This window comes from Chanodichthys erythropterus, chromosome 22, assembly GCF_024489055.1.
Source record: "Chanodichthys erythropterus isolate Z2021 chromosome 22, ASM2448905v1, whole genome shotgun sequence".
NCBI lineage: Eukaryota > Metazoa > Chordata > Actinopteri > Cypriniformes > Xenocyprididae > Chanodichthys > Chanodichthys erythropterus.
This window is the reverse complement of record NC_090242.1, coordinates 8,889,018-8,961,106: the sequence shown is the minus strand read 5'-3', so window position 1 is coordinate 8,961,106 and position 72,089 is coordinate 8,889,018. Positions and strand designations below refer to the sequence as shown.

Below are 72,089 nucleotides of genomic sequence, written 5' to 3'. Positions count from 1 at the left end.
ATAAGATTTGCCTGCCGAACCATGTGTGAATGTCATCAGTCAGGACACCAACATATGGAATTTATTCTGAGACAAGATAGAGAAATAGAATAAAATATAGACTCTATAGAGTTTTTCTTGCATTATTGTATTTTTAGTTTTTTTTTTTTACTTTCCAAAGAAGATATATGGATGATGAAAATAAATTGATAGGCTGACAGCCCCTATATAATACATATTTGGGAATTAACATTATTCTATGATTGTGATGCTACTGTATAACCATTATATTATCTTAAGAGAAAATAAAGTTTCAGTGGAAAGTGTGAAGAGTTTCAGCGCTGAAATATTATGAAATTCCTCCTGTAGAGATAATACTGGTTTGGAGCTTTCCTTCTCCACAAAACAATTATATGCTATTAGTTTACATATTTCACAAGATTTTTAAATATATTCATCCATATGTATCTATATTTTACGTATTATATTAAATATGGTCCAATTTAGTGGTTCCCAGGCTTTTTCTACTGGGCCCTCCTTTTGTAGAGAGAATGATATTTTCTTGCACCCACATAAAGACACTCTCAGACATGACCTTGCTTTCAAAATCCTTTTGGATTTATTTGAAATTTTACAATCAATATAGCAACACAACTTCTTAACTTCAACCTGTTTCTCTTTGTGTTTGTGATGTGAAGTCTCTAAGTGGTGTCTTAACTTCTTCAGCTTCAGACTGTCAGAAGCTAATATTTTGAGGCACGCAGCACATTGTGGTACCCATGTTGTATTAGTGTAAGTACTGAATTCACCTGTAAGTACTTAATTGTGTCTCCTACGCTGTATGTCCATTGTTGTGTCTTCCTCACTATATTTCTTATGTGCTCCTTCTTAGTTTAGAGGCTGACAAATCTGCAAAGACATTACAATTACTTCAAGTTAAATGGCACCTATAATGCCCCTTTTCACAAGAAGTAATATAAGTCACTGGTGTCCCCAGAATATGTCTGTAAAGTTTCAGCTCAAAATATATAATTTATCATTTATTATAGCATGTCCAATTTGCCCATATTTGGGTGTGAGTAAAAAACAATTTTGTTTGTGTACCTTTAACCCTCTGGAGTCTGAGGCTGATTTGGGGCTTGGAGAAGTTTTGACATGCCCTGACATTTGTGCTTTTTTCAGTTGTTCATACACATATTAATGACAAAAGTGTCATTACACTGTATTCAGCACAAACTAGGCTCCAATAATATGTGAGGAACATGTATGTACTTGTTTGTGTTTTTGAAGGAATAACATTTATGCGTGGTTATTGAAAAAACAAAAAACTTAAGACACTGAAATAAGGCCAAAAAAAGTATAGTAAATCTGTGTTTACAAGACTTCTGGCTATTGGAGGTTGTAGACTAGAGTTTTTGCTTCAAAATTATGTAAACATTATGCTGCCTATTCCTTTATATAAAACAATATTGATTTAGTTTTTGTAAGACACTTTTTGCCAAGAAACACAGTATGCGAGGAGGCGTGAATCACCACTGAAAATGGACCATTCTCACCTGAGAAGACAAAAGAATTGGATAGTAATGAGTTGAAATGACTTGCATATTAATGAGGCATTTCAGTCAGGTAGGCTGTGAAAAAAACCTTCTGTGATGTCTCAAGCTCATCATGATATATTAAACATACAGAAAAATATTATTACAATATAAAGTAATGGTTTTATATTATACTTTAAAATATAATGTATTTCTGTGATGCAAAGAGTCTGAATATAGGCTTTTAGTTTAAAAGCATGCACATTTGGAGAAATATTGGATTCTGATATGTTTATGTCAATTTTCTATACAGAGGAGTTATTTTTATTTAATATTCACTGTCATTACTATGAGCGCTGGTGTTTTCAATTCATCCTTGAAGTCAGAGGGCGCTCTGTGCTTTTTTAGTGTCACAAATTCATCTAAAAGAAGAAGAGGCTATTCCATGAATGGAGTTTCCAATACATACTGCAGCCGGAGGGCGCTAAAGAAACAAAAAACTCATATAAAATTCATCTATAGAAGAAAAGAAAACAGGAACTAACTGCATGTCTTCTAGAGCTCGCTAACCATGACTTTTACATCCAGATAAACACTTTTTAAGACAATAAATACACGATTGAGACGATGAATGCATGTATTGCCTCTGAATTTGCATCTGAATAGCGCTGGCTCCGTGGGCGTGGCCGCATTAGCGGATAATGAGCTGAATTACGGACTTCTGACATGGCTCTCTTTTCATACAGATTACATAAACACAGAAGGTTTGTTTTCGATTTGACTTACATGATTTAAAACCTGACATCTTAACGTTTTTTTAGACATAAGTGTTATTTTTCTGTGATTACAGTTAATTTTCTGAGAACTATCAGATTGGACTTCGTTCAGAAGGAAAGGAGAAATCACGCATCATGTTAGTTTTCTTTATTTTACAAAACGCACAACATTTTGTTTTTACTCTGAGTGTACACAAATAAAAGAAGATATTCTATAGTTTCAATTGATATATTACTTATGTCTCTATGACAAAAAATGACGGAGTATTTTAAGTCTGTTTTGCTGCAATGTGGAAAAAAACCTTCAGTGTTGAACTGATCCTCATTTGCGAAGCAGTCTGGTGTAAAATGATTTGCACAAACATATAAGACTTTACCTAATTACCTGGGCACATTTCCTTCATAAATTAAATTAATCCATTGTGTCCTCAGTGGCTCAAATGCATGGAGTCTTTATAGACGCTTATGTTGGTACATCCAAACCCTTTGTCAGGGTTTGGATGGCGTAGGAGTGGTGCAGTTTTCAGCGTTTGCATAGCTTTGTCGGCTTCGGGTCCAGGACAGAGACTGAGACCTTGTTAGCCCTCTGGTGGCTAACAAGGGCACTCCAGCAGGTGATCATGATCACGGCGTAGCAGACGACCACCACAGCAGCGCAGACGGGCTTGAAAAACCCCACGGTGGAGCAGATGACCACCACAGCAGCGCAGACAGGCTTGAAGACCCCCACGGCGGAGCAGACGACAACCACAGCAGTGCAGACCGGCTTGAAGACCCCAACGGTGGAGCAGACAACCACCACAGCAGCACAGATGGGTTTGAAGACCCCCACGGTGGAGCAGATGACCACCACAGCAGTGCAGACCAGCTTGAAGACCCCAACGGTGGAGCAGACAACCACCACAGCAGCACAGATGGGTTTGAAGACCCCCACGGTGGAGCAGACGACCACCACAGCAGTGCAGACGGGCTTGAAGACCCCCATGGTGGAGCAGTTGACCACCACAGCAGTGCAGACCAGCTTGAAGACCCCAACGGTGGAGCAGACAACCACCACAGCAGCACAGATGGGTTTGAAGACCCCCACAGTGGAGCAGACGACCACCACAGCAGTGCAGACGGGCTTGAAGACCCCCATGGTGGAGCAGGTGACCACTACAGCCGTGCAGATGGAACTGATGGCGGATCTGGTGGAACTAAAGGCCAACACAGCTGATTAGGAAAAACTGAAACACAAACTCATGGGTTGAAGCGGCTTCTGGAGTAGAGTCTTGAGCAGAAGCAGTTTCTGGAGCAGACTCATTGACTAGAGCAGGAATAGACTCATGGGCTGGAGCAGTCTCTGGAGCGGAATCACAGGCTGGAGTGGACTCATGGACTGAAGCGGACTCTGGAGTGGACTCATGGACTGAAGCAGACTCCTGGGCTGGTGCGGGCTCTGGAGCAGACTCACGGGCTGGAGTGGGCTCTGGAGTGGACTCTGGAATAGATTCATTGGCTAGAGTAGGCTCTGAAGTAGAGTTTTGGGCAGAAACACCAGCTGCTCGCACCGACGTCAACACAACATCCTCCAAGCTAGAAATCAGCCTCAAACACCTAGGGCCCACCTTAATGGCTTCATGTGTGATGTTCATGATGACTGGGAACTGTGGTGTAATGTCCATGACGGCTGGAGACTTTGGTGTGGTGACCATGTTGTAATTAGGCGGCAGCTGACCAGGCGCAACAATACGGCTTCTGTATTAAAGAGAACATCAATAAAACCCCAAAAATCCAAAGTCCTAAGTCCCTCAATCTCCTATGAAGGCAAAGGGTAGTCCAAACAGTTATTTAAAATCTCAATCAACTTTGAGTCATTATACTCCAGCCCCACCGCTAAAGTCCAAAATGACTGAGCCAGACTACCCACCTGCATCCCCTGCTGATGTAGGGCAGTCAAGTTCTCATGCCATGCCCTGGCTAACAAGGGCACTCCAGCAGGTGATCATGACAAAGTGGAGGGGTAGATGTAGCCTTGCTTGAGAGCTTCCTCTATGTACTCTTCCATGGTCTTCTCTTTGGGTATTGAGAGTGAATAAATGTCCACAGGGTACTGACTCACCCGACTCCAGGTCGATGGCACAGTCCCATGGTCGGTGTGGTGGCAATCTAGAGGCATTTTATCAGGCAGAAAACGTCAGCATATGGGGCATAACAGATGGGATATCTACAGACTGCTTATCTCATAGGGTTTCCACAGAACACTTACTGGAATTCCCACTGGATGTTGAGGTACTAGTTGTGGACATTGGGGAAAACAGGTAGGGAAGCACAGAACGTCTCCATTGTGCCACAAAACCTCTGGTTGGTGTTGTATGAGCCATGGGCGCCCAGGAATAATTGCCAAGGTGGATCTCTCCAGAACCAGGGGAGTGAATTGTTCCTCATGCAGGCAGCCTACTCACAAGGTCACAGGTTTTACTTGAAATTTTACACATCCTTGGTTTGATGCGTTCCCCGTCACTGATTGGACCTTGTACGGGGTCGTGGTGTGAGTCTTCTGGAGCCTGAGCTGCCTGCAGAGGTCGCCAGAGATAAAGTTGCCAGCTGACCTGGAGTCGATGAGGGCAGTGACTGTAATGATAAATTCAGCAATAATCAATGTCACAGTGGTGGAAGAAAGTTAGAAGAAACAGAAGAAAATTACTAGACACAGAACTCACCAAGAGGCATAGAGGGCAAATAGGACACGTGCCAATATAATGACTGCTAGCCCCACAATACAAACACAGGTTGTGGGTCAGCCAGCAGGTTATTTACGTACACGATAGGCCTTTGTTATTCACTTGCATACCCTCTCGTTCTGGAGTGGCCAGTCTCTCTGGCTGAAATTGATGGAAGGAGGACTGCAACGTTGGATCATCATCATCAACAATTCTGTGCTGTTGAATAAATTTTTCCAGTCCGATGGTATCATCATAGATGCCGAGTTGTAAGCGAAGTGCTGGATTTAACCCTTGACGATAAGTGGTAAGTAACGCCCTTTCATTCCATCCACTCACAGCCGTCGGCATTCTAAATCTCAGGGAGTAATCCGTAATTGAGCTGGTAACTAGCAGGAGATGATAGAGCTGCTTGCAGACAGATGAATCCCCCACTGGTGTGTGTTTATATAGTGCGCTGATAAGGGTGATAACAGGTACTGGTGATTAGTAGTTTGGTGACAATGATTGCTGTGTGGTGGAAGTGAGAGCCTGGCTGATCTGTGACAGCAGCAAAGGATACATCTATGATGCCTTCAAAAATTGATCAGATGAAGGTATCTCAGGAGACAGGAAGTGAAGCTAACATTGGATTCAGATGTGTCTTGATGCCTGCCTACCTAGAAATGCATCCTCCGAGGGCAGCATTTTTAAGTTTTCGGATGCAGCCTTGGTGTGTGCTTATATGGAGAGTGATGATTGCGGTGCTGATGAGGGGCAGGTGATTCAATAATCGAGTAAGGAAGAACACTGCTGCTGTGAAAATTGTCTGAAATTGCTCACTCCTTCACTAATCCCTATGGCCTTTGAGTGCACTATATCAGCAAGGAGTGAACGAATAAAGTGAGTGTTTAACTCCATAAACTATTTACTGGGACTTGAAGAGGATAATTCCCTGGCTCCGTTAATATCACCCGTCTCATCGTCAGTTCCACTGGTCCCGCCCAGACTCCCTCTCCCACCTCCTCTTCCAAGTTCTGTGCATCTCCTTGACTCCTCCCACCATCAGCACCTCCCTGGTTTCTTCCATCACCTTCTCTGGATCTTTGTGTGCTACTCACCATCACCAGTCGTCCTCAACCTAAACCTCCTCCCATCAATGAACTGTCGGCGCAAAGTTGTGCCTTTTCGGGAGAAGGTGTACTGTCACAATTATATTCAATTTAGTTTGGTTTTCTTTCCTTGTGTTCATTTCATGTCTGCATGTCTGATATGTTGCTATGGTTTCTGATTTGATTGTATTATCCTGTTCAGCTGTGTTCACCTCGTTATCCTGTGTATTCAAGTTCCTGTGTTTGAATCCTCATTTGTCCAGTATCGTCAGTGTTATGTGGTTGTACTCTTTGCCTGCCTGGCTTTATCTGAGTTTGTTCTGTGTATCTTTACTATTAAACACTATTTAATATCTTTATCTTTACTGTCGTACTTTGGAATTCCATGAGTGTGACAGTGACCACTTGGCTAAATGCCTCTTTTGGTGAGGGAGTTTCTTTTATTATTTTTTTTTTCTTCTGTTTTCTCCACACTTAAATAGCAACGGGCAAAAATCCCCATAGAATGCATTCAGTAGTAGCCTGTCAGAGATTAGTGCTCGGCTCAATTAGGTGCAAGCTATGGTCAGAACGGTTTACACAGCTGTTCAGTTTTAACATTTAAGTGATTTGACTGTATAAAAAAGTCACAACAAAGGTGATACATATAGCATATAGCACTGATTTATAGATACACACTGTAGATGGATAGATTCCACTGTGGGAAAAAAAAAAAAATTCAAAATATGTTTAATACAAGAACAACATAATGAAGCAAAGAAAAAAAAAAATCAGCTTTCAATGAGAAAAGATGCTTTAAAGACATAGTAATTACTACCCTCTCAAACAAGGACTATAATCAAGTTTAAGCCTCCTCTGCCAGCCTGCCACTATAGTCTAAATCTTCAGAGGGAGAAAATTGATGAAGGTCAAGAGTTTAGCATGTTAGACAAAGGCTCATTCAGACTGAAAAAGCAAGGAGCCCAACTATATAAACCAAAGAGAGCATTAACACCATAATTTCCTAAACCTATAATGACTAATTGATAAAAATCTGTTGTAAGATGATAGCATTGTAAGATAGCCTTTATAGAAAGGGTGTATAATAGGGCTTGAAACTTCTTTGCGGAGAGTTGCCATACTTCTATTGTTTTTAACAACATTTTACAATTTATTGTTTCTAACAATATTTTCCAACATTTTAATTTCTTTTTGCATTTTTACATTTTGAGATTAGACATAATTTATTATAATATGTTTATTAATCTGCCTTTCCCTCATGGGAACTGCTGGCTGGTCCCTACAATGTACCTGTACACACACACACACACACACACACACACACACACACACACACACACACACACACATGTTTGTTTTTGTGAATTGTGGGGACTTTCCATAGACTTCAATGCATTTTACACTGAACAAACTGTACATTCTATCCCCCTACCCTGCCCCTACCCCTAAACCTAACCCTCACAGGAAACTGTGCAAACTTTTACTTTTTCACAAAAACTCATTCTATATGATTTATAAACCCATTTACATTGTGGGGACCGCTGGCTGGTCCCCACGATGTAGGTGAACTCAGGTTTATATTACATCATGGGGACATTTGGTCCCCACAATGTAATATAAACAAAAGCACACACACACACACACACACACACACACACACACACACACACACACACACACACACACACACACACACACACACACACACACACACACACACACACACACACACACACACACACACACACACACAATGTATTGCCACAAATGAGGAAACAAACAAACAAAACATCAACAAAAATTTGGTTGAATCTTCAATTTGGTGAATTTGAAGAATACAGTCAATTCTTCAATATGTTTAAAAAAAAAAAAAAAAGAGAAATGAAACTTTTAATTAACTTGTCCTACCATGATGTAGAAAGCGTTGTCACATCCTGGGTGTCAAAAATGTAAGGAATGTTACTTTTTTTTTTTTTTAATTGGGAAAATTATGCAGCAACACGGTTGAGTGCAAAATGTACTACAGTACGTTTCTTCTGCCAAACAGACAATGACCCATGGGATCATTGTCTAGGTCATTACCATCAACAGCATATAATGACTGGAAGCTGTTTCACAATAGATTAAAAATTTTGCATTAGCATTTTGCATTCCATGATGCATGCAAAAATGTTTGAATTAATGAAAATATATTAATATACTGTTTTATTTTAATAAACATTTGACCATACTTAATTTTCCCTGTGGCTCTAGCAGAGGTTCATATAGAGATAACAGCTGGTGACAGGTGGTAGAGGTTTTACAGAAAGTTAGCTTGAACACATGAAACCAGTGTGTTTCCATGGTAATGTGAAATTAACCTTGTTTTCGTGTAATGTTTCTCATTTCCTTTGCAACACAGGCAAATCACACTTGCTCTCACAGACTTGAGCTAAATGTGTCTTTGTGTCACACTTACACAAATAACCCAAGGGTATGTTCATCTACATTAGCATAGCTTCTGTCCAGCATACTCAAGGTGCCTTCAATCATCAGTCAGAAATATGGAAATGTTTGCATATAGGGAAAGTATAATAAGGAACATCAGAGGCAGTGGCTACCTTTGATATATGGGTAGTTATAGATAGATAGATATTGTAATCCAGATTATAACAGCAAAGAGATTGTTATCAGTTTTATATCTTTAACAATTTGTCATAATAAAAAGTGTGATTCTTTGTTATGTCCATATCCATCATTTTAGACAGATATGCACATATAAGCGATAACTGAGACTCTTGTAAACTTTTTTGAATATCTCTCTTCCCTTGCCATTTTACCATTGTCTTTAAAGGTCTTTAGGTTATTAGAAGCTGTGGACGTAATTTAAGGACAGATTATGGAAAATAAGCATGACTTTTCAATAAAACAAAGAACATCATTTATTAGGCAAACACTGTTGTAATGATTGGTACTCATGTCACCGATCACGTCGTGATTTTTGGATCATACATCACTTAAGGTGTGGTTCTGAGTACATCAGATTAATGTGACCTTTCCAACGTGATCATGTAATGCGTGGCGCGTTTCAGAGTGCTGCAAGATGATCATTTGTGGTTAAAAAGTATATAATTTTTTTACATTTTTTAAAAAAAATGACCGATGGTTTCTCTAGATAAGACCCTTAATAGTCTACACTGTTCTCACAATTTAATTAGGCTACAAAGAAACATTTTAATAAAATGTGATCAACAATTTCTTAATTCATTTACAAAGAAATGGTTTAATAAAAAGTGATCAACAATTTCTTAATTCATAGACACTTTATTTTTCTGCATGTTATGCGCTGAGCTCTGTGATGTATGGGTATAAATGTTTCAGTATGCATGCCTGACCTGTTGAAACAGATCAGTGAATTATCAAATGTAGTTTCAAATGTTTTGTCTGCCGTCACAGTATTATTTCACTGTAACAGTAATCAAACAGCTGCAACATTAAGCACTTATATGATAAATAATTAGCCATGATTAAATGTTATATTATTATTATTATTATTTCCAGCAATTTATTTCATTATTTTATGTTCATTTAAAAGTACAAATGTCACCGCAGCCTTTCACAATGTTGCCAACGGGCCCTTTGCACCACCTTGTGGTGATTTCGCAAAAAGTATCACATGTCACTGGGTTGTATTTGATGTTCCGGCCTCGCGGCGGCGTTACATGCAGCAGTGATAGGCATTTTGGTTGATTACCTATTGTACATTTCAACATTGTATTACACGTTCAACCATGCACCCTGCCTTACACACTGATGTTACTGATGTATACAGAAACATTGTTATTAATTGTTTCCGTTCTATTATTTAGTGCCATAATTTTCTGATTTAATAAAGCATTACTTTTGAGCCTATAGTTTGGTTTACGTGTGTCCCTCGTTTTTGTTGCTTCCCTGTTTCAAAAGTCGTAACAGGCCTCATTTGATGCCATCGTCCCCTCATCTTGTTGTTTCTATCGATGGAGACCCTGTGCCCTGCCTGACTAACATGCAAAATCTGTATTTTACATTATTTCGAACCTTGGGGACGGGAGCGGGTTAGGTAATGTCAATTGTTACAACTGCATGCTTTCAATGGCCTCACTATCCCTTATATTGGGTATGTGGAGCTAGAGATTGAGCTCTGTGGGCGAATAGTTGCGGGCTGCAGAGTTCTTGTTGTTAAAGACCCTCCAGGTGGCCTGTGCAATCAGAAACATGGATTATTATGGATGAATGTCTTGAGACAGTGTTACCTGATGTTACAAAAGCCCTGTGTTTGGTGTCTCAGGTGTGGTAATTTATGCTGAAAATGGGCACCATAACTGTAAGGATTTGGTCGATATGGGCACCAAATTAATATTGTGAGTTTTGGTCACGTCACGTAAACCTCTGGGGTCGATGAACGCGCTGGCGTGTTTTGGTCTTTTTTTCACATAGCAGCAAAATCGGGAGGCCTGTATTATATTGTATTTATTTGTGCTATCATTTGTAAATTTGTTTATTTGTTCTTATTTTTATGACTGACTGTTTACTTGTCTTTTCTTTTTTGTAAATGTAGTTCAATGAATTAAATAAACACTCCCTACTCTGTGTGTAAGCTATTACAACAAAATTACAAAGATAACAAAACATCTTTATGGCGTTATAAATGTTTCCCACGTGGTATTGAAAATGGCATTGAATATCATATTTTTCAAGGTATTATCAAAATTGCAAATTCCAGAATCGTGACAACACTAGACAAAAAAGTCAAAATGTTGTTTGCCAAGTATCCTCGTAAACACAGTCGGTTATAGTGAATGTAAACAGTTCATTTGATTACTTTATTCAGTTTCTGTTGTAGGCTATTACTTATCTGAATACCATTGTTAGTACATCTTCCTGAAAACTTAAAGCACTGTTTATTTAATTTATATTTTTGTTCTGTTTTATTTGTACAATTTGTTTGTAATTAGTTTATTTGTTCTTATTGAATTTTTGACTGTTTACTTGTCTACCTTTTACGTTGTTACAGTAGTTTTTGCTGAAATAGCCTATCGATAATTGTGACATTTTACTGATATCTAAAATTACTCATATTATGAAATAAGACTTTGATCATATTGCCCACCAGTAATCATGTTAAATTATCATGATTACAGTATTGACCAGAATAAACTTGATTATGATTTTTGCCATAATCTAGCAGCCCGAAAACACTGTAAAGGAACTTCAAAACAACTATAATGTATTTCCTGTTGTGGCGGTTCAGCACCTTGGTGTGCAGAGCCAGAGCATTGTTAAAGGCATTGTCAGTGATGAGGAAGGTTGCCCTGCCGTCAGACTTCGTGAAAGCCTGCAGAAAACTCCATTATGACAATCTAGATATTGAATCATGCAAAGTGTTCTCTTACTGAAAGAGTCAGCTGATGAAGCTCATTAAGAGGCATGAGGAGGAATTTTCCAAGCATGAACTGGATTGTGGCAAGGCCAATGAGTTTGTCCATCAAATTCATGTATCAGATGATGGACCCTTCAGGCTCACATGCCGCCGTGTTCCTCCAGCTCAGTACCAAAAGTTGAGAAGCATTATCTCAGAGAAGATTAACAGAGAATTATACACAAGTCTTTTAATGATTGGGCTTCACCACTTAGTATGCTGGTATTAAAGAATAGAGACCTTTACATGCGTATGAACTACCGTAGGTTGAAGGTTTGGACTGTTAACGATGCCAACCCATTGCCTCATCAGGCTGATTGGTTAACAGCTTTGGGAGATAATGCCATCTTTAGTGCAAAGGGCTTATCCTCCAGGTTTTATAACATCATCGTGTCTGAAGAGGACAAGAAGTTTGCTACCTTTATGACTCTCATGGGCCTGTATGAATTCAATCATCTGCCACAAAGGCTCTGTAACTGTCCAGCCAGCCTCATGACCAGCATTTTCTGGGATCGGAATTTCAGTCATCAACTGCAAACATAAATGAGTAAGTTCAGTCCTTGTATACTCCAAGTGTCAAGTAGTAGGCTAATGCCAAGCCTAATAGTTATGAATAAATGATGTAGCATTAGAGTCTTCCTTGTAGAACTAACGCTAAAGCTGACATTTTCAGGGAATGGTGGTGTACAATCAAAAATTCATTCAGAACTGATCCAGTATTGCAAAACCATTGTTCACCTTGACAGCTGCGCCAACAGACCCTTTTAAGAGGCGCTGCATCATTTAAGAAACTGAATCCTGGTGATTGGATGCGTGAACATAGTGAAATGTTCCAAACGCTGATGACAACCCTATTGGAGTCTGTTGTGCTTGCTCATCCCAATTCAAATCGACCATTCATTCTATCTACGAATGTGTCTACACTGTAAAACTCGATAAGTTCAGAGTACTCAAAATTATTGTAGACACCAATTACCTCAAACATTTAAGTAAAGCAACTCAAATCTTTTAAGTAAGGAATAATTATAATGAACAATTAAGTCAAACTGATTTTTTATTTTTATTTTAATTTTATTTAAAGGATTAGTTTACTTTCAAATAATTTTCCCTGATAATTTACTCACCCCCATGTCATCCAAGATGGCATGTTCTTCTTTCTTCAACTGAAAAGAAATTTCAGGATTATTCTCCTTATAATGGACTTCAATGGCCTCCAAACGGTTGAAGGTCAAAATGACAGTTTCAGTGCAGCTTCAAAGGGCTTTAAATGATACCAGACGAGGAATAAGCGTCTTATCTAGTAAAACGATTGGTCATTTTCGAAAAAAAAAAAAAAAAAAATTAAATGTATATGCTTTATATAAACAAATGATCGCCTTCCAAGTGGCTCCACCAAAACCACACTTTCGTATTCTTCAAAAAGCTTACGCTGTATGTCCTACGCCTTCCCTATTCTACTTACTGAATGAACACAGCTCCAGTTCTGTTTTTTCTATAAGTAGAATAGGGAACGCGTAGGACATACTGCTTAAGCTTTTTGAAGAATACAAAAGTGTGGTTTTGGCAGAACCAATTGGAAGGCGATCATTTGTTTATATACAGGTGCTGGTCATGGAATATCATCAAAAGTTGATTTATTTCACTAATTCCATTCAAAAAGTGAAACTTGTATATTTTATTTATTCATTACACACATACTGATATATTTCAAACGTTTATTTCTTTTAATTTTGATGATTATAACTGACAACTAAGGAAAATCCTAAATTCAGATACAAGACACAAAAGGTCATTGCAAAAGAGGCTGGCTGTTCACAGAGCTCTGTGTCCAAGCACATTAATAGAGAGGCGAAGGGAAGGAAAAGATGTGTACAAGCAATAGGGATAACCGCACCCTGGAGAGGATTGTGAAACTAAACCCATTCAAAAATGTGAGGGAGATTCACAAAGAGTGGACTGCAGCTGGAGTCAGTGCTTCAAGAACCACTACGCACAGACGTATGCAAGGCATGGGTTTCAGCTGTCGCATTCCTTGTGTCAAGCCCCTCTTGATCAATAGACAGTGTCAGAAGCATCTAAAGACAAAAAGGACTGGATTGCTGTTGAGTGGTCCAAAGTTATGTTCTCTGATGAAAGAAAATTTTGCATTTCCTTTGGAAATCAGGGTCCCAGAGTCTGGAGGAAGAGAGGAGAGGCACACAATCCATCTTGCTTGAGGTCCAGTGTAAAGTTTCCACAGTCAGTGATGGTTTGGGGTGCCATGTCATCTGCTGGTGTTGGTCCACTGTGTTTTCTCAGGTCCAAGGTCAACGCAGCCATGTAACAGGAAGTTTTAGAGCACTTCATGCTTCCAACTTTATGGAGATGCAGATTTCATTTTCCTAACCTGCACACAGTGCCAAAGCTAACGCCATAGAAAATCTATGGGGTGTTGTGAAGAGGAAGATGCGATATGCCAGACCCAACAATGCAGAAGAGCTAAAGGCCACTATCAGAGCAACCTGGGCTCTCATAACACCTGAGCAGATTGATTGACTCCATGCCACGCCGCATTGCTGCAGTAATTCAGGCAAAAGGTGTCATGATCACCAGTTGGAGTGCCCTATTTAGCCACCAGAGGGCACTCCAACATGGACTATTGTTCACCTCACTTGGACATCAATTCCCATAACCAACTTCCCGGACTCATTATCCTGTTCATTGCAAAATAATACAATTTCAACATTTATTCTCCCTTACAGAGTGTGATGCGAAGCATGCTGGCAATTTGAAATCTGCTGCAACTGAATGCAATGGACTCTTCTGATAATGTTGGTTACGTCGGTAACATCGGCAATGACGTGACATAGATGACATCACTTTATATCGCTCAGTAAACTTAAAAATAATAATTTCAGTATAAGGTTTACTCAAAAATGTTGAGCTACACAAAAAAATAAAATAAATTTAACTAAACTCCTCATTCAGAAACTGTAATTGTTTTAACTTGCATCAGTGATTTAACAGACTTTAATTGCAGTGTTCTCAATTTTTCTAAGCTAGTAGTACTGTTTGGGTTTACAGTATATGCATTGGTTAGGAGTTGTACAGTTGCAGGTACCAGAAAGGGAAACTAAGGTATGGCCCATTACCTTTGCCAGTAAAGCTCTCACTCATGCACAAGCCAAATACCCTGCTCATCATCAGAGTTTCTGGCTCTGAAGTGGTCTGTCTGCAACAAGTTCAGTCCCTGGTTGAAAGGATACTACTTCACTGTCTGAACTGACAACAATCACTTAACATACATTTTAACAAAGCCCAAGCTTGGCATGGGTGAGCAGAGGTGGGTGTCTAAGCCGTCCCTCTATAGCTTTAGTATTCAAGGCAGTAGAAATTTAGTCACAGACACTTTGACTCTTCATCTGTGAGTGTGTCAGTCAAAGGCTGATGTCCGAGCCATATATTGCATATATTATAATATATTAGAAGAGGCGGAACAAGACAGACTGAAAGCATCTTGGATGGCATTCTCTCTAAGCTCAACACTTGTAATATTAAACACTTCCCCTGCGCGGTATAAGAATCATACTTACTCACCACTATCAAAGTGTCAGTGACTTGATGTTTTCACACAGTGTCCCCAGGTCCCAGTCTGCTGCCAGTCATGTCATTAAGGGAGCGGTAGGACAAACAGCAAGAGAATGTGACCCTGTCTATTTGAGCACATAAAGAAGCCATCTAGGTGTGAGAGATCTGGAGAAACACTCAGGGTACTCAAAACTGATGCAGTAGGAGAAGCTAAAAATGCATAATGGAATACTGTATCAAGTGTGCAAAGGCATCCTGATGGAAAAGAAGAGATTGCAGTATCTTGCCCTAGCTTCTCTGGTGAAGCAGGATCTTCGGGGCATTCATGACAAAGCCGGGCATCAAGGTCAGGGTAGGAATTTGTCTCTTGCGAGACAGAGGTTCTTCTGGATCAGTTTAAAGCGGGATGTGTTTTAGCATGTTAAATGTGGCAAGCGTTGTGTAATGACCTAAACACAAGAACCTGAAGGAAGAGCTCCTATGGAAAGCATCAAAACATAAAGCCTGCTGGAATTAGTCTGCATAGACTTTTGGCCTGCAGAGAATTGCAGTGGTCACAATGTGGGTGTCCTGGTTCTCACATACAGACGCAGACTAAAATGACCAGAAAACAAGGTAAAACTCAAACATGGTGTTTATTAACAGGTTTGGGCACTGGTCATGATCGTGACACTGGTCATAACAGACAACTTAACTAAGATGGCCCATGCTTTCCACTGTAGTTGCCAATCCACAAAGCAAGTTGCGAGGCTGTTGTGGGATAGATTCTTTTGCATATATGGCTTTCTAGAAAGGATACATTTTGATCAAGGTGCTAACTTCGAGAACTTGCTGAATCATGAATTCTTGGAAGTTGCATATCACCCATGGGCATCAGTCATGTCGAGAGATTTAACAGAACTCTGGGTAACATGATCAGGCTGTTGCAACCCAGGAACTAGAAAAAATGGCTGCAGATGTTGCAAACTTTGACCTTTGCTTATACTACACAGCCCATGAGTTAACTGGTTTTGCTCCATTTTACTTGATGCACAGCAGAATTCCCAAGCTCCCGGTGGATCAGCAGTGTGTAGAGGGACAGTTCCTTTGCTGTCTATGAAAGATCAGTTAGGAGGTTGTGAATTTATTTAAAGGAAGCTTTGGCTTTTGCTTAAAATAATACTGAAGCTAGTCATTAGGTGGACCAATACAATAAGAGGACAAAAGGATACAAAATTTAAATTCTTGCAGATTGAGGTTGAATAAAGTTGAAATATCTATCATCTATCTATCTATCTATCTATCTATCTATCTATCTATCTATCTATCTATCTATCTATCTATCTATCTATCTATCTATCTATCTATCTATCTATCTATCTATCTATCTATCTATCTATCTATCTATCTATCTATCTATCTATCTATCTATCTATCTATCTATCTATCATCTATCTAATCCATCTATCCATCTATCCATCCATCCATCCATCCATCCATCCATCCATCCATCCATCTGCATTTTAAAACAGTAAAGCTAAAATGAGAACACATCAAACAAGGTCATTTTTAAGTGATTTTAGTAATATTTTTAGCTTAAACTCAAGAGGGCTTTAATTAGAACATGGCTTTCCTTCTAGAATGAAACAAACAAGATTTTTATATATATTATTATTAAAACGGTAAGACAGAGGTGGGTTTTTACTTAATATAATAAAGCAGTAATTTACATAAAAAGTGAACAGAAATTGCAAAATTGCATTATATGATTTATGTATTATATGGTATGGCCATTGAATAGACATTTATATTGTATGGACCACAGTACCTTAGTCATTGAATCGTTGATGGTCAATGCTGAAGATGATGAATAGAAGCCAAATGTAAACTGGAAGGGTTTTGTCAATTCATAGTGTTGAATTATTATTATTATTAAAGTGCCCTTATGATGATTCACAAAAACAGTTGATACTGTGGATGAAAAACAGACTCATCAACTAGCTCTCTTTAATGAGCTTTTGCAGTCTTACAGGCAATAAAATATTTGATGTTTTAGCAAAAAGAAATTTAAATATTTAAAATTACCCCTGGAATGTGCCCAAATACCCTCTAAGGGATTTGTACCCCTGGTTTCAATGCACTTTTCTATTTATTCCTGTGGAAGGACATGTGTCAACATAAATAAACACACATGCTCGAAATGTGATTCAGCAGTGCCATATTGTTAAAGACTAATAGATGAAAGCATGTTTAGTTGTAGTCTAGTGTGGATCTGGAGTGAGCTTGATTCCACTGTCATGCTTATTTAAGGACAGCTTGGCATTTGATGGACAAGAGTCTGCCATGGTTCTGCATGAGTAATTTTCTATTTATTCACTCCTCTCTCTCCCTTTAGTCTCTTTCTCTGCTTTTACTACGTCAGAATGCAGATTGAATCACGTGTCACCCGACAGTCTGCTGTTGGAGCAGAGCTGAGTTAATTTTGGCAGTTTTGGATAGTAATTGAATTTATAACTGAATTTTATTTAATTTATTTTTTTATTTTTTTTTAAGAATAGAATGTTCTTTTTTTTATGGTAATATTTTATGCACTGAATCAAGCCATGATGCCTTTTGAGTCTCTTTGTTAGCCATCTCTTCCAAAAAATGCACTGCTTGCCACCCCTAAACAGCACAAACTGAGCATGGGACAAAAGTTTGTTAGTTGCATACCTGCTTGGTATTCATGCATTTATTCACAAATCTGACTTGGCACTAGGCAGGGGAATGTAGAAGGGAGGAGTAAGTGCATAGGGCAGGTTACAAGCTGTGTACCAATAGGTGGCACTCTCCCCTTTTTGACTATAAAGGGCAACCCTGAGCATTTGGGCATCGGGAGGATATGGGTCTGTCATTGGATGGAGACTTGAGTGTTTATTTGCATAATCTCAAGCCATTTGGCTGTAAGAGAGACATTAGTAGACATTACAGAGATACAGTAAGTAGATATTGTTCTGGGCAATATTCTGTCAGTACAAAGTCACTAATTCCGAGACATGAACCCCAAGGACAATACATTAGAGAACTTCCAGATAATGCACACGATGCATATATAATTCAATTGAATGAGCATTTGAACTTTTTTAAAACTGATTTTTTTTTTTTTTTTAAGATCCAAGGATGCATTCACTTTCTTGGAAAACAGTATTGTGCTTGCAAATGTGCTTGCAAATAGTGATCATTTCTGTCCATAGACATCTGCAATTAATATCACAGTTTTCATCCTAATCAAATGGCTTTAATGGCACAATCATGAATTGCAGGTCAAGTCCACAATGCATTTTTTTTTTTTCTGTTTATCTTTAAGTTGCTGAATGAAACAGTCTTGTTGCAACTAGGTTCATGAAAAAATACAATGGAACAACAAACATTACAATTTCAGAATTTAAAGAAAAAAGTTTCATGTTAAAATAAATTAAAATCTTTACATACTGCAACAGCATGTACAACAACAGTCTACATGCTATGTAATCAGGTTTTGTCATAGAATACCTGTAACAAAAAGACTTCAATATAATTAACATTTGACAACATATTACATTAGCATACTAAAATGTATTTTATTGTGAAAAAACAACAACTTTACAATCAATCAGAAAGGGAAAAAATACATTAAAAGCTCTCATTTATTAAATAACAAAATAAACGTTTAAAGAAAAATAAAACTCTTGGCCCAATGGGGGACAAAAAGCCAAAATAGCTGAAATAAAAGCTAAGCATCACATGGAGACATCAGTGACATCATATGTTACACAGAGGGATTAGTGTGTATATATAATGTTGTGCTTTCAACATAATAGCGACAGGCTCAAAACTCAACAATGATTGCTTTAAGCAATTCTGGGAGTGAGAAGATGCGTGTGTGAGCATGTTTCTGCTGTGCGCTGTTCTTTATATTTTCTTTTGTCTGTGTTTTTTCTCTATTCTTGACTTTTATATTTTATTATTTGTACAGATTAACATAGGGTTCTGTTAAATAGCACCTGGCATTAGCTATGGCGTCCATATTGGCAGGTGGAAGGACACCATTATCTGGTTTCAGGCGCGTGCCAGAAGCTAGTGCTACAATTGAAGATGTTCTGTTAGTGGTTCGTGAGCAGATAGAACATGAAAATATCCTTTCGGCTTCAAGAATGAACAAAGCCGTAGTTGTTTTTCTCAAAATAGAAGCATTGGTTAACATGGTTATTGAAAACGTGGGTGAAAGAAACTTTCGTTAACACTACTCTGCTGTTTGCACCAGCAACAAAAGTGATAATTTCAAACGTCCCTCCGTTCATTAAAAAAGAAGTTATAGTGAGAAAACTTGCATGATTTGGAAAAGTGGTAAGCACGGTTAAAACATTCTCTCTAGGATGTCAAAATCCTGTGCTTAGACGTGATGTCTTTTAGGAGACAAGTGTTCATGTTCCTGAACTCTCTGGATAAATTGTTGGATGTATTGTTTAGAGTGAATGATAGTGACAGCTTATACATGATTTCTGCAAGTACAGAGAGTTTTCGATATTTTGAATGTGGGGGTTACAGACATAAAAGACTTTCATGCCCTCAAAAGGAAACATTGGAGGAACCTAGGATTAGTAGTGAGGTGGGTGGATCATTGGTGTGTAAGGATATGGAGGTCAAACAGATACCAGGAGATGAGAAGTCAGGCTTGGATGGAGATGAGTAAGGACATTGGACTGGGGGTGAGTAACTTAAACCATGTTGATAATAAAAAGCCTAGTTGCAGCAGTGTAAATGGTATTGATGTGCTAAAAGACCAACTTAGAGCTAATGATGTAGGACTACATGTCAGTGGTGTGGAGTGTGCAAGCAAGGAGGAGAATGATGAGGTTACTGACATTATGAGTCAGAATTACATGAATGATGATGGGAGTTTGTAAGATATGTCAGAACTCTATCGAGCTAATGATGACTTGTATTATGTAGAAAGGACAAATGGGTTTTTGGACAAGACTAAAGGTAAAGAAAATATATTTTTTTCCCCAGATAAGGATAAGTTTGTCGTATCTGTAGTGTGGGCACGTAAAATGTACAATCATACTGTTATCACAGCAGAAATGGTTCAGTAGTTCATAATGGCGTTAAGGCAGGGTAACAAGAATGTGAATGAAAGGAAAACCAGAGGAAAAGCTAAATGTGACCATGGACCACAAAACCAGTCATATGGGTCAAATTTTTGAAATTGAGACTTATACATGAATAGATAAGCTTCCCATTGATGTATTGTTTATTAGGATGGGACAATATTTGATCGAGATACAACTATTTGAAAATCTGTAATCTGAGGGGGCAAAAAATGTAAAATATTAAGAAAATCGCCTTTAAAGTTGTTCAAATGAAGTCGTTAGCAATGCATATCCACTCACAAAAATACATTTATGATATATTTATTTAAATATCTTCATGGAACATGATCTTTACTTAATATCCTAATCATTTTTGGCATAAAAGAAAATCGATAATTTTGACCCTTACAATGTTTGCTGCAAATATACCTGTGCGACTTAAGAGTGGTTTTGTGGTCCAGGGTCAAAAAATAAACATTTTGGCTTTATGTATGTATCTGTGCATCATTTTCCTTTTCTTCTGTTGTTCTTTCTATCTAATGGAGTATCTTTAAACAGTTCTCTAACTGTAAGCAGTCTGAGGGATATGAAAAAGCTTTAAATATTAATATTGAGAATATTGCAGTAGGTTTTCTTTAAGAAAACCATAGTATTATGAGCAATGAGTTTGAATGGGGATTGTGGTAGAAGTGAGAATATGTTTATGTCATTTTTAAGTGTAAGTTATGGCTCTAATGTGCAGGAGTTGTGATCTTGTTTGATTCAACTTTGAAAGCAAAAAAAATCTTATCTAGATATGATCTGATATGATAAGAGCTGAAAGATATAATTTTCATTTTCTTTTTGTTAATATGCCCCTAATGGTGGTTGGGGTGGGCCTGTAGAAATCATTGAGCCAAGAGGCCTGTGTGAACCTTAATCCACCCCTGCAGGTCAGCATTGGCTGAGACCAGCAGTACTTTACCTGCCTCTTCATGAAGAGGGCCAAGGATTAATTGATAAAGGATGTAGGATTGCTGCTTTTAGGCTACAAGCTGCTCAGAGGCTTTTGTATGAGAAGGATGTTAGTTGGGCTAATGTGGCTTGTGGTCTTCTGAGGAGAGGAGGACTACTGAAACTGGATCACCAATTGTTTTAATGAATTTAAATGATGTAGAACGATGTCGAATTAACACCTTTTTATAAGGCAGTTCTAAAATCAAGGAATGTTTTGAGAATTGTTTGAGAATAAGGTATTGTAAGTGGATCATGGATCAAAGAGGAACCTCTTTACAATACTGCATTAACTATGAAAATCTTATCGACGGTGACACGCGAATATTCTATTTTAGAAACGGTTTCTATTTCTCTGCGACGTCGCATCAGGAACAGCAACACAAAGTATGGCAATGATAATCTCAGGTACTGTTTATGTGCTTTATTTAATGTTAAAACAACTAATGTGACTTTGAATATTGTTCTGTGTTCCCAGCTTTTTAGCTGTAATGAAAACAACACTGGCTAATTCACCTCAGATCTTGAAAATAAATGAATGGGCACAAGAACATTCAAACTGTCAACTCAATGCGAACAAACAAGTGTATTCTTTGACAAAGATTGGTTCAGTCACTCCGTATGTACTTTAAACAATGTTTAAATTGTGTAATATTTATAAATTTTACTAAGTACTTGCCCATTTCATTGTGTCTGCTGTGCTCTTGCCGAGAGAGCCCGCCCACACTCTCTTCTGATTGGCTGTGGTTTTTGATTGATTTTATCGCTTCTCATTTTCACGTCGCATCTAATGTGGACAGTCAAATTGCTTGTCGCTGGAATCTTATCGCGTCTGGTTAAGACATGGTGTAAGGGCAGCAGTGGAGATTTGGCTGGGGGATGAAGGAAAGTTGTTGAGTTTTAAAACTTGTTCTGTAATACTGGAAAGAGAGCATTGTAGTATACTTGTGATGCAGTTTGAATCATTAAAATGTGTTTCAGACTCTAAATGGAAAGGATTAGTCGGATTCGATGTATCTCCTAAAGGTAGCTGGATGACTTTGTATAAACTTCCCATTGATAAGATAACTGGTGACCTCCAGTGGTGAATAACACTGAGCAATAACTACTAATAGACAGAGGGCACACATTGATCCAACAGTAAGGGAAGAATGTCCATTTTGTTTTTAGTCTGAAGATATGTATGTCTCTTGCAGTGCGAAAAGTTGAAGGCAATTTTTCAATTATTGGATGTAGTAAAAATACTGTATTTTGTATTTGCATTAAATGTTTGTTTTTTTTTTGGCCTGGAATAGTATCAAAATAAAAAAATAGATGCTTTAATTTTTTTTTTATATATATGTATATATGGTCAAGCAAAGTTAGCTGTGTGGCTAACAAGAAAAGCAAAAATTAATGGACGTGTTTCTACTGATGTTAATATAACTTTAAGATGTCTGATATCTGCCCGGCTTCACATATTATAAAATGTTCACATATTATTAGTTCACATATTATAAAATGGTTGGAGAACTTACTTTTAAAATGTGGGGTTTGAATGATGTTTGTCAGTTGGAAGATGGTATTTTACAAGTTAATGGATTAGGTAAATCTTATGTGTATGTAATGTCTTTTTTAAATGTTTGTTTAATGAGTATATGTTATGTGAATATTTATGTATATTTGTATATTAACATATTTGAATTAAGTTGTAAGTAAATAATTGTTAAAATAAGGAGAGATTAAAAGTCAAGTCTCTCTCTAGAGAGAGAGAGACATTTGTTTCACTATATTAGTGAGGACATTGCATAGACTTCCACTGATTTTATATCAGATTAATAGTATTTTAACCCAAACAATCCCTCCTCTTAAACCCGCCCATCACAGAAACATTCAAAACACTAGATTTAAATAAAAACATGTTTTGGCTGATTTATAAGCCTTTTTAACTAGTGAATACCAGTAAAATGTCCTCACTAGTCGGTTATCCACTATATAATTAAGGACATTTGGCCCTCACAAGTATAGCCAAATCTGTACATAAGATAAGCAGGTCAGAGAACCTGCTCTTCAGTGTGTTTGCATGAGAGGCCATGCAGTCCATAACAACAAAGGAGTATTATTATGTATATAAATAACCCGTAGTTACATATGTACATACAGCACATTAAACTGCTTACATTTGATCAGGGAAAATTTTTATAGGTGGGATCCCATTGTCACAGCTACCCCTGATGGAAATTGCATTATTGTTTGTGAATTGGATTTGTTGGATTTTGGCTCTGTTTTTTTTTTTTTTTTTTTTTTTATTATAATTGTATTAGAAGTGTATTATTAAATGTTGATGTACTTGCATTTTTAAAATGCAAAAAAGTGCAGTCAATAATAAGATTAGAATTGAACATCACGTCAAGTCCATTTATAAATACATATCAAAATGTGTTCTAAAAAACAACACAAATAAATGAACTCATTTCATAGCAGATGGACTGTTGCCAGGTAACCCTCTTCAGATGTTGGTTTCTGCCAAAGCAGACTTGGGTGGTGATGTATTTAAATATACATTTTATAATATGCTTTGATGGAGGCTAACAAATAAATCATCTTCAGTTATATAGCACCTTGTTTAAGAACAACAATTTATCAATGCCAAAAAGGACAGTAGCACTGAATCTATCTACTCCTGCACTTTTGAAAGGAGCATATCTGTAGGAGTAAGAATGTATCTGTGTGTGAATTTTTGTATTTTTTTTTTTTAAATGTGTGAATAAAACAATGCATTTGAGACATACAGTAGCAGTCACCAGTGCTGCCTTTGTCTAAAACCGCAGAGAGTTCTTAAAAAACTCCTTCTTAAAAGACCCCCATGAATTCAACGAAGCAAAAAAGAGTGGGAAAAAATGATTCAAGAAAATAGCTACTGTCTGAAAATAGCACACATTCTTTGCCCCAGGTGGACTCCAGTGTCTAGAAAGACTTTTGTAGAAAAAGTGGACCAAAGCCACAATAAATAAAGCATCTTGACTCTGAAAATAAAAGAAAACTATAAATGCTGTTGTATAGATTAGTCACATTAGGCTGACTGCCAATTAGCGGTATTTGTCAGTACAAAGATATAAAGATGTTGCTGAAGAAGGTTAATTAGTCAGTAAGTGCATCAGTTGCTCAAACTACAAAATTATTCAATGTGCCAAGAGGAAAATCCAGCAGTACTGTTTCACATACACACACACTGTTATTATTATATAAACTGCAATAACTGTTACTAACCAGAATCCTACCCTTACCCTTAAACCCTAACCCATGTGGTTACCTTATTTTCTTAAGTAATGTGCAGTAGGTGCACATACTAGGCATAGATGGACAAAGTTGACACGTGACAGAATACTTGCTATATTTAAAAAAATACAATATCAGATTCTAAATTCCATAATTTATCTCATTTACCATAATGCATGTATCATCATAGTGAGGGATGTGTAAATGTTTGGCTAAGAATTAGGTTCAATGATTGTCTGCAGAGTCATAAAGCCAAGGGACAAACAATATGAGCCATTCACAAGACCAAGTGTAACCTATGAAACAAAAATAATGAATGAATGAATGAATAACATGCATCCTTTATGATGGTTTAATATTCAATGATTATAATGCACCAATTCAAACAATTGTCAGTGAGTTCTCAACCAACAGATGCAAAGATTTGTCATAAATGATACCCTAACCCACTACACACAGTTCTGGACCTGTATGAGAGCCTTTAAAAAATTGAATCTGTTATAGCAAAGGATGGCCTTCAATGTAGTATTGCCTGATGCTTCTTTTCAAAGTAAAAGTAATATGGCTGCTATAAGGCTTGTATTTGCTGCTTGTATTCCATCTTGGAATGCTTTACCTGCACATTACTGTGAGTGTCTGCTGAGTTTTTGTGTGTTTTGTGATGGATGTGTAAAGGAAGAATGTCATAACAAGAGTGCCACAAGTGCTACTGCAACTTGAATGTCTTTAGAGAGTAGGAAAATCATTCTGTAGTCAGAGAGTTTCATGCCAGAGCAATGAGAGGTCAATACATGCCATCAGACCGACAGAGAGGGATGGGGCAAAGGTGAAGAAGATTAAAACTGAGCCCTCTGAGGACAATCACAGTTAAATCTTCAGCAGCTGACCCTTATTGTTTCTCTCATTCATCTGTCCGTCCATCCATCCGTCCGTCCGTTAGTTTATTAGGTGGTCATTGTCTTCAGTCGCCTTTCTCCATTGTTTCTAACAGAGCTCACACTTCCCTGAAACAGAGGAAAAATGGAAAATAAGCCAAAAGAGGGAAAAGCAAGAACTTCAAACTGCAGGTTTACTTTTTTTTAATGTATGTTTGAAGCTAATGGTTAACAAACATGGCTGTCCTTGCTAACTGATCATGGATGCATAAACATGACGACACTGATAACAGTTTAATAGTCTAAAACCTGGCTTTCAACAACATTTCACCTTTGATATGTCTTGAAAATGATTGTGTTGACAACTATTACTAAAACTAACTGAATGTCAGCTTTTATTCCATACACAATATTGATTTTGCATCACACTGTCTAGACTTCATCGACAGGCTAAAGGTCTATCCAGGCAGAGAAGGATCTGAATACAGCAAAATATTTGCTTATTTGTGTTGACAGGTCTTGGATAGCAGGCCTGGTTCTTGCCAGCCATTGTAAGCATGATATGATGATGATGTTGACTTCACTTAATTTATGATTGGGTGGTGTAGTGAACTGCAGACGTTATGGCAACAGAGCTTCACAACATACATCCTTTTGTCCCACTTTGATTAATACAAAAGACTGTGACCCTCAATGACAGCTAAAGGACTATTGTAATTAGGTCTGCCAAAGGTAGAGGACAGGAAAGATGACATCAACGGCCCATTGATGATAAGCTAATCTCATCACGAGTTGCTTTTGTTCACCTCAGCCCTCTATGCCTGAGTCCAAGGTGTGAATGGCCAAGGACTCATAGGGCTAGAGCACAGCAAGAAGAAAGAAATGCTCCAAAAGAAAGACAATTTCTATACATATTGACTTGAAACCGCAAAAAAAGGACAGGAATAATGTAAGGAACATGTCCTATACGTCTTTTTACTCATCCAGGAAACTATGCACACACAGTGGAAACCAACACCTGGAATAAAAGCCAATGCAATCGCACCCACTGAGACAGAAATGTGATACTTCAACCAAATACATCAAGTCTGGATGCTATGAGTTCAGAACACTGCCTCAAGGACTTTGAGAAAAGTTTGAAAGAGAAATAAAGCATTTCCAAGGTCCTAAAGACATTGTTCCCATTCAGTCGGTCATGTTCGACGTACGTCGGACAGACCGATGAATAGGAATTTTGCCAGAGAGGCCAATCTACTTCGAGTGTAACTAAACAAGTCGATGCACACTGGCATGCAATCATATGCATCAGCTGCTCGCCTCGCAGCGCGGGTATATGATGAGCAGCAGGTGCATTGCATCTTCAGCTTTTCGATTCGGAGCCAAACTACTGAACAAACACAGTGGTGTCTACAAAGCGAGTGTTTGAAAGACTACAACGAGTCAGCTCTTCTGTGACTGTTATTTTCGTCTGGTGCAGGAGGACAGCACAGCTGCTGGGCTGATTTAACTTTTTTCCTTTTCTTTATTTTTTTGCCTTTTTTCTTTGAGCAAAAAGAAAGCTGTTCTTTTGAGCGCTCTTGAGTACACCGTTACAGCCGTTACAGCTGTCCAAATAGTTTTTACAGCTGTAACGGTGCACTCAAGAGCGCTCAAAAGCTGTTTTGACAGCTGGTAAGAGGCAACGTCTGCAAGGAGAGTGCACGCGACAGGCTGCACATTCCCTCTCTGTTTTGCAGCGGCTTTCCCCTGCGTGCTTCGGCACCTAAGAGAGTTAGTCCCTAAAAGAGCTTACACGAGTAGTCCGCGTCTTTTTAAAGATGTCATTCTACTTGTGTGTTGCTGGATGTGGTCGTTACCTGGCGCCTCGGGATGGTCACTAACGCTGTATCGCATGTTTGGGCTTAAAGCACGCTGTGGACGAGTCATGCACCCATTGTGGGAAGATGACCGTCGCGGAGTTGCGGTCTAGACTCCAGTTCCTGCAAAGGGCCGGAGTCCCGGTGCCGCTGTCTCGTTCCAATCCTCCCCAGAGGGTTGCATCGGGCAGTGGCGCTGGTGACTTGAGGATTACGGTGAGCGCGCTTCCTTTGGGGAACCAACCCCCTAGGAACTCTCACCCCTCCTGCACTCCGCAGCCAGTAGAGAGTGAGAGTGGTAACTCCACCCCCAGGTGGTCCAGCTGATCTGGAGAGAGTTCGGAGAGGCTCAGGTAGACCTGTTTGCCTCACCAGAAACCTCCCACTGCCAGTTGTTTTACTCTCTGACCGAGGGAACACTCGGGAAAGATGCACTGGCACACAGCTGGCCCCGGGGCCTGTGCAAATATGCATTTCCCCCAGTGAGCCTACTTGCACAGACTCTGTGCAAAGTCAGGGAGGACGAGGAGCAAGTCCTGCTAGTTGCGCCCTACTGGCCCAACCGGACCTGGTTCCCAGAACTCTCACTCCTAGCGACAGCCCCTCCCTGGCCCATTCCTCTGAGGAAGGACCTTCTTCCTCAGAGACGGGGCACTCTTTGGCACCCGCGTCCAGACCTTTGGAAACTCCATGTCTGGTCCCTGGACGGGACACGGAGGTTCCAGGTGACTTACCCCCTGAGGTACTTAACACCATCACTTCGGCACGTGCACTGTCTACGAGACGTGCTTACGCCTCAAAGTGGAACCTGTTCGTCGAGTGGTGCTCTTCTCGCCGAGAAGACCCCCTGAAGATGCTCGATTGGAGTCGTGCTTTCCTTCTTGCAGCAAGGGTTGGAGCGTAGGCTGTCCCCCTCCACCCTCAAAGTCCATACTGCTGCTATCTCCGCTTACCACGACCACATAGATGGCAAATCTGTTGGTCAGCACAACCTGGTCGTCAGGTGCCTTAGGGGGGCGAGACGGTTAAATCCTCCTCATCCCCCCTCCATACCCTCTTGGGACCTCGCTCTGGTGCTAAGAGCACTTCAGATTGCTCCCTTTGAGCCTTTGCAATGAGCAGATTTAAAGATTCTGTCTATGAAGACTTTGCTGCTGGTTGCATTGGCCTCCATCAAGAGGGTAGGGGACCTGCACTCATTTTCGGTCGATGAATCGTGCCTGGAGTTCGGGCCGGGTGACAGCCACGTGGTACTGAGACCCCGGCCTGGCTATGTGCCCAAGGTTCCTACCACTCCCTTCAGGGATCAGGTAGTGAGCCTGCAAGCGCTGCCCTCGGAGGAGGCAGACCCAGCCCTGGCTTTGCTCTGTCCAGTCCGCGCTTTGCGACTGTACATAAACAGAACTCGAAGCTTCAGCACCTCAGACCAGCTCTTTGTCTGTTACGGAGGCCAGCAGAAGGGAAAGGCTGTCTCCAAGCAGAGGATGGCCCACTGAATAGTGGATGCCATCGCCCTGGCTTACCAAGCTCAGGGCGTGCCCTGCCCGCTCAGGTTGCATGCTCACTCCACGAGAGGTGTAGCATCCTCCTGGGCGCTTGCTCGTGGCGCCTCGCTAACAGACATTTGTAGAGCTGCGGGCTGGGCGACACCTAACACGTTCGCTAGATACTATAGCCTTCGTGTCGAGCCGGTCTCCTCCTGTGTTCTCGCCTCAGGTCAGAGGCACGGAGAGGCCCCGGCTTAGTGTTGGCTTGCTGTGCTACATGTGCTCTTTTGTTCCAGAGAGTCCCTACGGGCAGACACTGTTGAGTCCTCCGGTTACCCTTCGGAAGCCGACGTGGCGGAGTGTCTGGCATCAGGCCTATACTCCGTTGCATCCTTGAGAACCGGATTTAGGCTGGGTTTCATATGTGTGACCCTACGGGGATCCCATATGGTTTTTTCCATGGCTGCTCCTAAACGAAGCCCGTGTCTTTCACTCTGGGAGAACCCATCTCTAACCGAGTTGGAGTCACCCCAGTTCTTCCATATGCAGCACAGCCCTACAGGGTTAGTCCATATGCACTTCTCCACATAACTCCTTCGGGAAAGGATGTGGCTTCCGCAGCGTTCCTTTTCTAATGAAAGGTTACGCTTTTCCAGTGTTATCCAATAATCTCACTGAATGGGTTTGGGAACAACAGTGATCGACTCTGTGTGTTAGCCCTATCCCACCGTCCGCAGGCAAGGGGGTTCAGGTAGCTTACAACAGAGCGCTGGAAGAGGGCAGCTCCTGTGGCGCTTTGGTAGGGATTCCTATCCGTCGGTCTGTCCGACGTACGTCGAACGTGACCGACTGAATGGGAACGTCTCGGTTACAAAGGTAACCCTCGTCCCGTCGCCACAGTCGTTTTCCTGCTGATGCTGCCAGCTGCTTGGTTCGGCTCCTCAGCGAAAACCTGAAGATGCAACGCACCTGCTGCTCATTATATACCCATGCTGCGAGGCGAGCAGCTGATGCATATGATTGCATGCCAATGTGCATTGGCTCATTTAGTTACACTCAAAGTAGATTGGCCTCTCTGGCGAGATTCGTCGGTCTGTCCGACGTACGTCTCTGTTCCCTCCTTCAGGGAACGAGGGTTACCTTTGTAACTGAGACGTTTTATTTAACTGTGTATTTTGGGACAATCAACAAGTTCCACATGATGGTGATGGGGGGACACCTGGAAATCTATGACCCAATCACATCAAAACATCAAGAAAGGTGGGGGTTAGTAATCCCTTGCCCAACAGGAAGGAATAAAAGCTTTCCTAAGTGAACAAACCCTTGTTCTGAGTTTCTGACCTGATGAGGGAAGAACAACAGCATGACCAAGGTGATACTGTTGCAAGTGAACCTTTTACTGCACGGACCTTCAAACAGCTGAACTGCTTCTGCAGAGGACTTTGGCTCCTGATCTGAATAACTCAAGTATCTCCAACCTACAGAAGATCCTGCGGACTGACCACCATCTGACCTACAGTTCTCTGGACAACCCCATAGACTGCTAATTACACATTCACTGCTTCGTCCAATCCGTTGCTCATCTACTTGGCATTCAATTTTGTTAATGTCCATTTGTGTAGTAGTTTGTAGTTTCTGTTTGATTATTGATTAAATTTTCTTAGTAGTTTAGTCATTTTCCTCCATAGTATTCAGTGAGTGTGATATTCTTTTATATCTTTTTGTTAATAAATACATTTTTATTGCAGACTGTTTCATTCTTGTTGATAATCAGAGGCTCTACAAGCTCACCCAAATCTCACTAAATCCTTCAGATTGGTCAAATGATAAACTTCCTCTAATTTGTAAAATTCTAATTCAGTCAACAATCTTCCATGATTCCATCTTCCATTCTTTATTGTCAAGGTGAGATTCCTTGCTGGTGCCCCGAAATATTGGAAGGAAGCATCTGACTCAATATTATTATTAATGTAAAACATTAATATTAATATTTAAGACCATAAATAACTACATTTGTAGTGCCCTAATCCAAATCACTACAGTGGGCAATACAATATTTTAGAGCCATGATTTGTGGTTTAACTCTTTTTCATGCTAGAAAACCTGTTTATTTTTTACATGAAATGATGGCTTCCTCTCCTGGAGTTAAAATATGATTTAGTTCCTGTATTGATCATTAAGACTAGGGGCCCTATTTTAACGATCTAAACGCAAAGTGTAAAGCGCACGGCGCAGGTGCACTCATGGCGTGTCCAAATCCACTTTTGCTATTTTAACGACGGAAAAATGGTCCGTGCGCCGGGGCGCATTTTTGAAATGGGTTGTCCCTATTCTCTTAATAAGTAATGGGCGTAACGTTCAATAAACCAATCAGAGTGTCATCTCCCATTCCCTTTAAGAGCGAGATGCGCTCACGCCATGGCGGATTGCTATTTACATGGTGGAATTTGTTGGCGGAAAAGCTGAACGCTTTTCAAGCGAAGAAACCGATCTGCTCGTGCGCGAAGTTAAACGTTTAGTTAGAAGGTAAACAAAGTTACATTTTTATATTTATGTAGCCTACACAATAATATTCTTTTACACTGTAATCCTTTTGTTTTTAATATTTGGCATGTTTGTGTGATGCGTATCGCTGTGTGTAATAAGCAGTCGACGCGCACTGTGGACGCGCCCAGAGGCGCAGTTTCTACCAACACGCGCTAACAAAAAAATATTGCGCCATTGACTTTAGACTTTAGACCAGGTTTGAGTTGGTCTATGGCGCAGTCTATTTTCAGCTCCTTAAAATAGCAATGCGCCGGCAATGCGGCTGAACACACCTCTTTTTTAGACCAGCACGCCCATGGGCGCACTAACTGGCGCAAATGCATTTACTAATTTAAGGACGTGGCGCTGAACGGGAAAACGCGAACGGCGCCGGACGAAAACTATCAAACACACTTGTGCTGCGCCTTGCGTCGCATTGCGCCAGGTGTATTATAGGGCCCTAGGGGTGTGCAGAGGAGCCAATATCTATATCTTTATCAATCTCAAAATTATTTTTGTTCTGTATTCAGATAAATCTGAAAGTGGGTGGGGCTTTAACTGGAAGTTCATGAAATTACATAAGAAGCCTGTTTTAAATGTAATTATTTTCCCTTCATTGTTTTCATTTAAAAATATGTCTTGTATAACTTAAAGTAATTATTTTTTAATTATATAAAAATTATTGAAATATCTTCCAATTAAAACAATAATACTAAATGTTCACACTGTAAACAATCAACGAAAGGTTCGCTATGAAGGCAATAATAAGCATTTTTTTAAAAAATGGGTACATTGAGATGACATTATTCTACTCACCCTTCAAACATTAAAAGGGAATTTAAATGTGTAAAAGCATTAACAAATCACAACAACAGACCATGCATAACCTCAAAAGATCGATTATTTCAGTAGCAATAATACAAACATGTTAAATATCATTGTAGTAATATATGTCTGTATATTGTATGTTGTCTTATTCAAAAATGTTCATTACATGAAACATTGAGTGATAATATTTAAATATGATTTCAGTCATTTTGACAGATTTACCTGCTTTAGAAAGATTCCAGTAAACACAGCTACTATGGATTAGAAGTGAAAAGGGGAGACAATTTCATTTTAAAGCAATCGTGTGAAAACAAACCTGGAAAGAGAGACGTGAGGATTTGTGGAGAAAAATGAGAGATTCTTATGCATTCCAGTCAATTATTGGTGGGATATATTGTGAATTAAATTGGTAGAGCAGACCACCAGTGTGCAATATACAGTATGTTGTCCTTTTTCATATTGTTACAGCAGAATGCAAAAGAGAAAAATAAAAAAATAAATAAAAAATCAGGAGGAAAATAATTCAGCAGCTGGAAAGAGCTCTTTGCTATAGGTATTCTTGTTATACCATGTCAAATTAAAATACCAAGTGTTACGTTATTCTCCTGACGTCTGAAAATAGAACATAAAGGAAATTTGACATGTCATCAAACTGTCGGATAAGGATTTTTTTATAGTACAGACTTATTGACTAACAGTAGTAAATGGACAATAAACTGTTTAACTGACGATAAAGCAAATGTATTTTAACATTAAAAGTCTAGCTGAGTACAGATTCATTTACAGATGCAGGTTTTCTGCATCCCCCTGATTTGTTTATGAATGAATGAATGAATGAATGAATGAATGAATGAATGAATGGGTTCATTCATTCATTCATTCATTCAATGAAATACTCGGATGCCCTGGAGTGCTAAATGTAACAAATGCTACAACTGTGCTATGTAAGTGTGAATCCATAAAGATATGATAAATCTGGGTCTCACATCCAACATTTCCTGACATATCTTTGGGCAGTAATTGAATGATCATTACACCAAAGTTATGGCAAAGGCCTGCGTGAAGATGGGAAAATGGCTGTGCTGACATTCATTGCCTTTGATTTATGAGAAAAGCACTTCCTCTCATGTCAGGCACTCCAGTGGGCAATAAAGCGAAGAGCTAATCACCAGCAGGTAGCTTTTGTGAAACTGTGCATGCATGTGCATGTGCTTACACATGCAAGTCAACACAGACAATCTGCTTCTTAATGTCTGGACCTGAATGGAACAGTTCATTAAAAAGCCACCAGCAGGCTGGTACTGCCCACTATGATTTCTTTGTCAGGCACACACCAACATACTGAACATGTAAGTATGGGAGAGAGGCAATACCTCATAATTTCCTTTTGTCTCGTGGCAGCTCTTTCAAAGGCTTTTTCCCCCCTTTGAGATTTGAAAAGAGAAGGGTGATACAAGAACATGCTAAACCTGTCCAGTTTGTGAATGAAAAGCTTAATTTCATGTAAATGAATTTAAAAGACCCTCAAATCTAGGACATTCCCAAAATAGACCATTTAATATTATTATTAATATTATTATGTCTAGAATATTTTAGGATCTTTTAACTAGTTGCTTATTAGCATGCATATTACTAGATGTTTATTAGTACTTATTAAGCACATATTAATGTCTTATTCTGCATGACCATATTCTACATTCTTAATCCTACCTAATACCTAACTTAACAACTAACTTACTAACTGTTTATAAGCAGTAAATTACGAGTTTATTGAGGGAAAAGTTGTAGTTAATAGTGAATATGTGTTCCCTATACTAAATTGCTGATAAAAATCAAACAAATATTATGTCACGGAATGCACAGATACGAGATGGTAAGATCCAAGCACAGCTTTAATGGGGTAATCCAAAAATGTAAATCCAGAAACAGGCAAGGGTCAAACTCACCAGAACAGTCCACATTAAACAGGAAATCACAACAGAAAACCAGGAATACAAAAGTGCACATAACACAAATTAACAAACCACAAACAAAAGCAGAAACAACTCAGTATAAATAGACAGACACTAATGACAAACTCAAGACAGCTGGTGCAATGAGGGGATAATGAGTCCGGGAAATGAGTTATGGGAAATGAAGTCCAAAAGTGTGGTGAACAATAGTCCGTGTTGGAGTGCCCTCTGGCAGCCAAATAGGCTCCAACTGATGATCATGACATAAATATATAATTTTTATTATAATTTTACATATCTTTCTTATTTGACATGCAATAACTCAGGAAGGCAATAAAATAGTTAAAAAAATATTTTTTGATTTTTATAGTTTGATGAAGTACATGTGCCCTGCATCTGGATCAAATTTTGTGGTGATAGCATAAAGTAATCAAAAGTTACAGAATTTGGAACAAAGGTGGCTTTTTTGTTTAGCCCTTGATGCCTCCTAATGGGCATTTTTAAAATCATTGTTCCATGAGGAATATTTTGTGATCGAGGGATTATGTTGATTTTGGACTCATTTTAATCATGAGAATCTGCTTTAAATATTGCTGTGCCATTCTACGATCTGTGCATGTTTCATGAAGTTATGAGTAAAAATGCCACTTAAAATCTACATATTTCTTTTTAGTTAAAGGTGCCCAAGAATGCTTTTTCACAAAATGTAATATAAGTCTAAGGTGTCTCCTGAATGTGTCTGTGAAGTTTCAGCTCAAAATACCCCATAGATTTTTTTAAATAAATTTTTTTAACTGCCTATTTTGGGGCATCATTAACTATACACAGATTTTTTCAGCACACCGCCCCTTTAAATCACGTGCTCCCTGCCTCATGAGCTCTCGTTACGGAACAGTCGGTGTTATGTTGAGATCCGCATGTTTTCTGGAAGTCTTTTAAACAAATGAGATGTACATAAGAAAGAGGAAGCAATGGGTTTTGAAAGTCAATGTATGTCTTTTCCATGTACTGAACTCTTGTTATTCAACTATGCCAAGATAAATTCAATTTTTCATTCGAGGGCACCTTTAAATAAATTCTGAAAACATTTTTTTTTTTTTTTTTTTCTATTTATCAGCAAATAACAAAGTACTACACTAGGAGTTAATCGAATTGGCTACGTGCATTGTAAAGTTAAAATCTAAACTTTCAAATCACACCTATTTTGACACCAATTCAGTAGTTTTGAATAACATGATTATTAATATTTTCGCTGCTAGGTGTCGCCAGCAGGCGGTACACTCCGTTTATAGAGACTACTCAGCACTTGTTAAGAGTTAATCAAAATGGTTAGATGCATTAAAAAGCTTTAAAAGGTTTCTAAGCTTTAAAATAATACCCATTTTGTGTTATTCCACATCGGAAAATAAGCATGGACGGTTTCGGGAACATTGGATAGAGCCAATAGAGGGCGCTAGGGCGCCGCCCTCCCTGAGCCACACACGCAAAATTATAATCATATAAATTATTTAAATGTATATTTGTATGATGTAATATAATAGAAAATCATCTGTGGAAAATATATTTTTTTTTTCACAATCACCATATATCCTCTCTGTGTGCACCACTCAATTTCAGCTGAGGGGCAATCGAGAAATCGCCCAAAGGAGTCGGGTCTTTTTAGAATTTAGTCAAATGCCTATTCAATATATAAATATATTCAAGATGTGACATAAAATTTAGCCAATCAGCGTCCTCAATTCTTATCCGCAATGGGCGATTTTTTTGTCGCCCCCAAACTGCTCAAATGAGGGCTTGACTAGCACACCTTCATTCTCTTCACAGCTGCATGCGTTCCTTCCTCCCTAAACCCAAACTTAACGTCAGAATCAGCACAATCGGTGATTGTTGTAAAATACAGTCTTTACGGTTGCTAAATTGCCAATTATCAACGGTTTAAAAAGCTGAAAGCACAATAATCCACACAAGAGACTCCTCAGTTCCTCGGGCTGAATTGTGTGTGCGGCGTGCGCTCCAAAACGGTTAGCAAATAGACAAAGAAATTACACGTTGGGCTTCAGGGGCACGTCCGAGCGATCAAATATACACAAAAATGTGTTAAAATAACTGGATTGGAGCGTGTTTAACTACTTAAACGCAGTTTATATCGTAAGTGTACATGAATAGCTGGGACAAAAAACGTGTTATTATCTAGGCTATTGTTTTAAAGTGACAGCAGTCACCTTCTGATGATTGTGCCATCAATGTTAATCAAACGAAAAAATGCAAAGTGAAGATCACTTATAGCTCTTCATCTGAATATAGTTAGCTTTAAAAGGCATTCATTTATTAATTTATACTGTGGAAACCCTGCAATGTTATTTTACATTTGGTTACTTTACTTAGATTTTTTTTATAGGCTAGGCCTATAGCCTATTACTTAGGCCTACCTGAATAAACAAATGAAGCACTTTATTTAATTTGTATCTTTGTTTTATTGTATTTGTCAGTTTGTTTTACTTTGTTTCTTTGTTCATGTTCTTACTGTATCTTAAATAAAACACCAAAAGACACTGTATAATATAAGCAAAGTTAATTTAGCTCTTTTTTTATATTACATTACATTATATTATATATAAACAAAAATTACCGATAAGAATACCATTAAAGTACCGGATCGATAAGCAGTATCAGTAAGAGTAGTCATACCATTAAAACCTTAACAATACTCGGTGCAGAAAATGATATGACAATAATAAGGTCTGAATGTAACTGGCCCCTCTAACAGTACAACTGGCCCCAGCTTGGAAACTACAACAAATATATTTTACATTTCCATTTGCTCCAATAGAAAATAAGAAAAATAATCCATGATAGCATTTCTATGACTTTCCAAGAGGAAAAAAAAATATCAAGACATTTATTACTGTGACGATCAGTGGCAGGAGGAGCCAGGTGGGGAGCACAGCCAGGATGAAGGCCCACGGTGGAGACTTTGGGGAGATCCAGGTAAAGCAGATGAGACAACTGACACTGATGGATCTGGAGACCGAGGCAGAGCAGCAGTGATGAGCGACCGAGGTGGAGCCAGTGTACTAGAAGACTGAGGCGGAGACTAGGCGGAGCTAGTGAGACTTTGTGAGCTTTCTTCCAGAAAGAAGGCGGTAGCCCTACTGATCAGAAGGGGTGAAGGGACGAAGTGCAGCTAAAGGCCCATAAGTCCATGGCTCAGGCAGAGTGATGTCTGACCAAGGAGAGGCTGAGAGAGGAGGGAGCACAGTGGAGTCATAAGAATGACAGCCCCAGGTGGAGCAAAGCGAGGGAGGATCCAAGGTGGAGCCAACTAGTCGACGAGCTGAGGTAGAGTGAATGTTTTAGCAACTGGAGGCAGAACTGGAGCCTGAAAAACTCAAGGCAGATCCACGCAGCGGGGTGGATTCAACAGTGCCAAGGTGCCAAGGGACAGAAGGGAGCCGGCAGTGGCTGGGCCAAAGGACTGGCTGTCTTTGGTAGAGAAGGTGGGAGAGGGAGGCTGAGTGGCATTACTTGAGATGCAGGAGACTTGGAGCTCATTGATACCAGTGGAGACGCAGAAGACTTGGAGCTGGGCGGAATTAGCGGAGAAGGAAGACTATGGGGATAATCCTCTTCCAAATCCTCATCATATATTTCAGAGGCCAGCTGCAGCTCACCCTCAGCTGTGGGAGTGTGGGAGGGGCTTCATTCCACACCCTCAAACTCCACGAGGACCCCCAGTGCCAAGGATGATGTTGCCGGTTCACTCACCTTGTCAGACTTTCTGTGGGGCTTGGCATCCTGGGCGATAGGCTCAGGTGTTGTCTCTGGCATTGTGGCAGGCTTGGGCTCTGTGTCTGCGGTGTGCACTGGCATAGGCTCCATGCAGGGTGTGAGAGGCAGCTGGCTGAGCTCTGGGTCTGGAATGGGGCTGGAGCATGGATGGTGAATGGAGATCTGTTATTCACCAGCGCCCACTCCGTGAATGTGGCAAAGTGTCCCAGAGGACCCTCCATGGGCAAGTATGCCTTGGACCGCTCACTCAGGCTGGTGTAGTAAAAAAATGCAAAGCGAGCGTTCCAGATAGTGGGTGAGGCATGACCAGATATAAAAATTCCCTCATGTAGTCCTCAAGGTTTTGCTCCTTCTGCTCCAAGCAGAGCAGGTGAACTGCTGGTAAGTCAATTTTGTTCCATCACGATCAGTGGCTATAGTAAATTGCACGAAGAAGGATATAACAAAGAACAGTTTTTAATTCAATAATCCAAAGCAGGAATACACAGGAGATAACACTGGGAGAATAACAACCACGTTAAGACATGGACAAAATGGAACAATGAACAGAGGATACACTCTACAGAGATAACTACAGAGAAAAACAGGTGAATGTAATAAGTAACTAAGGAAACTAAGTAGCAAACAACTGAAGAGGGGAAATTAAACCAAAAACACAGTGAAACTAAAAAGAACTAAACATAACCCGGAAAATTGCATTTGTTATAAGAAAGAAAGGTATTAAATCTTTCTGTCACTCTCTCAGCCATTTTAGTAACACTCACACAGCAGCATTAATTCATTTTCTGTAATTGAATGACAAGATAATGTAAAACAAAGCACACTGATATAAATGTCCAAAAAAGAGAGATGTATGATGTTAATAACTGTGGAAACACACCGTCGCAGTCTGTGAAAAGGGTCCAGTACCAAGTTTCTCAAGACTCAATAGGACATTCATCAAGAGTGGCATTGTTCTTTAGATCAGCAGACAGCACTCAGACGCACACTCCACCTCAGTCTGTGACCTGCTCTTCTCTCAGTGATGGTACAAAACAAAAAGCAAGCAAATGAGTCCAGTTCCTGATATACAGTACATCTACTGCTTTGATGTAGCAATTTTGCTTGGTTTATTAAAAGTTGTACATGGGCCAGTTTTGAACCCCAGACCACCTGTGCTAAAATATGTCTCTCTCAGAAATCAGAGCTTGCAAGTCAAGAGCAATAACAACTAAAATACTACATCATACACATTTTCTAACATTTGATATGTCTATTAAATGATTTAAGCTTTGTATGATAGGATACACAAATGAATTAAATAAGCACAGCACGATCGCAAATCAAAGTGCTGCGCCGGCGTTGCCATCTCTCAGAAACCAGCTCTCTGTCAAGATTAGTATAAACTAAGATGCTGAATCATACATATTTTCTACTAGCTACTTGATATGTCTATTTAGATTATTTAAACCTCATACAATATGATAGGCTGCATGATATTTCTCAGTCGTCCTCTCTCTCAGAGATGGCAAGCATTTAATGTGTTCTTTATCATTTGTACAGATTTGCATTTGTATGCATAGTAAAAGTTGTTTAAGCAATTTTCAGCCAGTAAATATTTTCTTTCAACTTCCATGTACTCAAAGTTCCTCTGAAAAATAATAATGTTTTTTGTTTGTTTGTTTGTTTGTTTGTCTTTTATGTAACATTTAGTATTATTGTTTTAATCTCGAAGCACTGCATGTGAGGCTATCGGCTCTGACAATTAGAATATATTAAATAAATGTTATAATTGTATTAAAAATAATTATTTTATGAGTTATACAAGGCATGTGAAGTAATAACTACACAGGGAACCAAATATGCATATGTAATTTATATTGAGAACGTCCTGTGAAAGCCCCACCCACGTCTGTTTTTTTTTTTTGTTTTTGTCAATTCAATAGTTATGCCATGACAACTCTCTGAGAGTTTGGATTGATAATGGATATGGCAATGTTAATGTATTTGGTCTTGGCAGAATAGATCTGCTACGCTACTGCTGTAGAGCAAGTGGCGAGACTGACATTGCTGTGAGCATATAAGATATGCTGCTGTTGCACATATAACATATATGAAAGAACCCCTGTAGCAGATGGTGGAGGTGGAGAAGGTGGACTGCTAACAGCAAACACTACCAGTATTTGAATGTTGAGCCAAAGCTCATTGGCCACTAATGCAACAGCAACCTATCAGCTGTGCTATGTAAATAATGATGTGATCACTACCAAATTGAGTTAAGGACCAATCAGCCTGTGCCATCTAGAGTTTCATAACAGATCTAGGTATTTATTTCTTTATATTCTTAAAAAGAATGTAAAGGCAAGTTCTACCAAACATAGCAGATCCCTACCTGGACTCCATAGTGTCTTTGGTGAGATAGACAATCCAGTAGACCAAGTTAAAGGCCCCAAAGGACAGAGGAAAGAGGATGCGTGAGTACTTGTCAATAATACTAGTTCCTATCAGCATGTTGTTGGCAGGGACAGTGGAACCTTGCTGATGGAAATCACACTGAGGCGGCCTGGGGAACCTGTCAGTAGCATCTCTTTGGGAGAGGGAGTTCAGCCTTTTCTTCAGCACACCTCCAGGGTCTAGAGGATTCTAGACACAGAGAGATTAATTTTTGACATAAGAACATGCAAACAGTTACATTTTGCATTTTTAAGATGGGAAACAGGGGAAACATTGCAGCTGGTGTAGTATGAGAATATAGAAAATTCTATTACAGTGTCTTTGTTGTTGTTGTTGCTGCTCCAGTGGAAGCAAACAAACAAGCAAATGATATCTAATTTAATATGTACAATATGTATTTATTTATTAGGTTTTCTTAGAAAAAAAATTGAAAAGAGGAAAATGGAATTAGCTGCATTTCAAACAGTGCGTAAAGATGATAAAGCTGGAAAAAAAAAAAAGTTAATTTGTATCAACACTAATAAACTGTCATGTTGTGGCAGGGAGTAGGTGAGGCAGGATCTAAGTGCAGCTTCTTTAGTTAAGATAATAAACAGGAAACAGAAATCAGGAGTAATCCAGGGGATAAAACACAACAAAACAACCTAGTGTAACTAAGACATTAACCAAAAAAGAACTGAAGAAACTAAGGGATATGAATACACAAGGGAAACAAGATAATGAGCAGCTAAACTAGAAACAGGTAACGCACATAGTCAGAAACTACAACTAAGTGGATGGAGAGGGAAAAACAGAAACCAAGTTAATTGGTGGAGAGGCTAGGGGGAACATGAATAAGGCAGAGGGAAGGACCAAGCAGGAGACACTGGAGGGTGGAGCCAGGGAGCACATTTTGTAGGAAGGAGCCAGGGAGGTTATGACAGAGGGATGAGCCAGGAAGCAACCCAAAGCAGAGGCATTAGGACAAAGGGCAACGGTGGAAACGATGGAGGAATGAGCCATGATGGAGCCAGGAGCCCGTCTGACTGAGGTGGAGCTGTAAGTGGGAGAGACCCGTGTGTTGCAGAGGAGACGAAGACCTGGGGTTACTCCATAGGACAGGAGGGCCAAGGCAGAGCCAAAGGTTCTCTGAATCAAATTGGAGACAGGGGCTCAGAAGACCGAGGCAGAGCCTCTGGAAGTGTGGACAGTGGTGGAACCAGAGGGAAGGAGGAGCCCGACAGAGCAAGAGGGGTGAAGGGCTGAGGTGTAACTGGAGACCCGGAAGTCTGAGTCAAAGCTAAAATGACAATGAACCAAGGCAGAGGCAGAAAGACGTGGGAGCCCGGTGGAGCCCAAGGGAGAGTGGATCCAAGTTGGAGCCGATGGGTCAGAAAGCTGAGGTGGGGTCCAGGTCTCGATGGCTCGGGGTGAAACCAGGTGGAGTCTGACTCCAAAAATTGAATCCAAAACAATCTGAGTCTGCGGTGAGCTTTTTGCAGTGGGTGTGGTGAAGGGCTGGATGGGTTCTGGGTCCATGGCAGGGGTGGGCTCTGGATATGGGTCCGAGGAACACTTCACTATCGAGTAGGCAGATTCCAAACAGGTGAGGACATACTCCCTCCAAGTGAGATCCCCATCTCTGGCAAGTCCACCCACTGGCTGTTCTGCATGCTGGCCCAATAGACAGTCTTCAGGCTGGCATCATTAAACTTGGAGAAATAAGCCAACTCACAAATGTGGATGGAGTATTCCAACAGAGGAAGTCCCAAGTGATGACGGCTAGTGACTGCTGCTCCTAGATCCATTTGTTGGGTTGGTTATTCTGTCACGTTGTGGTAGGGAGTAGTTGAGACAAGATCTAAGTACAGCTTCTTTATTCAAGGTAATATACAGGACACAGAAATCAGGAGTAATCCAAGGGATAAAGCACAACAAAAAAAGCCTAGTGTAACTAAAACAATAACTGGAAAAGAATTTAAGAAACTAAGGGGAATAAATACACAAGGGAAACAAGATAATGAGAAACTAGAAAAATGTAATGAACATGATCTGTAACTAGGGTAACAAATAATGATTGGGAACAGGAAACAGGAACAGAACACATGACAAGGTAAAACAAACTAAAAATCCATAAAACAGCATGAAAACCTCACATAAACACTTTAGCTTTGTGAGCAGCACACTGATATGCACTGTTGTTGCACTTTGGGACAAATTCAAATCCTGGCTTGTTGTTCTTTCCGATTCTAGTCTACTATCAATACTAAAGAAAGGCTGTTTGTTTATGTATTTAAAGGTATATACATTCTCCAGATGGGTGACAATTAATGATATCTGTAAAATGAGTTTAAATCAGTTTTTGCTTTGACTGAATAAGGTTATTTAGGGCTTTTATTTGCAGTGCCTTAGCCCCTTTCCGGCTTTGGAACGTTTTGGCATTGAGCAACTGCTTTGACTCGGTTCCATCATTGAGCAGGTTTCCAAGCTGTGAGTGTCAGCTGCAGATCACTGTGTCGCCCCTACTGCAATGTGAAATCGCCCAGGGAGCACCTGGCTCACGCTGCTATAATACCGCAGCTATTTTTGACACCGCAACAGGCAACAGCTAACTCAGGCTAAATATCCAAGGCAATGGGACATTCACACACTTGCATCATATCCCTGGCTCTCCATATGTATTTTATAAATGTGCACAGTTGCACTGTTCTCCAAAAGAGCCATCATATATGCATATTTAAGATTTTTAACCCCAAAAATGCTTATCGGTGATATGTGTAATCTCTGCACAGTAGTGTCATCGAAAGAATTGCAAAAATAGTGACTTATCTCAAAGACACCTTACTGCTCCTTTCCCTACTGCCTCCCATTCACATTTTTTTTTTTTTCCCCAGTTATGACGTATTCTTACCCCAATCTGCTGCAATTGCTTGAGCAAGAAGGTCTTTGTTTTAAAAAAGCCACAGTGTTCAGCCTCAAGAGTTTTTAAACTGGGATAAGAATAAATTGTAACACTTTACATTAATGAAACTGATCTATTATAGTGAGACTAAAGGATGTTGTATTTGTAATTTTCTCATTCATATCTCATTACTCACTTTTCTTACAGTGTTGCTTATTAGAAGCTATTTAAAAAGGTCATGATGCCTATCCACAGTAATGTATAAAAACGAATTATTTGATGAAAGTATCAATCCTTATTGTAAAAAAAAAAACACGAACACAACCATATCTTGATGAGATATTAATAATGAAAATTTTAATTCCGATATTAGTTACCTGTGAACCTTATTGGGTGGAAACCTGCATACCATTTATTCATGAGTTATAAGTGTTTGTAACCTGTAAAAGTACACCTTAAAGTGGACACAAAGTGAAGCATTTATTTATAGGATATGTGAGATTAAAATTTTACTTCAGAGCATGCTGGAACAGTCCTAATAGTGTGACTTTACTGGATTCTATATTTATATGTGTAATCGCTGTGTTACTTCTCTTCTCGCTTCTTAAAGGCTGCCTGTCTATAATCTCATCTCCTATTACTCACCTGATCAACTGCTTTATTTCTTCTGAGTCTGTTCCTCTATCATTAAAAACTGCTGCTGTTACTCCTATTTTGAAGACATCAGGACTGGATTCTTCTGCTATGAATAATTTCAGACCTGTATCCAACCTACCTTTCATTTCTATACTGCTAGAAAAAGTTGTTGCCTCTAAGCAATGTCATCTTTCTGATAACAATCTTCTTGATCCCTATTAGTCTGGTTTTTGATCAGGCCATAGCATTGAAACTGCACTGCTAAAAATTGCCAAAGCCTTCTATTTGCTGATTCTGGCTATCTTACTGTTCACATCATGCTTGACTTAACTTCAGCTTGTGATACTGTATCCCATCACATACTTATCTCTCCTCTTTCAGCTATAGACATCACGGGTAGTGCCATTTCTTGGTTTACATCCTATCTCACAGTTATTCACTGCTGTCCATAACTTCTCTCTCAAGGTGTCCCTCAAGGCTCTCCTTTTTTAAAAAGTCTGAACTTTTGTTTTTGACTGATGGGGCATTATTAATTCCAACTCAAAATATTAAAAATCTGGGTTCACCCTTCACTTACATTTCAATCTCATCTAAACTCTATTTCCAGGACTGCATTTCACCACCTTTGCAATATTACCCGACTGTGGCCTGTTCTCAGCCTCAAAGACACTGAAACTCAACTAGAGTTGCTGGCTGTCTGCTAAAACAATTACTAGATTAATATTCTGCTGCTAGAGACATTTTTTTCAAGCCAAGAAGTCTGAACACATTACCCCTTTGCTCTATAATCTACATGTGTTGCCTGTTTCTGTCCGTATTCAGTATAAAATTCTCCTTTCAACTTTTGAAGGCTTTCATAATATTGCTCCCCACTATCTGTATGAACTGTTGCACTATTATACACTCCCTCGCTCTCTTTGGTCATCTGACTTAAAACTGCTTACTGTATCTCGCTTTCGTCTCTCATCAATGGGTGATAAATCGTTCAGTGCAATGAACTCTGGAACTTACTTCCACTAACTCTTCGACACCTCTACTATATCCTCATTTCAATCACAACTAAAAGTATTTTCAGCCCCTCTGTCTAGTATTTTACTATTTAGTTTTTGTGTGTTAATGTGTATATGTATGTATGTATATATGCATGTATCTTGTTGATGACATTTACATCATTATCTCCATGTACAGCGACCTTGAGCTTGGGAAAGCCACTTTATAAATAAACCTTTATTGTTATTATTATTATTATTATTATTATTATTATTATTACTTCAATGTATTAATACCAGGTACTGCAGTGTGGATGGCCAAATACTCAAGTTACAGTGGGCTTTATCATGATATCAAATATAATTATTGATTGCTTAATAATATGTTAATGTTATGTGATGGTGCATTAATTCATTGATTTTCATGATTACTGAAAAACTGTTAAATTAGATTTAAAGTTTAATTATTTTTGTTTCAAGTTTAAAGTTAAACTGATATAGTGCATCAACAATAAAATATATATAAAATACAATCTCTTCTGTGTGTGCAATAATAATTAATAAATAAATTATTTGTCTGTCCACTTTACACTAAGGTGCACTTTTACAGGTTATTCATGTTTATATCTCACGAATAAATGGTTCATAGGTGTCCACCTTACATTAAAGGTCACATGTATCTAATAATGGAATTGCATTTTATATATATATATATATATATATATATATATATATATATACAGCTATGGAAAAAATTAAGAGACCACTCCAAGTTCAGAAATCAATGTTAAGTGTTCTCTTAATTTTTTCCATAGCTGTATATATATATATATATATATATATATATATATATATATATATATATATATATATATATATATATATATATATATATATATATATATATATATATATATATATATATATATATATATATATATATATATATATATATATATATATATATATATATATATATATATATATATATATATATATATATATATATATATATATCTATATATCATTAACATAAAGATTATAAAATAAAAATAAAGATTTTTTTTTATTATTCATTGCTGTGGATAGGCATCATGACCTTTTTTGCAGAGTATCATGGGTAAGATACAGAGTAGCTTCTGACAAACAACATAGTAAGAAAAGTGACATGAGTCATGAGATATTAATGAGAAAACTACAAATACATCCTTCAGTCTCACTATAATAATAATTTTACTGCAACATGAAATAAATCAGGAATCTGGTTTTGAGTGAAATAAGTATGAATAAATATATTTATTAGGCATTTTATTTATGAGTTTAAAAATGGCTCACTATTTGACATGTATTACATTAAAGTCACCCTTTTTATTCATGCAGTTACAACTGCTTATTAATAATGCATTTGTAAATGAGTTATTATGAATTTGGAACCGAACCAAACTGAGCCACAGACTTGATCATTATGCCTGTGACATCAATGACATGCAATGGAAGAGTGACTGTGACTTTACACGTTAATTTACTTCCTCGTGGCAAGAGTACTAAGGCATTGTGTATACCCCTAGAGCAATCAAGACACAGAGGATAGATCCCCTCGCTTTGAGCCTGGCATGCTTTCGCTTGGATGTTTTGCTACATTTAACTGATTATATAATCTACAGCAGCAAAATGGTTGAGGAGGCCACTGGCTGTCTCTTTTCGTCTAGTGTGCTTGCTATTAGCTAAAACGAGAGTGAGCCATGAAAGTCAGAAAGAAGAGAGGCTGGAATTAATGGAGAAACAAAGATGTAGATAAGAATTACCGAAACAAGTTCTCCATCACTTCTGGCCGCTGCTGCGGCCGCAGCACAGGCCATATTGGCCCGCCGAAGCTCCTTATTGGCCTGCAAGGTGGAGAAATAGTTGACAGCAGCAAACTCGATAAGAGCAGAAAAGACAAATGCGAAGCAGACAGCGATGAACCAGTCCATGGCGGTGGCGTAGGAGACCTTTGGTAACGAATGCCGGGCGCTAATGCTCAGTGTGGTCATGGTTAGCACTGTGGTGATGCCTGTTGAGAATACATAAAAACAAACAAACAGTTTACAAATATTTCTTTTCAGGTTTCAGATGAAGTTTTAGTAAACATCATTAGTTTAACTTAATCCTAACCAGTAATTAAAAACACTGATTTAGTGAATAGCTCATTCAAAATTGAAAATTCTTTAATTATTTACTCAACTGCATATAACACCCAAAATCTGAGCTGTGAAAAGCTGTTATTTGGAAAATGTAAAAATATGAAAATTTTCTATGAGCATATAAAATGTTTTATGTAAACACTTTTCATCAGGCTAACGATACATTCAAAAGCAAAACAAATTCAATGACATATACTTGAAGTACATATATATTTATTTATTTCAAATAAATGTTTATGTATTACTACAATTTAAAGGAGGGCCAATAAGTCAATTGGTTGGTCATTTGCAATTTGTAAAACCAAAACACACCAGGGTTATCATAAAATCTTAGGAAATCTTAGTCCTAGGGGGGGAAAAAAGGTTATTTGTAGTTCTATATAGAACCCTAGATCCATTTAGTGGATTTTAACCATCCTGAAATGAGTGTGAAATCTGCATTATGAAATTGGTTTCATGCTAGTTCCTGTGATTAAACAATGCCTTGATTCCAACAAGAGAAATGTCATGGTTCTGTGTCTTTAGCTATGTCTACAATAATCTGTCTGCACTGAGACAGCATCATTGTCCTGCTAAAACTGAGCTTTTTGAAGATGCTCTCCGAAGTGGATACATTTAAAAATGGACTGTGGACTTGAAGTGGACTGTGAAAATGGAGAAATTATAAAATGATGACACATTTACTCATGTGACGCATATTGTACCAATAGATATCTGTTTTCACTTGCACAATGTTGCTAAAGACAAATGGTACAATCTTCATATTATATTCCTGTAAAGATGACAGAATATTTACTCATAATTGCTGTCCTGCGTCAAAACATTTTGGAGGGCAATTATGTTTTATACCATACATTGAATGGTGAAAATGATTGTGCCAGAACAAGCAATAGAACTTTATTATGTCTGGTCTCTGTGTATCATATTAGTGAGCTTTGATACATTTGTGGGGGTGGGGGGTGGGGAGGGTACAGTTATTTCATAATGGATTATAGAGGCCCATGGTCCGCTGGTGCGTGTTGGCTCTGTTGAATAGGTCATTTACTCAAAGCTCTGCATGAACTCCCATGGAATAGCTGCAGGATAAATAGCCATTAGTTCAGTAAGGACTGAAAAGCCTTTGAGATTCAAAGTGATTTGTCCAAAAGATGACAGATAACATTATTTAACAAGCTTCACGATATTGAAAAGTGTTGTTTCATTTAATAAAATATATTCATAGAATGATAACCCAAAGGCAAGGGATTTTTATTTTATGAGCAAAGAATGGCCTTTCTATATTTCATTCAGTTCATGTTTCTTAATGTTTGGAACTATAAATCTTCTGTGTTGTTTTTTTGTTTTTGTTTTTTTTCTAATAATTTTCCCTTTTTTTTCTCCCCCACATAAATATTTATTTCGTTTGCATATTGCATATGTTTTCACCAAACTATACTACAGACAAAACCATCAGAAAACGTGATGAGATTTTCTATTAAAAGTTGAATAAAGTATTACTCTCACGTTCTGTTTCATTTTCAATCACCTTTTTCATTACTCACATTTTCATTATTTCCATTGTTTCCTTTCTGTTGTCATGGTTTCTAGCATGTTTATCACTGGTTGTCATGGTTACTCATCATTTCATTATGGACTGTTCATCGTTTGGATCCTTGGTTAGTTGAGAATATAACTTCCTCAGTTTCATTATTCATTCACTCATTATTTGTTGTTGGCTGTAACGGAGTACACGGTTACGTAGTTTTCCCATGTTGGATCATTCTCTTTTCTTTTGTTTAATAAAGTGACTGCTGCATTCAGATCAGCTACGCTCACCTTGTCTTCTTAACAATTACTATTTTTTATTTTTAGAATATTGCAAAAATACTAATATAGTATATTAGTAAAAACAACATCATGATTAATACGGTTAATCCTAATGTCGTACAGTCCAGTGGAAAGTCTAGTAAAAAAAAAACTGCACCAGTTAACCCCATAGCTGGCGAAATTGCAGATTTCTTTCAATAAGAGTGCTATTAATTTCATTACATTGTAAAACTATTTTGTTTCAAAAATATAGTATCCACTCGACCGAATCTCTGCCATATCATGCTCAGCACCTAAGGGATGCGACCTCTATTCTTTGAGCCTCAGTCCCTGCCTCAAGAGTAAATCTACCCCCAGGTTCAGATGTCCTGGGACATGAATCACCCTGATGAACAAAAATCTGTTATGGGCCTAGAGTAGAAACTGCACAGGGGGCGAGAGTGCAACCTTCCCTGACGATTCAGGTAAGAGACCACTGATGTATTGTCTGTCCTGACCAACAAATGACAAGCCTTGTAGGTACGGAAGGAATCTCCTGAGAGCCAGGCATTACGCTAGCATCTCTAGACAATTTATGTGCCAATCAAGATGAGCGCACATCTAAACCTCCAGCAGGCTCACAATATGATTTTGTTTCACTTGTGTCTCATGCTATCTTAGACCGTTTTTGCTGTTCAGTGAGAACCCTACTGGCTGGTCGCTGGCAGTCGATCTTACAGGTCAAGGTGCAGTCGGAGATCGGCTGGCACCTCTGGTCTCATGTTTGGCAACTTCTGACGAATGTTTCTTGCCTGGTTCTGCTAACTATCCAGCATGGTTACACCATCCCGTTTCAGAGTGGTCTGCCTCATTTTATTGTCTGCACCTCTCCAATGAATAATCAAGGACACAGAGCCACACACTTGCGAAAACTCATCAAGAGGAGATAGAAAAACTGTTCTTAAAATGTGACAGAGGAACGCTAGATAATCTTCTGTACAGGTAACAGATAAACTGCTTTCTGAAGATTGCTAAATCTGAAAGGTGATGGCGCCAACACAACCTTTTGATTGGTATGTGACGTATGCCTTAAGCGGCGGTGCAAGTGCCATTAGGCAATAAACTGGCATGTTTCTATACAGTGAGTTTGATAAGGGCCAAATTGTGATGGCTAGATGACTGGGTCAGAGCATCTCCAAAACTGCAGCTCTTGTAGGGTGTTCCCGGTCTGCAGTGGTCAGTATCTATCAAAAGTGCTCCAAGGAAGGAACAGAGTTGAACCGGTGACAGGGTCATGGGCGGCCGAGGCTCATTGATGCAGGTGGGGGGCGAAGGCTGGCCTATGTGGTCCGATCCAACAGATGAGCTACTGTAGCTCAAATTGCTCCAGAAGTTAATGCTGGTTCTGATAGAAAGGTGTCAGAATACACAGTGCATCTCAGTTTGTTGCGTATGGAGCTGCATATGCCCATGCTGACCCCTGTCCACCACCGAAAGAGCCAACAGTGGACACGTGAGCATCAGAACTGGACCACGGAGCAATGGTAGAAGGTGGCCTGGTCTGATGAATCACGTGGATGGCCGGGTGCGTGTGCGTCTCTTACCTGGAGAACACATGGCACCAGGATGCACTATGGGAAGAAGGCCAGCCGGCGGAGGCAGTGTGATGCTTTGGGCAATGTTCTGCTGGGAAACCTTGGGTCCTGCCATCCATGTGGATGTTACTTTGACACGTACCACCTACCTAAGCATTGTTGCAGACCATGTACAGCCTTTCATGGAAACAGTATTCCCTGGTGGCTGTGGCCTCTTTCAGCAGGATAATGCTCCTGCCACAAAGCAAAAATGATTCAGGAATGGTTCGAGGAGCACAACAATGACCACAATGGCCTCCAAATTCCCCAGATCTCAATCCAATCGAGCATCTGTGGGATGCGCTGAACAAACAAGTCCGATCCATGGAGGATCCACCTCACAACTTACAGGACTTAAAGGATCTTCTGCTAACATCTTGGGTTAGATACCACAGCACACCTTCAGGGGTCTAGAGGAGTCCATGCCTCGACGGGTCAGAGCGGTTTTGGCATCAAAAGGGGGAAAAACACAATATAAGGAAGGTGCTCATAATGTTATGCCTGATCGGTGTGTATATATAAAATTTCAAGCTACAATATCAAAGTGAAATGTCCAGTGATGGTGCTAAATGGTGTTCAGTTTTATCTGAAACAGATTAACATAAATCTGTTAATTGTTGCTGTACGTATTAGAGATGGTCAATACCATATTTTTTTAAATTCAATATGATACTGACCTTTTATTACAATTTTATAATTGATACTGATTATTTTTTAAATGGCAATGTGTTTTGGAAATTGGTTTTTCAAAATAGTGTTTATTTTTTTAAAGCTTGCATGAAAAAATGTAGTTACACTTTATAAAAAAGAACATTAAGCACTTTCTAATAGTTTCTAATTTTTTTTGATGTCGTTGTTTCTGCAGGTGCAAATTAGCAATACACCAAGCTACATGTCCTTTCTGCCATTCTCTCCAGCTCTCTCAGTTTAATGCAGAAGTGGGCATTGTGAGTGTGAAGATGTGCGTGGCCACACCCTTTCTTTTCAGTCATGTGACACAAGCCACCTACCTGTTTTGACACAAACATCAAACTAAAGTACCCAAAACATTTGAAATTAATGCAGAAATACATGTTTTGTATTAATATAATTTTAATATTATTAGTTTGTTTGTTGTTATTGTTGTTTAAAGCAAATGATTCCAAATAATACACACAGCCCGGCCAAAAAAAAGTCGCTGTTTGGATTTAAATAGGTAAATGCTTTATGATCGGAAAATAATTGCAGTGATTATTATGTTTTTAGCATGTTATATATTTGACCAAAAATTGATGCACCTCTTGATGTAAATAACATCACAACATTTATTTCCATCAAGAGGTGCATAATTTTTTGGTCAAGATCTGTATTGTCAATGCAAGAGGTGAGCACTCTGTAAAGTCTCCTCCAGCACATCCCAAAGACTTTCAGTGAATCTAAGGTCTGGACTCAGATGTGCCAATTCATGTGTGAAAATGATTCTTCATGCTCCCACACAAGAATTCTTCCACAGTTTGAGCCTGATGAATCTTGACATTGTCATCCTGTCATCTACACACTCCATCAGTTAGGTTTAGAAGAACTGTTGCCAAACATTTAACATGCTAGAAACATAATAATCACTAATAATGATCCAGTCACAGAGTCTATAGCATTTGCCTATATAAATCCAAACAGTGACAAAGCTGAATTTACAGCATCATACAGTCTTCAGTGTCACATGATCCTTCAGAAGTCATTCTAGTGTCCTGATTTGGTGGACAGAAAACATTTCATATTATTATTATCAATGTTGAAAACGTTGCAAAAAAAAAAAAAAAAAACTGTTTGCAATGTTGATAATAATATTATGAAATGTTTCTAAGCATCAAATATTACTATTTTACTATATTTTTGATAACATAAATGCAGTCTTGGTAAGCATAAGAGATTTCTTTCAAAAAGGAAAAAAAAAAAGTTATATTGCCAAACTTTTGACAGGTGCTACCAAACAAGTTTACTGTTAGAAAAAGCCATATGGAGCTGGTCTGCATTTCCCAGAAGCATTGCAAGCCAAAGTTGATCATAGAATAATTGCCACCAGTGGTCTCTACGATCAACTTAAGGCTGACTTATACTTCCGCGTCGAGTGTACGCCGTAGCTACAAAAAAATGGCGCGGAGCACTCGGAGAAGAACGAGCACTTTCAACTTCACTATGAATTAAAAAACACTCCGTTTCAGAAGACACATACAGTCAAACTGCAACAAAAGTCATTACCTATTTGCCGCTTCTCTGCCGTTTCTGTTTGTAAGCTTCTCTGACAATGTACATGACAAGCTGCTTCTTCTTCGGCCTTTGCCTTGACCGCGTACACTGCCTCCTAGTGGTCTGCATGCACGTCGACGCGGACAACGACCTACCTAATAATTCTGCACACCTGAATATAGGGCATTCTTCATTTCCAGCCTTCATGAACAATTATATATCACTTATAAATGATTAAAAACAATATTAATAGTAGTTATTAAGATTGATGTGGATTGGAATTGGTAAAATGTGCTTGGAAAAAAAATATGATCAGAAAATCAACTTGCCTAATAATTCTGCACTCCCTGTAAATGAAAACAGACGCTTAGCCTATGGCGCAAAGGCTCCGGCGTAGGTCCGACGCTTAAGTATAAATCAGCCTTTAGGCTTATACGATGCTTTTGGGAAACTCAGCCCTGGCTATTAGATGCAAATGTCAAAATGTGTTACTCTACAAATCATGTGGTATGCTAAAAAATGTTTTGAGATATTAACAGAGTATTGTGCAAGGAACTGTGCTAAATTACGTCTTCATTATTCAATAATCTGTCAACGTAATGATAATTAGTGAGAAAAAGAATAAAAGTTGTTGGGTTTAAAAAAAAAAAAAGAGAGAGAAGTAGATATAGATATAGAGGCACGTATTTCCAATGAGTCTGAGTTGCAACTTTCATTATTTTCATGACATGCCAAGTCATATGCTGTCACTGTACTTTCCATTCATATATGTTAAAAAAAAGAAAAATTCTGCAATGCAGCCTCAAATATTTTTATATTTAAAAAGTCATGCCTGGTACCATCAATCAAGGACGATCATGCAGACATCTCATCTCATCAGTATCTCATCAGACATCTCATCAGTAAAACAATCTTTGCTTTTTGCATTTTCACCACACTATACCCCACCTTCTCAAAACCTGCTACTTTTAAGGGCAAAGGTGTTGCTGATAAAATCTGCCATCCTATCCACATCAGGACTAGCTTGTTGTGTTTTTGTTGGACTGCTGTGCATGGGTGATGTATAGGGCAGCTCATGGTCAATGGGTTGAGCAGATAGAAATCAGATAAGTTTTCTTATTCAAGATGAGACTACATTCAAGAGAGAGAGAGAGAGTGTCTGCTATGAGGACAGTCCAGTATGAGTCCTTACAGAAGGGTCATGAAACTGTTAAACTTTATGTTCAAAAACAATTTACTTAATTAGGTCAATTGACTAACTCTGAACTTATAACTGACACTCATAACTATTGAATTAAATATTACATATATAGCTCAATCACAACTTCATGGCCCTACACAATCGATACCTTCCACAGATAAATATAATTTAAGCTGTTCTCTTCACAATCTAATATAAAAAAAAAAAAGAATGAATGTTCAACTACACTTTCAAATCAAAGTTTAATATTCAGACAGAGCTTATTTATACAAGAACCCATTTAATGGATCCTGAGAATGAATAGAAATGTAGTGAAGAAAGAAAAAGAAAGCAAAGGCACAAAAACGAATCCTAGGGGCAAAAGAATGCTTTTAAGGGCAAAAAGTCGGTCCAAATTAACCTCAGTCAATTACATCTTTGAACCAAATGCTTTGGGTTATTTCAGCTCTTAGTGGTAAAAGATTGTGATGTAGAGAAACTACAATAGATATGGACAGTGAGTGCACCTATTCATCTCTACTTACTAAAGCAAGTCATTTGTCAGAACCTCTTACTCTTTTTCTTTTTTACACTGTGTTAAGTTTTCTTTCACATCTATTTTCACAGGCATAGCACTCTCACCTCAGAACTGAGAAAGAACTGAGAAACATGCTGTAGGTTACTCACCTCTCCACATGAGCCGGTGTTTGCTTTGCAGAAACTAATCTCCTGACATGGTGTAAATAACACCTCACTCAGAGCAAGCCATTTTTATACTAAAGTTGTGACTTTATCAGCAAAAGATGAACATATCCCAATTAACCCATTTACGTATGCAGGCAATAAAGCTGAAATGCACCTGGCAACTTCACTGACTGGTGGGTAATCATCTTTAATATCTCAATCTTTGCATCCGTTTCTATGAGAGTGCCCCTATCTAGACAAAAATTCAAATGCTGATGTGTTTTCATAAAGATAAATTCTACAGTTGTAGGTTATAGACTGATACACTCCTAATTGCTCCAAAACCCATTCTAATAGCCCCATTGAAACACAAGTGGGAGACCACAAAGAAGTTTGCTTGAAACATTTGTGCATAACAAATTAATCAGCTGAAAAAGCCATTAGGACAAAGTACATTTTAACACTACTTAGCACTCTTAGTATGCAGTAAAGTTTAATGCAAGATATTTCCATACTCTTTCCACAAGTGAAAATTTGAGTCATCTTTTCATGTACCCATGTTATATATGGAAAATAGGACAAACAGAGGAAATGCAAGGAAGAGGATCTCAAAATGTTTGCTTTTATATTACACCACCACAGAACCAGGGCCAAGGCACTTTAAGTGATTTAGGACCATTGCCAACAGTTGCCAAGAAGAGTGCATTAAGATAATGAAGCAGAATGTAACAGAAAGAAATAGTAACAGAAAATGTGCATCATCTCATCAAGTTATTAGCAAATTTATCTGGAGTCTTTTTGTTTACAAAGAAAGAGTTTGATGTTTATTTATGCTGGCGCAATTTTTGTGAGAACTTTCAGTATCAGTCAAGCACTTCACAACTCTTCACTTTAAATTGTGCTGTAGACAAATTTATTTCATATCTGGTGTGCTTAAAAGTCAAACACCTTCTTCTGCTTTCTCTGGCTCAGTTCCAAAACTTAGTGAGCTGCTTTGGCCTCTGCTGCCTATATAGACTGCTGTCTTTTAAAACATCATCCTACCTGAAATGGAGCTTCAAGAGTGACGGATTTGGAATACTCTAAGTGGGGGGCAACCCAGAGTGCTACTCATGTAAATCACTCAAGTGACTCAACAAAAACTCAATTAGGGGACCTAATTGTAATCATTAATGATCGTCTTCTTATTATTCTTCTTGAGTGAAAGCCAGCCCATAGAATCACTTGCGGGAAAGTTTAGAAATTTGGCGCACAGAGAGATGACATTCTAAACATCAACCACAGCAAATTTGGAGTCTCTACCTCAAACACTCTAGCGCCACCAACTGTCCATATTTGCACTCACATTTATGTTAATAACTTTTGAACCATAAGGGCTAAAAACATTTTTTTCTCCCATTTGATTACACCATATGACATAATTTTCCATTGTGAAAGTTGACTAGTCAAATCGTTCTTGAATAACGCCAAAATGAATGTGAGGCTGTATCTCAGCAAAGCTTTAGCATATTCAGTCCAAACTTGGTTTGTGTTATGACAAACATGACCTGCAGATATCAGCACAGTTTGTGCAAACAATACCCAATTTTCCCATATAGGCCATTTTGGGTCTAGATAATTTTGAATTTCTTTGAAAACCTACTTTTTTGATCACCTAGACCAGGGATGGACAACTCCAGTCCTGGAGGGCCAGTGTCCTGCAGAGTTTATCTCCATCCCTGATAAAAACTCACTTGCCTATAACGTTCTACTAATCCTAAAGACCTTGATTAGCTGGTTCAGGTGTGTTTGATAAGGGTTGGAGCTAAACTCTGCTGGACACTGGCCCTCCAGGACCGGAGATGTCCATCCCTGACCTAGACGATTTTCACCACATTCGGTTTAGATCATCTTCAGACCATGCCAGCAAAAAGTTATTGATTTCATGTTGATAGACAAAACCATTATCATTTAACATATCAATTTCATTGAGGTCATGATGCCAAACTGACAACAAACTTTGTGTGTCACTGTCAACCCACACTGACCAGTTCACATTAATTTTGTGTTAACTCCACCTATTGGTCAAAATTTATAAGCAATGAAATCATATTACAAGTGAATGCATTTATATATTTTTTCAACCATTTTGCCTAAAATCATCTACAAATGTGCTGAATTAATCATTTTTTACAGATAGTGCACTTGGCCCCTTAATCAATGCTTGCAGCTATATTTTCAAATGAATTTGCCATTAGCAAGTTAACAATGAACATAGAATAAATAGCCCATACAAAAAGGTAAAATAGTCTAAATAATCCATAGTCTGTTTAATTAATACTTTTCAGCACTGAATTAATTATTATTATGGTAACACTTTAGTACAGGGAACACATATAAACTATTAACTATGATTTTTCCTTTAAAAAAAAAATCTAATTTACTGTTTATAAATAGTTAGTAAGTTGGTTGTTAAGTTTAGGTATTGGTAGGATTAAGAATGTAGAATAAGGTCATGCAGAATAAGACATTAATATGTGCTTAATAAGTACTAATAAATAGGTAATATTCTAGTAATATGCATGCTAATAAGCAACTAGTTAAAAGACCCTAAAATAAAGTGTTACCTTTATCACTTTGTACACTGTTTGGATTTTTTTTTTTTTCTCACTGAGCTTGTTGCTATACATTCTAGGATTGCATTTGGTTCGAGTAATACATTGGAATTTGGCCAAAACAAGGTCATAATGATCTTAGAAGGCATAATGTTCCTGCCTACCTTTTAGAACGGCCTTCTGGTATCTATGATCTATTGTTTCTTAAAATGCTGTCGGATTTCAAAACTAATTTTGTATGCATAAAATGCCATGCACTCTTGCATTTAGCATTGTCATACTAGTGCGTGTGCAGTGAGCCCAACAGACGAACAATTAAAAAGGAAGCAAAAAACAGAGGCTTACCAAACACAGTTCTGGCAGGTACTGACTCTTTGTCAATCCAGAAGGAGACCTGCGCTAAGATCACAGTCATAATGCAAGGGATGTATGTCTGGATCAAGAAGAAACCCATTTTCCTCTGCAGGTGGAAGTACACCGTCATGACTATATATTCACCTGAAACAGATTGACATAGGACATCAGTGGCATAGGCAATCCTAAACGAGTCTGTATAGATTCTGTAGAAAAACATTAAAAACAAATAGTAATTCTAGTTTGAAAAATGTCACATTCAACATATATGTTTAAGATTTATTTAAATCAAGACAATGAAATTTTAGTTTTTCAACTGGGAAAAAAAAAAAAAAAAAAATGTTGGCAAGAGGTTGGCATTAAGAAAGCTCTTAGAACTGATGCTCGGCACACCAGAAAACAACAGTCATTTGTCACTAATTCATATGTCCCAAAGATCATACCTGTGTTTGATTTCAACCTCTCACTAGACACCGTCTGTCCCATGAGATCATACTGTAGTAGACTGGAACTCTCTTGAGGAACTTCCACTGAAAATAACGGTCCTTTCTTCCACGTGTAAACAATCTCACTCATAGGGTAGGCATCTATATTAGGCACAAATCAAAACTAAAATCAGTCATGCCAGTAAATCAATTTAAAGGGAATATGTGCCATTTTAACATACATACAGCTGCCAAATTTCAAAGGGCATGAATGTCCATCCATTGGAAAATTTATCAATCGCATAGGGCACTCTGCATTGATGGTTAACCTGAAAACAATAAAAGTGTTACCTTTAATGTATGTGAAATAACAGATGATTTTGTTAAACTCTATACACAGTGGAGTTCAAAAGTCTGAGTTTATAGGAAAATCCTTAGTATACAGTGTTGTATAAGAATACATTGAATTACAGTTTTATTTTAAACAATTAACAAGTAGGACTGGTAAGAGAATGTGTTAAGCTTCTACTGCAATTTTAGAGAGCAAGTGTGCAGTCCATATTTGAGTTGGAGAGCAAATGTTCTGGCACGCAGGTTACCTCATGGTGTACAGAATAGTTCCGTTCTGCATGATGCGGAACAGCTTGTTGGGAGTGGTCATGTTGTGTGAAATAGAACGTTTGCCATTTCGGAAAAATGTGTCCGGTGTCCAGATCTTGCTGACCATTAGGTTGTTGAGACGCAGGATCTCAATGGGGCCCTCAAATTTCAGCCGGTCATCAATCCATGTTTGCCGAAAAAACACATCCATTGTGTATTCCTAAGAAATTATTATTCTTTTTTATTGTTTTATTAAATATTCACATGTAGTTTCCATGACTACAGTTTAAAATAAACACGAATCTAAACTGTCAACAGCAACCCACAATACTTTTGTATGAGTGAACATATCAGCAAAGTGTCATCGGGTATGTATATGATTCAGGCTGGTAAACATTCACCACCAGGAATGGTATTTTTATCCTTTTTTCCCCAACTAATCTTGGCAGAGATTTATCTATACTGTCTTTCGGATTGTCACAGTGTATCACATGGCAAGCGAGGTGGCTTTGGACACTGTAAAAAAATAGTGTAGTGTGTAACAGAGAAAAGAAAGCTGAGCCGGGACCCTCACTGTCAGGGATTGTCAACCAGATTAAAATCCCTAAGCTGCTATAATGACATCCTGCCCAAATGTCAGAATAATGAAGCCAGGCCAACATGACTAGAGGCAGTGGACATAGAAAACATGCAATTACAGTGGATTTAGGTTTATATGCATGATTGCATGTAATTGTTTTTACTCACATACCATTTCCACATCAGAAACAGGACCAAAGCTGGTGACAAAGATGTCCGTTTTAACCTCTGTTACAGGACCTATAGTTTTTCAAATATAAGTAATAGAAAGAAAGAAAGAAAGAAAGAAAGAAAGAAAGAAAGAAAGAAAGAAAGAAAGAAAGAAAGAAAGAAAGAAACAAACAAACAAACAAACAAACAAACAAACAAACATGATTTGCTCATTGCAAATATTTTAAACATGACGATCTTACAAAGCAGTAAAGCAGTTTCTAAAGATGAACTTGATGAAGACTGACATGCAAAGTCCAGAATAATTTACAGTGAAAATTAAATAAAATGTATTTATTAAACTACCTTTAGTAAAACTTTAATATGTTAAGTAACTATAGCAGTTGCTTACCTCCAAATCCAGGTCGGAGTCTGTTGTCATATCCATCTAACAATCTATCCAAAATGCGCGTAATGTTATCCAAATATATCCTTGTCTCATTCGGTGGATTTGCAAACACCTGTCCAATACTGTAAACAGACTCAAAACCTAATTTCCATTTTCACACATGAATAAGCAAAGCAGAAAAATAAACACATGTGCAAAGTAAGATAAAAACACTTTGCTACTTACCAAGACAGGAAAAAACATGTGCATATCCAAGCCATGCTTTACGCGCACTCTCTATCCAAGTGTCCCCTTGTCAACTGGTGTTAGTTGCACATCCCATAATTTATGTGTGCGAAAGGAGCTGGTGTGGGTGCGAGGCTTGTGTGCATATCCTGAAGCTTTTATGCTTGAAGTCTTACTGGAGTTCCTCAGTGGAGTTCCTCTTCTGACTCGCTCTGATGGAAAACTAAAGTGCTTTTAAAGAGGCAGAGGGATGTAACCAAAGGACATTGACAAAGATCGAATAAAGCATTATGAGAGATTAGAGGAGAAAGACTGCAGAAATATTCTGATGTTTGAATTTACACTATGATTGGTGTGCTATTTTGTCTGCTTAAACATATCAACTTTGATCATTAGTTAATGTACATTCAAATACTTAAAATGTCATTAAACTTTACTTAAAATCTTCATATTTATAATTAAATTCACCACCACTGTTTTTTAAGCATTATATAATATTTGACAATTACTTATTTATGAATGTTGTTTTAAAGTGTTATCAAAAGCATGTTGTCTTTGCTTACTGAAACATATGCATTTATTTCAATAATAAATTTAGAGTTTTTCTCTTATGTAATATTCAAACATTTAAAATAGTTAGATTTCATCAGTTGTTGTGAAAAATTTCACTTTCAGCTTACAGTTAGAATGAGAATGTATAATATTAAGCAGAAAGATGTTTTCGTTATTGGATTTTGTTGAAATGTGGATATTTTTATGAACTATGTATTTATTTTTGTTTTGTGATTATACGATAGAAAATCTCTTATGCAATGAAATTTCATGCTCAGAATTTCTTGTCATCGGCTGTCATGCAATGGTGATAACATGGCTCTTTCTATGCTGTTATAGCCTTATTCACACACTCAGAATTGATGGGATCACATCTGCACCATGATGGCTCTTTCCACAGGAGCTTATTCAAATGATGCTGTTTGAATCTGATGTCATAACCTGTATCACTCACATTGAAACAATACTAAGCCATTATCCTAATCCACAGTCATAGGGTTTTGATGCATCAAGCCATCATCCACCATTGGATTCATCTTACATTTTATGGCCATTCAGTGTGCACTGTCAGTGAATGACAATTACATGGTGTTATGGGATCAGCAGCTTTTAAAATTCTGCCACAGTTTCATCGAAGACCTTGGAAAAGTGAAGTTGCCATTAGGTTACGTCATGAAATAAGTCCAGTTTGATCTATACCAAACCCAGACATGATAATCATGGAGCTTTCAGGAAATATAATGATGGCAGAGGATGTTTTTGATATGACTGTTGAACAATGAAATTTTTGGAATGTGAAATACCAACAGAGGCAGCCCTGTTGTCTACTGAAGCATAGCGAGAACTGGGAGGCAAAATCAAAGCAGAGCAGGTCAATAGAGCATGAACAGGGTGTAAAGGTGTGCCAGCAGACACTGATACTGTGCTTCTGGTCACAATAACACTGCACCCAAGCAAATGTTCTCTGTTTGGTCAGTATGGCACTTTGTAAATAACAGTGTAGCCATTGTCGTTTATGGAGGGGGGGAATATGAACATGGCACTCAAGGTAGTTGCGTGAACATCAGACCAACTATTAATTCAAAGTTACACAGACTGACATTGTATGTGACATTGTATTTAAACTGATGACAGATGTGTACTTATCAACCTATCTGTGTACCTATCTACCTAGAAGTGTAAATATCTGTCTGTTGAATCACTAGACAAACAGTCCTTTTAAGGTTCCTGCTTGGCAATCAAGCAAATTTAACCAAACTACTACATTATTTTAACCCTGGCACAGAAAGTTTGGGTTTCATATAATTTGAATAAGAAGGATCAGGATGATGGATGAGACTGCTGTAAGGAACATTTATTAATAAGACAATGGTAAATAAGGTGAAACAACGAGGGAGGTGAGTAGCGCACAATAACATCCCTGTTGAAAAAAAACAAAAAAAACAGCATATGCTGGTAATGTATGTTTTGAAGCTGGGGTGCTGGTTTGAGCTGGTTTATGCTGGTCCTTAGCTGGTTTGAGCTAGTCAAGTGCTGGTCCATATGCTGGTCCTGGACCAGCTTAGGACCAGCACTTGACCAGCTTAACACTAGAACTACCAAGGCAGTCATTTTGACCATTTTAAAGATTTGCAATGTAATAACTTTGTTGAAATAAAACCCATATAACTACAGTTCCATGACTTTTCTTAAATTAATGTAAATTTTTTTTTAACATTGTTATTTTATTAAAATTACAAAACACAAAAGAGTTCTGAGTATTTCTACCTTGAATGGCCATAGCGGTCAATTTGACCGCACATATTACAGGCGTTGTATCTCCTCAGCGCTTTTTCCCGCCGTTAAAGATGTGCGTAGCTGTTGCCTAGCAACCTTTCTCTGGCAGTTTTGTATGCTTTTGCTAAGCTAAAACTTAGCTTTACCGTCAAAATGGCAACAAGAAAGAAAATGACTGTCACTGAGGTTTTATCCTTGCTTGAGAACATTGATGATGCAGAGTCTGATGAAGGAGCAGAGAGCGATGTCTCTTGGTCTCTTGACAGTTCGTCTGACACTGATTCTGAGAGTGATTCAGAGATAATTCCGGTTCGTAAAAAAAAGATTTTCTAGATTTCATTAGAGGCTGCATAAAATTGTTTCCGATTTGTGTGGTCCAAACATTTCCGATAATGCTAAAGCATTGTAAACTCCAAAAGTCAAAATGTATTGAATAAAGACAGATGTAATCATTTCCAAAATTCACAATATGTTTTTATCTAACGAAATATTCTGCTTCATTTTATATTTGTTGACATTTTGACTTTCAAAAACAACATTTTAACTGGGGTGAAAAACTTTGATCTCCAGCTTGCCGGATGCAAATTGCGGAAAGCAAATTGCGGCATGCACTTTTGTGGGAGGTCTAGTAGCTCTTACACAATAATATCACGAACATATTATATTATGTATGCTTAAATTACCCCACATTTTTCATAAAACATGACCATAGAAGCTTTGAAGAAAATATAACATGACAAAAATGACATTCACTGCTGTCTGGTATGAACAGTCAAAATGACCGCTATTGGCAGTTCTAGTAGTTATAGAATTCCGGTAGTGCTAGTGTTAAACCAGCTCATGACCAGCTAAGGACCAGCATAAAATGGCTCAAACCAGCTAAGGACCAGCATGAACCAGCTCAAACCAGCATCCCAGCTTCAGGTTTTTTCAACAGGGATAGGGAACATTTAAAAGCTAGATCTTCATTTCTGTTTGCTCCTGGACTTATGTTGAAGTGTTTCATTCCTTTCCTTTGTTTGTTCTCTGTAGTCCTTTTGTTCTTTGGTTGACCCTGTTCATTAGTCTTGATTGTTCCCAGGTGTGTCTTGTAAGATAGTTAGCTCTTGTCTATTTAAACCTCAGTGTTTCCTGTGTTCTTTGTCAGGTCTTGTACTTGTATGATTGTTTGTTTGGTGTTCTCAGTTCTGCACTTGGTTTTAAGTTATGCTCCTTGTGTTCCCTGGTGTTTTTTTAATATTGGTATTATTTTGAATTTTATATACATTCAATCTTGCTCTGCATTTGGATCCAGCTCTACCTAACTTCTGAGTTTCACCAATGTTACAGAAAACTTGACCAGAATGGATCCAGCAGAGGAAATTCTATTCCTCCAAGCAAGGTACCAACAACATCGATGACTACACCATGTAGTTATGTGCCTGAACTGTAAGGATACAGTTTTGAAGGACTTTTATTATTATGTCTTAAATGAGCCCAAAAAATCAGTCTTTTCTAGAGGTAAAAAAGATTTTACTTTAGAACAGTATATATATAACTCTGGTGTTCTCAGTGCTTCCAAGTCCAATGGTCCCAAGCCTGGTGGTTAAGGAGGTCCTTCCACTTTCATTGGTACTGCCTATGATGGCAACGAATATCTAATGTATTTGGGCCACACACATGTCTACATATACTCTTGAAATCCTCTGTCTGCCTAGTTCAAGCCAATTGAAGCTGTCTCTGAACACTCTACCTGTTCTGTTTTCAAGGATGCCATCTCTGAACCCTCTGCCTGTCCTGTCATGGCTAAGAAGGCCATCTTTGACACAACTGTACTTCCTCTCAAGGCCCCGGAGGCTGTTTCTAAACTCTCTGTTGGCTCTGACACGGCCTCAGAGGCTGACTCTGAACTCTCTTCCTGCCCTGTCATGGTCATTGAGGCCACCATTAAACTCTCTGTGCTCTTTTTTTTGGTACCTCTAGGGTTTCATGCTCGCTATCTCCACCATTGTCTCCAGCTCGGCCAGCTCCTCCTTGGTCTTCTGCTTCGCCTTGGTTGTCTCCTGCTCCATCAACTCCAGCCTGGTTCCCTGCCTTGCCGGCTGCACCCTGGCTCTCTGAACTGCCAGTTCTGCCTTGGTTTTCAGGCCCACCTTCACCTCACGGGCCTGGCCCTCCATCACTCCCTCTTGTCTGCCCTGGAACACCAAAGGCATTTTGCCCAGGCCATACATCATCACCTGATATTCGTAATGCCCATATGATGTTACAAATGCTGTCTTCCATTTGTCTCACTTGCGGATGCGAATGCTCACTTGCTTTAATGGCAACTGCAACTAAAACAACAGGGAGCAACACAATATATTCCCTCAGCTCACGTCAACGTGCTCATGTCAATTGCCAGGAACCAATGTCACATTCCACATATGGCCACCACCAATTTTCCCTCAAGAACATACACCCTCTACTCCAATAACTGCTGCAATGTGAAGCACAAAAAAGAGGATAAATTCAAGAAACAGTGTTTGAACCATCTATGCAGTGCAAACAATATAACAAACAGTTATGGAACCCAACAGAATGTAAATACAACACATCAACACAATTTCCTAGATGACATAACAAGGATACAGGTCAAGACAGCTTGTCTACAGCAGCTGATAGACCTTTAACTAGTCATGGAGCAAATCCTTTAACTTGGTCCTGCTACAGCTCCCAGGCTGACATGTCATGCCACTTGATACAGCTGTTTAACTGAGTGACGGCTACAAACAGAAACAGAGGGAATGACAGTCCTACAGTGTGGTTCCAGGTGCAAAATCTTGCCCTGTAGCTCCTGAATGTCCTTTTCGGCAACAGGATTTTTGACATTTTTAGCATTGCCCACCTGTGTTCTGCAAACACCACGTCATTGGTCAATGCTGAGAAACCTGCTTCTGGATAATTTGTAGCGTCTGGAGCAATCAAACACACAATTGTAAAGGTCAATCTTCACAGCAGGCAGACTCCGTAAGGTCTGCCCTTTCTGGAGAGTTTAAATACCCCCGTGCAGATCGCACACTGCTTCTGGTTCTTTTCTTTCTTCCTGCTGATACTATGGATTGCTGTCACGTGAGATCCCAGTATGAAGATGAGCCTTCAGATCCGGAGGCTCCTCAACAGCTAAGGCAGGTATGTTGTGAACACTAAACGGCGATTTAGTACTAAGATTGTGAACCCCTTTGTTAACAAATGTGCATTATAGTATTGAAACTGATGGTCCTTCCAGCTTGTTTAATTGACTCTTTTCGTAGCTCCATTCCCCTGTTATGCTACCATTCAAATTCATGTCCACATTCTCATTTCCTATATATATATATGCATAAACTGGATGTCTGTGTGTGTTTAGTCTAGCTATGTGTTTGTGATTTAGTTAAATAAAATTTGTGTGCAAGTTCTTGCGAATTGATTTTGATCTGCTTATAAAACCAATGTCCCTGATAACAATTAAGTTCACAGTTACGAGCTAAGATCCTTTCTAAAAAGTTGATAGATGATCAGTACTGAGTGGCCGAACAGATTCATTGATTGTAATATTAATTCAGCTACTGTCAGGGATCTGTGAGGGAGGATTCAAGCACAGGATGAATGTTACAGGTTTATTGAGAGGACAAGATGCTAGACAAGATATTGAGGAGAGGTGGTGAACACAGTCCAAACAGTAGGAAGGGAATGAGGCATGGTGACAGGCCAGCTGAGAGATCGACCGCTGAGTCCAACCCAGGTTGGCAGGAGGTTGGAGAGCAGAGATGGTATGGCAATGCAAGACAGGTAGAAACAGCATAGCCCAGGCAGGAACGCACTGTTTGAGGAGATAGTGTTACGTTCCATGACTGTGTCATTGGTGTATATATTTTGTCCTGTGTGCTGGGTTTTTTCCCTTTTCTCTGTGTGTCTCTCTCTGCTGCTCTACTAGGTGCTGGGGAGAGAGAGATCTAGTTGATTGATCACACCTGGGGCTCGTCCGGGATGCATGCTGAAAAGAAGCTCCCAGAGTTACTCAAACTGAAGCCTGCCTTCCAGAGTGTTGTACTTCTCTCCTGCTCTGCTTGTTGCTCTGTGATTAATTGTGTGAGACGGTGAAGCTTTTCCACAAAGCTAATAGGCTTATTGTAGCCTGAGTTTTGGTCATCTAGTCATTGTTGCTGTCATCTACAGGCTCAAACGTGTTGGAAGCTGTAGGGAGGTGGGTGCCTATTTGATTTTTGTAATAAGTTTTCTCCTGTTTTTGGCTAGTTAGGGAGTTAGTGTACTTTTCTGTTGTTTATTTGTTTTCTTTTGGTAGTCTAAGTAGTTTTACTCCTTAACTAGTCAGAGGGTACTTTTGTTTGTTATTTTGGCAATACCCCCTCCTGAAGTCTCTTTTGCTTCCTTTTTGATTTACTTTTTACTTTGTCTAAAAATATCTTTTGTTAATAAACCCTTTTGTTGAGCTTCAACTTGTGTCTGTCGTGCAGGGCAGGGGACGGGCACACTCACTCACCCCAACATTCTATGTTATTTTATTTTTTCACTGTTACTCCCCTTTTCCCTAGACAAACTTTATGCAATGGGACGTAACAGTGAAAATTGGGGGCTCGTCCATTGTTTGTAATACTAAAAACTAGCTTGTGTGGTATTGTAATTTAAAACTGTTGTGTAACCCTGAGGTTTCTACTGAAACTTTAACAAAGGGTAAATTGAGAATTTATTTTGAACATTTTGAAAGTGAACTTATATTTTGTTTTGCTTAAAGTTTGGCTGTTTTCTTTTTTTGGTAGGGGCGGAGTGGTTGTACTCTGTGAGATGGAGTTTGATTTGATTGAGTTTACCCTTGCTCCTTCGGTAGAGGTTTTTAATCGCTGCCGTAAGAAAGACTTGGTGTTAATTGCTGAGTTTTATAATATCTCCCTGTCTAAAGACTTGACAAAGTCAGTTTTAAAAGATCAGCTGTACATTGAATTGGTTAATGCTGGCATTTTTCCTGCTGATTCACAAACTGAAGTAGAGGAAGAGAAGGAGGAAGAAGAAAGTGTCTTATCTGAAACTAGTCCTACAGCTGTTCCTCATAGCACTGAATCTAGAATGGATCCTTTGCTAGCAATAAAATTAAAAGAGCTTGAGTTAGCTATTAAAAAGCAGGAGCATGAAACTCAAGTTGTTCAACTCCGTGCTGTTGAAGTTAAGGCTCACAGAGATATCAGACTGCGAAGCTTACAGATAGAAGCAGAGTCTGCACGCCGTAAGCCTGTGCCAACTCCACGTTCCAGACCTTCCTCACCTGTTTTGGCAAGTATTCCAGTGCAGAATAGCACAGTCAATTTTGATAGTGTAAATGATGCTCAAACTTCCTTTGATGTAGCGAAGTATGTTAAACTGGTACCTCCATTTCGAGAAGCTGAGGTAGATGCTTACTTCATAGCCTTTGAGCGCATTGCTACAAAACTAGGCTGGCCAAAAGATATGTGGGGTTTACTGCTTCAATGTAATTTTGTAGGTAAGGCCCAGGAGGTATGCTCTGCGTTACCAATTGAACAGTCCTTGGATTACGACATCATAAAAGCTGCAGTATTGCGTGCATACGAACTCGTCCCCGAAGCATATCGTCAGCGCTTTCGAGGCACAACAAAAACAGTCAAACAAACATTTGTTGAGTTTGCTCGAGAAAAGAGAGTCTTGTTTGAGAAGTGGTGTCTGGCTAGTAAGGTTACCAGTTTTGAACCACTGCAAGAACTCATTTTGCTTGAAGAGTTTAAAAACTGCCTGCCTGAGAATATTGTAGTTCATCTGAATGAGCAAAAGCTAAGTTCTCTCTCTGAAGCCGCAGTGGTAGCTGATGAGTTTGCACTTACACACAGGTCAGTATTTTCTTCTACACGTCAGTTTAGACGCCGGAATTTTGTGAATGAGCAAACTGAAAGAATGTCACCTGTTCTTTCCTCTGAGAAAACCGAGAAAGAGAAGCCAATGCTAAAACGCTCTGATGGCAAACGCGTCTGTTTTTATTGCCTAGATCCAGGTCACCTGATATCTGACTGCAAAGCATGGAAACGGAAGTTTGCTGCTGAAAAATCCAAGAGTGTAGCTTTTGCTCAGGCTGGTTCTGTCTCTGACCACCCATTTCCACAGCTCCAGAATTCTGGTTACCAACCCTTCCTGTTAACTGGCTCTGTGTCTCTTTCAGCTGACTTACCTGGCCGACCTGTATCCATCCTGCGAGACACTGGGGCAGCTCAGTCCTTTATCCTTGCTGACACCTTACCTTTCTCATCCAAAACGTACTCTGGTGCAGATGTTCTAGTTCGGGGAATTGAACTAGGCTGTGTTAATGTACCATTACATACTGTCTACCTGAAATCTGATTTGGTCACAGGTCCCGCTCACATTGGAGTAAGGACCGAACTGCCAGTGGAGGGCGTAAGTCTCATCCTTGGAAATGACCTGGCTGGAGGTAAAGTGTTCCCTTGTCCTGTTGTAGTAGATAAGCCTGATGTGTCAGGACAGCCAGATGTTGCTGCTCATTTCCCTGCTGCTTTCCCTGCCTGTGCTGTTACTCGAGCACAAGCTCGAAAATTGGATGATGTTGTGAACCTCACTGATTCATTTATGAACCCCGTCTCAGATGTGTCTCAGTGCACGCTGTTCATTAAACCTGAATTGTCTCCCTCTGTTGAAAATGCTAGCTCTGAACCGGCCACAACTTCCATAGAAGCTGGAAAGGAGGGGTTAACTGCTGCACAAAAGGCTGATCCATCTTTGTCATTCTGTCTAGATGCTGCTGTCAATCTGGAAAAAGCCCCTGGTGGTCCAGTTAATTATTATTGGGATGATGGTGTACTCATGAGACGTTGGCAACCGCAAGTGAATGGTGATGTGTTAGCTGTGCATCAGCTTGTTCTACCTTCTGTCTACCGCCCTCAGGTGCTGAAGTTGGCACATGAGCACCCCCTGTCTGGTCACCTTGGCATCACTAAAACTTATAAGCGCATCTTAAAGTACTACTTCTGGCCTGGGCTGAGGAATAGTGTAGTGAAGTACTGTCGAGCTTGCCATGAGTGCCAAATTTCAGGTAAGCCTAACCAGACTGTTCCTTCTGCTCCCCTTCATCCTATACCAGTGATGAGTGAACCATTTGAACGCTTAATCTTGGACTGTGTTGGACCCTTGCCCAAGTCAAAGTCGGGGCATCAGTATATTTTAACTCTGATGTGTGCTGCTACAAGGTTCCCAGAAGCTGTTCCCTTACGTTCCTTGAAAGCTAAGGTCATAGTCAAAGAGATCATCAAGTTCTGTTCGACATTTGGACTACCAAAGGCCATTCAAACTGACCAAGGCTCCAATTTCACCTCAAAGCTATTTGCTCAAGTTTTGAAAGAGTTAGGAGTTTCTCACCAAATGTCTAGTGCCTATCACCCAGAGTCACAAGGGGCCTTGGAGCGTTTCCACCAGACTCTAAAGTCTATGCTCCGTACATACTGTGTGAGTACTGGTAAAGACTGGGCAGAAGGTTTGCCTTTGCTGCTGTTTGCTGTCAGAGAAACTGTCCAGGAGTCATTGGGATTTAGTCCATCTGAACTTGTTTTTGGTCACACAGTTCGTGGACCACTTAAGCTTCTTCGTGAACAGCTGACATCAGAAACACCACTTGCCACCAACCTGTTGGACTATGTCAGTAACTTCCGTGAACGACTGCATAGAGCGTGTGACATTGCTAAGGCTCATCTCTCATGTATACAGACCAAAATGAAGGCAAGGTTTGATAGAAAGACTACCCAGCGCAGTTTCCAGCCTGGTGATCAAGTGCTTGTCTTAATTCCTGTTCCTTCCTCTGCACTACATGCTAGATTTGCTGGTCCCTACAACATTGAGAAAAAGCTGAGTGAGACTGACTATGTAATTTCTACCCCAGATCGCAGGAGAAAAAGCAGAGTTTGTCACATTAATATGTTAAAATCTTATGTAGGTAAGTGTGAAGCAGAAGTTACATCTGATAGGGAAGATGTGTCCGTTAATCCTGCTGCTGTGGTGCCTGCTGTTCTTTGCTCTCCTGTTGATGACCCGAATGTGGGTAAACTACCTGTTGAACGCTTCCAGAATTCAACTGTATTGAGTCAACTTGATGACTACCTTGCATACTTGCCTCAGGGTCAAAAAGAAGCTCTTATTCAGTTGATTAATAAGTACCCTTTGCTCTTTTCTGATGTTCCTGGCAGAACCTCTCTAATAAAGCATGACATCGATGTAGGTAATAGTCCCCCTATTAAGCAACACCCGTACCGTGTTAACCCTCAAAAACGTGAAGTGATGAGAAAGGAGGTTGAGTATCTTTTGAAGCATGGTCTTGCCACACCTAGCCATAGTCCTTGGAGTTCTCCTTGCCTATTAGTGCCTAAACAAGACTCAACGTTCCGTTTTTGCACAGACTATCGCAAAGTCAATAGTGTGACAAAGCCTGATTCCTTTCCTCTGCCCAGAATGGAGGATTGTGTAGATAGAATTGGTAGTGCACACTTTGTGACCAAGCTTGACCTGCTGAAAGGTTATTGGCAAGTGCCATTAACGACCCGTGCCTCTGAGATCTCTGCCTTCGTGACCCCAGATAATCTGCTGCAGTACTCCGTTATGGCCTTCGGGATGCGCAATGCTCCCGCAACATTCCAAAGATTGATGCAACGAGTGTTGTCAAAAATCCCCAACTGTGAAGCCTACTTAGATGATGTTGTAATTTACTCTGACACTTGGGATGAGCATCTAAGTAGCCTTGATAAAGTGTTTAGTGCATTGGCCGACGCTTCACTAACCCTTAACCTGCTTAAATGTGAGTTTGCAAAAGCAGTTGTTACCTATTTAGGTAAAAAGGTAGGTCAGGGTCAAGTTAAACCTGTTGAAGCTAAGGTAGCAGCCATCTTGGACTTTCCTCCACCTCGCAACAAAAGAGAGTTGCGGCGATTCCTGGGAATGGTAGGATACTACCGGAGCTTCTGTAAGAACTTCGCTACAGTGGTCACTCCTTTGACTGACCTACTTAGTACAGCCAAGAAGTTTTTTTGGTCCCCTGAAAGTGAGTCTGCCTTTAACGCTGCCAAGGATCTTTTAAGTAGTGCTCCTGTACTTTTTGCTCCTTGTTTCACTCTCCCGTTTAAGCTGCAGGTAGATGCCAGTTCCTCAGGTGCTGGAGCGGTGTTACTGCAGGAAGATGCTTGTGGCATAGAACATCCTGTAAGTTACTTTTCTAAGAAGTTTACCAGTCCTCAGCAAAAGTACAGTACGATTGAGAAGGAAGCCTTAGCCTTGGTATTGGCTTTGCAACACTTTGAAGTTTACCTTGGTGGTAGCGGTCATCCCATCACTGTCTATACAGACCATAACCCTCTTGTTTTCCTGGATCAGATGCGAAATTCAAATCAGCGCCTAATGAGGTGGTCACTTACTATTCAAGAATACAACTTAAACATCCAGTATTGTAAAGGCTCTGAGAATATTGTAGCTGATGCCCTTTCGAGAGTACATTCGGTTGTAGAGTAAGTTTGGTACAGTTTATTTTCAAGGCATTATTTGATGCTTGAAAACTTATGGGTGGGGGTGTTACGTTCCATGACTGTGTCATTGGTGTATATATTTTGTCCTGTGTGCTGGGTTTTTTCCCTTTTCTCTGTGTGTCTCTCTCTGCTGCTCTACTAGGTGCTGGGGAGAGAGAGATCTAGTTGATTGATCACACCTGGGGCTCGTCCGGGATGCATGCTGAAAAGAAGCTCCCAGAGTTACTCAAACTGAAGCCTGCCTTCCAGAGTGTTGTACTTCTCTCCTGCTCTGCTTGTTGCTCTGTGATTAATTGTGTGAGACGGTGAAGCTTTTCCACAAAGCTAATAGGCTTATTGTAGCCTGAGTTTTGGTCATCTAGTCATTGTTGCTGTCATCTACAGGCTCAAACGTGTTGGAAGCTGTAGGGAGGTGGGTGCCTATTTGATTTTTGTAATAAGTTTTCTCCTGTTTTTGGCTAGTTAGGGAGTTAGTGTACTTTTCTGTTGTTTATTTGTTTTCTTTTGGTAGTCTAAG

General features: G+C 39.1%; 1 protein-coding gene across 1 annotated transcript; it reads right to left on the bottom strand.

The window, feature by feature from the left end:
* Nucleotides 1-40,108: 40,108 nt before the first annotated feature.
* Nucleotides 40,109-59,743, bottom strand: gabra6b (gamma-aminobutyric acid type A receptor subunit alpha6b). Its single transcript, XM_067377013.1, has 9 exons — nucleotides 59,709-59,743; nucleotides 59,487-59,605; nucleotides 59,097-59,164; nucleotides 58,345-58,565; nucleotides 57,992-58,074; nucleotides 57,764-57,907; nucleotides 57,312-57,464; nucleotides 46,486-46,733; nucleotides 40,109-40,363 (listed from the first exon to the last, which is right to left on the bottom strand). The coding sequence occupies exons 1-9, from the start codon at nucleotides 59,741-59,743 to the stop codon at nucleotides 40,109-40,111; spliced, it is 1,326 nt and encodes a 441-aa protein (XP_067233114.1).
* Nucleotides 59,744-72,089: the final 12,346 nt, after the last annotated feature.

What these genes read in the sequence shown, in the direction of transcription:
- gabra6b (XM_067377013.1), bottom strand. Translation starts at nt 59,743, where the DNA reads ATGGCTTGGATATGCACATGTTTTTTCCTGTCTTG. An exon ending in CCCTTTGAAATTTGGCAGCT is followed by an intron (nt 57,908 to 57,991) that starts GTATGTATGTTA and finishes TGCCTAATATAG; the next exon opens with ATGCCTACCCTATGAGTGAG. An exon ending in GTGATGGAGAACTTGTTTCG is followed by an intron (nt 40,364 to 46,485) that starts GTAATTCTTATC and finishes CTCTGTGTCTAG; the next exon opens with AATCCTCTAGACCCTGGAGG.